This window comes from Mytilus galloprovincialis, chromosome 9 (assembly GCF_965363235.1).
Source record: "Mytilus galloprovincialis chromosome 9, xbMytGall1.hap1.1, whole genome shotgun sequence".
Classification (NCBI taxonomy): domain Eukaryota; kingdom Metazoa; phylum Mollusca; class Bivalvia; order Mytilida; family Mytilidae; genus Mytilus; species Mytilus galloprovincialis.
Window position 1 is genome coordinate 30802346 of NC_134846.1, and position 62404 is coordinate 30864749.

At 33.2% G+C, this 62404-nt stretch overlaps 1 protein-coding gene and 5 long non-coding RNA genes across 6 annotated transcripts; 3 read left to right on the forward strand and 3 right to left on the reverse strand.

Moving 5' to 3' along the window:
• Window positions 1-2172: 2172 nt before the first annotated feature.
• On the forward strand, window positions 2173-9544 carry LOC143046733 (uncharacterized). The gene is made up of 2 exons (XR_012969248.1): window positions 2173-2293; window positions 8915-9544. It is a non-coding gene; the product is annotated as an uncharacterized LOC143046733 (long non-coding RNA).
• A 9444-nt stretch (window positions 9545-18988) lies between these two features.
• On the forward strand, window positions 18989-22735 carry LOC143046734 (uncharacterized). Its single transcript, XR_012969249.1, has 4 exons — window positions 18989-19200; window positions 20655-20788; window positions 21627-21765; window positions 22579-22735. It is a non-coding gene; the product is annotated as an uncharacterized LOC143046734 (long non-coding RNA).
• A 2694-nt stretch (window positions 22736-25429) lies between these two features.
• Window positions 25430-44001, reverse strand: LOC143046735 (uncharacterized). Its single transcript, XR_012969250.1, has 4 exons — window positions 43903-44001; window positions 29113-29345; window positions 27099-27296; window positions 25430-25685 (listed from the first exon to the last, which is right to left on the reverse strand). It is a non-coding gene; the product is annotated as an uncharacterized LOC143046735 (long non-coding RNA).
• LOC143044793 (uncharacterized) lies at window positions 30510-34081 on the forward strand. The gene is made up of 2 exons (XR_012968778.1): window positions 30510-30621; window positions 33201-34081. It is a non-coding gene; the product is annotated as an uncharacterized LOC143044793 (long non-coding RNA).
• Window positions 35783-40915, reverse strand: LOC143044792 (uncharacterized). The gene is made up of 4 exons (XR_012968777.1): window positions 40121-40915; window positions 36934-39264; window positions 36373-36525; window positions 35783-35974 (listed from the first exon to the last, which is right to left on the reverse strand). It is a non-coding gene; the product is annotated as an uncharacterized LOC143044792 (long non-coding RNA).
• An 11140-nt stretch (window positions 44002-55141) lies between the features above and the next one.
• LOC143046736 (vitelline membrane outer layer protein 1-like) lies at window positions 55142-59470 on the reverse strand. The gene is made up of 3 exons (XM_076219833.1): window positions 59144-59470; window positions 56296-56493; window positions 55142-55396 (listed from the first exon to the last, which is right to left on the reverse strand). The coding sequence occupies exons 1-3, from the start codon at window positions 59369-59371 to the stop codon at window positions 55163-55165; spliced, it is 660 nt and encodes a 219-aa protein (XP_076075948.1). The 5' UTR covers window positions 59372-59470; the 3' UTR covers window positions 55142-55162.
• Between the last annotated feature and the right edge of the window lie 2934 nt (window positions 59471-62404).

The following is a 62404-nucleotide window of genomic DNA, read 5'->3' on the forward strand; positions in this document are numbered from 1 at the left end:
GTTCTATTAACTTAAGTGAATTCATATCAATAGTTTCGTAATTTTTACGACGTATCCATACATAATGCGTGTATTCGATCAAGTAATACATATCCCATGAGTTAAGAGTTACAAAGAAATATGCTACTTTAACGATTTCTGACGAATCTACTTCAAGAAAAAAATTTAATGACTACAATTGTACGTTGAATGTGAGTAAACCCATCCCTAAAAGAACGGTAGCAGAAATTTTGTTAACAGATGTATGTTTACGTGTTTATATTAAGAGCATACGATACATTAAAAGAGGGGTGTTGAAGTTGCCAACGTTTTTATAGTTCGTTCTTATGTTGTACTGTTATACCACTGTCCCAGGTTAGGGGGAGGGTTGGGATCCCGCTAACATGTTTAACCCCGCCACATTATTTATGTATGTGCCTGTCCCAAGTCACTGAGGAGCCTGTAATTCAGTGGTTGTTTGTTTATGCGTTACATATTTGTTTTTCGTTCATTTTTTTACATAAATAAGGCCGTTAGTTTTCTCGCTTGAATTGTTTTACATTGTCTTATCGGGGCCTTTTATAGCTGACTATATGCGGTATGGGCTTTGCTCATTGTTGAAGGCCGTACGGTGACCTATAATTGTTAATGTTTGTGTCATTTTGGTCTTTTGTGGATAGTTGTCTCATTGGCAATCATACCACATCTTCTTTTTTTTTTATATTAAATGTAAAGACTTTTATAATTTAACAAAGATCATTTAACAAAATTTAAGCAGATTCTTGATTTTCTTTCTATCTTTAACAGTGACATAATTTAACTACACGGAGAAAATTAAACTTAAGTGGACTGTTGGCAATCATACCACATCTTCTTTTTTTATATTAGATCCAACGCTGCAATTTTCACAAAACATATCAAATTTTCCACCTCGTCGCACATACATATGGACAACATCATTACAGCTTATTTCCTAATGTATTTAGAGCAAAACTTTGGTTAGCTCGCTTGCTTTGTTTGTATTTTGTACAATTATATTAGGATAACAACCAGTTAAATTCAAATATAAAATATACAAGTTAAACTCTGCCTATATATATTGTTTTAATAAAGATGTCAATCTTATTTTCAAAGCTTGTATAAACAACTATACACACAAATCAAGCAAGTCAACCAAAGTTTTACTTTGCAAGCATCAGGAAATCAGCTGTAATGATTTTATTCAGTTTGGTAAATGTCCGATCCCGTAAATAAACGAAAACAAAATAAAACTACAATTTGCTGACTTCACTACCTCCAAAACAAAGGGAACAAAGGGAACAGTTTGGAAGTCTCATATACTGAAATGTGACCAAAAAAATACTTATAGATTTTTGTTTCTTCGCCTTTTTTACGAACACAAAATTCAAGGATCACACATTTGCCTTTAATTATCTATACGGAAATTACTGTACTCGTGAATATTAGCACCTGCTGTTATCGACGGCTTACTTTACACTAGTAAGTTTGTCTCATGGGTAATTGTGTTTTTCGCTGTTGTTTCGTTGCTATATGGTGGACGAATACATGAAATCTCCGTGCCATCATCAAACATATTAATGGCTATATATCGGGTAATTCAAACCCTTTGTCTTTGCACAGAAACAACTCTTCGTTAATCTGAGCATGGAAGGAATACTTTGTATCTCGTACTATAAATAAAAGATCATGGAAAAACTAAGCGAAATTGTGAATCCCGCATTGCCCGAAAAAATGTGTTGTAGTTCAGTAAATAACACGTGTTCTCAGTTGATTGTAAACACGTAGTAGTCCAGCATGCATTGTTACTCATTTAGTGGATTGGTCTAAAACCTAGGTAAAAAAAAATGCGTCACATGTAAATAAACAATTACATGTGCGAGAACATACAACATAAGTATGCTAATTTATGCATTTCCATATACGGTAGTTGTCCCGACCTGTTAAATCTAAAGTATTGTAATATTTATTCGTCATCGTGAATTCCCCTTTCTTATTTTTAGATATTATATATATAACTAGGGGTGTGTTTGGATATACGCCTGAGGTGGCCTATGGTTACCCATAGGTACCTATGGTTTGATATTTTATACACAAAATATCAAACCATAGGCCGCCTCAGGCGTATCCAAACACACCCAATGTTGTCCGTTCACTTTTCGCGGGGATCGTTTTTCTCGTGATTGAGACTCAATGTCCAGACTTGGGTATTTAAACCCCGTCTGGACAGCCAGTCAAGGTCGTTAAAAACTTCCATTTGTTTGCTCTCTTTAGAAAGAGGAAAACGTTCGTAGTGGTAAGTTGTACTTTAAATCTATTTTATTTGTTTTCAATGTTTGACCTAATGGGGGTGTTTGGATATACGCCTGAGGCGGCCTATGGTTAACCATAGGTACCTATGGTTTGATATTTTATACACAAAATACCAAACCATAGGTACCTATGGTTAACCATAGGCCGCCTCAGGCATATATCCAAACACACCCAATTTAATATTAATTTCTTTGCATTGATTTTATTTTCGATTTTAGAGTCAAACTTTTCTGCATTATGATTTACGTTTCTGTATCTGACAAAAAAAAAAAAGAAAATGAAATAGACAGATATACGAAGGAATTTTACAGTAGCTAGATGTTTCATGATTTCGGGTTTGTAAGATATGGCGATATTGAATGGTTAGTCCTAGGGATATTTCAGAGTAACTGTCGTCTATCTTTGGAATTGTTCGTGCCTTACTCTGGAATTGAAATTTTGTATTATTGCATGTTTTTTAAGGTTCCACTAAAGTCAAAATAAAGGACACTTCATAAACATATTAACTTGGCCTGTATTTTTCAATCTATATTGAATAAAGTCCTAAACTTTGGGAACATATATGTTAATTTAAACATATTTAACATATACACACTGTGAAAATTGTAAATAAACTTTGAAGTTTTTATGTTGTGGCTAAACCGGTTTAGGGGGTGAACACTAAATTTTTCAAAAATCTGGAGGCTTGCGAGATTTGACCACAACATAAAAATTTCAAGTTTATTTATAATTTTCACAGTGCGTATATGAAGAGTATGTTTAAGGTTGATGTGGACCCTATGGCTAAAATGGCCGTATTTTTACCTCAAAATTTTCTCTGAGTACAGGCAAACCTGTGCATCTGGAAAAGTTTTAAGGCATAGCATGCCCTAGATAAATAGAATTCAAATGCATTGTATGATTTAGAAAATTCATAACTTGACTGGATTTTGCCGTGCACTTTTTTTCGTCTCTGCAGAAGATGATAAAATTAACAAACAGTTGAGTTTACCTTGATATGGTCCACTCTGGTACACAGTTTAAATAACCAATTATTGTCAGGTATCTATTTCCATCTAATGTCCATGTCAATTAAAAATGCTCACTTTAATTTTTTACCTGTGGGGAAGTTCTCAAACCTGTTTCCCAACTTAGTTTATTTTGGCACCTTCTGGAGGAATGAAAAAAAGTGCACGGCAAAATCCTGGTAAGTTTTTATTTTTCTAAAACATAAAACATACTTAAAATTCATTTATCTAGGGCATGCTATGCCCGATTTTTTTTTACAGATGCGCAGTTTTGTCTGTACTCGGAGTAAATTTTTGAGGTGAAAATACGGCCATTTTAACCATAGGGTCCACATAACCTTAAATGAACATATGTTCTCATAGTTTAGGACTTTATTCATTACAGGTTGAAAAATACATGCAAAGTTTAGATATTTCTGCAGTGTCCTATATTTTGACTTTAGTGGAACCTTAAGGTCTTGAACTGGTCAATGCTATTGGAAAATGTATTAAGACATTGCTCTCGCAAGACCGAAAATTGAACGGGAATAGATATAATGTACTGTACTTCGGTTCCTCGTACATGGAATTACGAGGTTCATGTTCTGGTCTAAAAAAGTCGGTTGAGAACAAGTGGGTATATTTATTTGTTCTCGGAAAGTGGGACGTCACGAACTTGATTGATTTTCCCGGTTGGTTTTCGTTAAGTCCGTGAACTGTTTTTGATCTTTAATTAAACGGACACGTCAGACCATCGTTTCTATAGTTTTTTTTTTTTTTTTTAATTTTACCATTTGACATTTCTTCTTTCTTTATTCTTCTAATTGATCTGTATTACAATTGGAAACTGTCCTTAGCAAGCATGTGATATTTGCCGCACGGTGTTCAATAACAAACAATCCCCTATTTATTTTGTTATTTATATATATTTGTTGTTATTGGGGGTGTTTGGATATACGCCTGAGGCGGCCTATAGTTACCCATAGGTACCTATGGCTTGATATTTTATACACAAAATATCAAACCATAGGTACCTATGGGTAACCATAGGATGCCTCAGGCGTATATCCAAACACACCCATTGGTCCCATTCTCATTTCTTTGAATCCCATCTGAGAAGTATAGTATATATGTTTCGGGCCGCAGACCTCACTCTGACCTCATTCATATCCTCATAATTATACACTTATGTACATGGTTATTCGCCGTTTCAGAAATTATTGGTAATTTTTTAAAAGCGAATGTTCACCAAAACGTTGTTATTGGTCCACTTGTATTTTTGTCCGTCAGATGAGTGTTATCAAGTTGATTAAGGAATAAATAAATTTGATTTAGGGGTGTTTGGATATACGCCTGAGGCGGCCTATAGTTACCCATAGGTACCTATGGTTTGATATTTTATACACAAAATATCAAACCATAGGTACCTATGGGTAACCATAGGATGCCTCAGGCGTATATCCAAACACACCCTTATTATATACTTAGTAGTAAATACAGATAAATTGTATGTGTAATACAGTCATTGGCAAGCGTGCTGTATCAGCCACCGTGATGATATCGATATCAGCACGGTTGCCAAAGATTTATCACACCTTTAATCTGTATGACGTCACGTCATCGATTGCAGTCACTGTTGCAAAGGCTTTATTAAAACCCTAATCTGTATGAAGTCATGGGTGTGTTTGGATATACGCCTTGAGGCATCCTATGGTTACCCATAGGTACCTATGGTTTGATATTTTGTGTATAAAATATCAAACCATAGGTACCTATGGGTAACCATAGGCCGCCTCAGGCGTATATCCAAACACCCCCCATGTCAAACCTATAATTTGTATGACGTCATTTCAAACCTTCTTATCTGTATGACGTCATGTCACATAAAAATATCTACTTGAGGTATATGTATATAATAATTTGTATATGATATGGCTTTTCAATATCACACACCTTCTCAACCAACATAATCCCTCGAGCAGAGCTCTTGGGATTATATTGGTGTCTCGGGTTGATACGGATGCGATATTGAAAAAGCCATATGATATTCTCTATGTATTTAAAGTCTTATGATTGGTTTAAAAAAACAACTTTTTATTAGCTCACATGGTCCGAAGGGCCAAGTGAGCTTATCTCATCACTTGTCGTCCGTCGTCTGTCGTCCGTCGTCGTCGTCCGTCGTCATTAACTTTTACATAAATATTCTCCTCTGAAACTACTGGGCCAAATTTAACCAAACTTGACCACAATCATCATTGGGGTATCTAGTTATAAAAATTGGTCCGGTGACCCAACCAACCAAAATGGCCGCCATGGCTAGAAATAGAACATAAGGGTAAACTGTAGATTTTCGCTTATAACTCTGAAACCAAAGCATTTAGTGCATATCTGACAAGTGGTTAAATTGTTTATCAAGTCAATATCTATCTGCCCTGATATTTTCAGATGAATTGGAAAATTGGTTGTTAGGTTTCTGCCCCCAATTGGTAATTTTTGAAGAAATTTTGCCATTTTTGGTTATTATCTTGAACACTATTATAGATAGAGATAAACAGTTACAAGCAATAATGTTAAGCAGATTAAGATCTACAAATAAGTCAAAATTACTAAAATGGTCAGTCGACCCCTTAAGGAGTTGTCCTTAATACTCAATTGTAAATAATTTTCATTAATTTGGTAAATTTTTGAATTTTTTTTAAAATATTTTCCTCTGTAACGAAAGGGCTAAGTTTATTATAGATAGAGAAAATTGAAAGTAGCACGTAAGATCTACAAACATATCACCATCACCAAAACACAATTTTGTCATGAATCCATCTGTGTAATTTGTTTTATATGCACATATACCATGGTGAGCGACACAGGCTCTTAAGATCCTCTAGTTTTCAATGTTGTCAATTATTATGGCGACAAGCCCAATCTGACGTTGTATAGTCATACCCAATATGTCTGTACGTTGTTAATAATAGTGTAAATATCATAAAAAGTTCTTTGGGCCTTATCTTTTTATAGTATTTATAATGAATGGCAATAATTTGTTTTGAATTTATTGAACCAAAATAAATTTTGACTTTACATTTTACATAATCCGCGAACAAGATGTGGTACGATTGGCAATGAGACAACTCTCCACACGAGAGCAAATGACACAGAAATTTTAAACAACTACAGGTAACCGTACTTCGTGTAAAGCACTGTCTATTCATATTGTAAATTATTTTGTTTTATGTATTTCTTTTTTTAAACAAACTGCATAATTATATGGGATTCATTTATTGAAATCTAATGATCCAATTAGTATGGTTTTTTTTTTTCATTTCTTATAGTTTTTGTCGAGCCTGCAACTTTTGTTGCAGAAAGCTCGACATAGGGATAGTGATCCGGCGGCGGCTACGGCGGCGGCGGCGTTAGCTAACTTCTTAAAAGCTTTATATTTTAGAAGGTAGAAGACCTGGATGCTTCATACTTTGTATATAGATGCCTCATGTTACGAACTTTCCGTCAGTCACATGTCCAATGTCCTTGACCTCATTTTCATGGTTCAGTGACTACTTGAAAAAAAAGTTAAGATTTTTTGTAATGTTAAATTCTCTCTTATTATAAGTAATTGGATAACTATATTTGGTATGTGCGTACCTTGCAAGGTCCTCATGCCCGTCAGACAATTTTCACTTGACCTCGACCTCATTTCATGGATCAGTGAACAATGTTAAGTTTTGGTGGTCAAGTCCATATCTCAGATATTATAAGCAATAGGTCTTGTATATTCGGTGTATGGAAGGACTGTAAGGTGTACATGTCCAACTGGCAGGTGCCATCTGACCTTGACCTCATTTTCATGGTTCAGTGGTTATAGTTCAGTTTTTGTGTTTTGGTCTGTTTTTCACATACTATATGCAATAGGTCTACTACATTTGGTGTATGGAATGATTGTAAGGTGTTCATGTCTAGCTGACAGGTGTCATCTGACCTTGACCTCATTTTCATGGTTTAGTGGTCAAAGTTAAGTTTTTGAGTTTTGGTCTATTTTTCTAATACTTTATGCATTAGGTCAACTACATTTGGTGTATGGAAATATTTAATGATCTATATGTCTGTTACACAGGTTTTATTTGACCGTGACCTCATTTTCACGGTCCATTACTAAGGGTTAAGTGTTTGTGTTTTGGTCTCTTTTTCTTAATTAATAAGCAATAAGTCAACTATATTTGTTGTATTGAAGCATTGTTAGCTGTACATGTCTGCTTGGCATGGTTCAACTGACCTTGACCTCATTTTCATGGTTCATTGATAAATGTTTCGTTTTCTTGGTTAATGTTGAGTTTATGTGACAGTTGTAATAAAGCTTTATATTTAGGTCTATCAACATAATATCAATTATAAGTAAAGAAGGCGAGACATTTCAGTGTGTGCACTCTTGTAATAATCAAACGACATGTTTTCTTCATTTATTAAAGTATTACTTTCCGAATTGACCTTAAACCAAATATGCATCTTTTTAAAATAGCGTATAATGGTCCACTTCATACATGTATACTCTTTACTTAAATCATTTTATTATAACAGAAATATAATTGTTTTTCCCTATTAAAGGCTACTGCTTTGGCATTATTGGTAATGAGGAAACGTATATTATTTATCGAAGATAATCAAATCAAAGTATAATAACTGAACTTGTCTAACATTTTTTATTCAAAATTGTGGCAGTTCTTCCAAAACAGTTGATAGGCAGACATATTGTTCTGGAACGGTTTTATACCGTACAGTTGTTAATTTCTGAGTCATTTGATCTCTCGGAAAGATTTCACCCATTGGCAATTGTACCACATCTTTTCTTTTATATTAAACAGTGCTATGTCAGATCATTTTGACCGATCTGAACAGAGAAAAGAGATTTCAGCTGTATCGTGAGTGCCTACATATACAATTTGACATACATGTATAATCAAACAGCTGTAAATAAACTCATCATAGATATTAGGATTAAAATTTTATATATACCCCAGACGCGCGTTTGTCTACAAAAGACTTATCAGCGACGCTCGAATAAAACAATGTTTAAAAGGCCAATTGTGTACTTGCTTGAGGAACACAACAATTTGGTAGTATTCGGAACATGAAATGTTTACCCTCCCGGTGTATCGGTGTAACTGTTGCTGGTTTTGTGTTTCTCGAGTTTTGTGTTTGTTATTATTGTTTGCCCTTACTGTGATTGGTCTTATGATTTTCAAGTCCCGCTAACATGTTTAACCCCGCCACATTATTTAAGTATGTGCCTGTCCCTAGTCAGGAGCCTGTAATTCGGTGGTTGTCGTTTGTTTATATGTCACATATTTGTTTTTCGTTCATTTTTTTACATAAATTAGGCTGTTAGTTTTCTCGTTTGAATTGTTTTACATTGTCTTATCGGGGCCTTTTATAGCTGACTATGCGGTATGGGCTTTGCTCATTGTTGAAGGCCGTACGGTGAATTATAGTTGTTAATGTTTGTGTCATTTTGGTCTTTTGTGGATAGTTGTCTCATTGGCAATCATACCACATCTTCTTTTTTATAACATCGGTATATCGTCTTGTTTTTGACAAAAAGTCACAAATTTAACGTTTTCTTTTAATTTCAGATTTTCCAGCACTAATAATGGCTAGAAGAATTATTATACTCATTCTCGCAGTTGTGACAGTGTTCGTACAATCAGTAAAATCAGACGAACTTAATTTCCTCGAAGAAGATGTTTGCTCCGCACCCTCTTTTACTTTACGTCCTAATAGATGGCCTCAGTGGTATGTAACTATGGGGTCTGATGCAAACGGTCAACTTCATGGAACTCACGGAATCATATCTCTTGGTGATGGTCGCAAATTTAATTTTGAACGCATCAAGGCAAACGAACCATATTTCTAAATTACATTAAAGAAATGGGATGAATGGTATGTTTACATGACAGATTCATCACAAGCTTTGATTCAGTCGACCAAAACAACGCCAGGTGCGGAAGGCGAGTGGAAAATCGAGAAGATGTCCGGAGGAGAATACGCATTTTTCCCAAGAAAATGGCCTAACTGGCACATGTGTATGAAGAATGACTTTATCGGTACTGTGCACGGTTGTAAAGGTTCTGTCGGCCGAGAGGGACGTTTTAAATTAGACGCAAATTAAAACATGGAACTGAATACACATAAGTTCATCCATTTAAAATTTTGATCTTTTGTTATTCAAAATCTATGAATATAAAATAAAAATGTATTTTTAACTTTTATTCTTTTCAATTGAGAATTGATTTTTTTTTTGTAAATTCATTGGGGTGTAAGGGACGACATCAAAAAATCAATGAAGGATAAAAAAAACTTAATTCAAATAGTTTGGGGGTAGGGGGGTCAAATTGCTGCAAGTTTTGTATAAATTGACATCGATTTTACATATATCCTTATTGGTCCTTATTGGTCAATCAATTTTTCCCAAATTAAGTTAAAAGAGGGGGGTAGGGGATCAGTGAAAAAACTATATGAATAAAGTTTTTTATCCTTCATTGAACATTTGATGTCGCCCCTAAAAGCGTTGACCGAATTACATTTTGTATGAAACGCGGAAGCGCATCATTCTAAATATGTGCGCACGGTCAACGCTTTTACAACCCTATGAAGTTACAAAAAGAAGCATTCAATACTTCTAGGATGATGAAAACACGATTTTTATCAAGGTTTTATTTAATTTTCCTGTGTACATTATTGTGGGACCTCGTGTCATCATGAATGATACATTTTATTGTGTCATGTAATTGCTTAAGAAAAAACACGTGATTGTAATTAGCCAATCAGAATAACGTATAAAATAAGAAACATATATCTGATGTAATTATTTAGATGTGATACTCTAAAAAGCGGTGTTCCTCGTCTAAAAGTAAAAATAGCACAAACACTACCTTCACCTCGCTGCGTTTCCAGTCAACTCCTAGCAGAAGTTTTGGAGAAATTGTTAGGTTGGTGTCAATACACTACATTTGTGGGGTATTTTCACATATTTAAGATTATATCTTGTGAAAAAGTTTCATCAATAGAAAGACAATAACGTACATAATTGGATCAAATATTTCAATTGGACCGAATTCAATTTCAATAGCAAAATAGCACACGTAAGAGTGATCTAATAATATATATGCCTTAACTGTGAAAAAGGCAGACAAATACCAAAGGGACATTCAAACTCATAAGTCACAAATTAACTGAAAACATCGAGGCCAAAAAATACCAACAGACAAACACATAAGTACACACGACACACTGACATAAAAAAAAACGACCCCGACCGTGCAAAGGCTGTACAAACAGTCAAGGTCGTTAAAAATTTCCATTTATATAAACAAAAAAATAATGACTCAGCAACACATAACCCACCAAAACTATCGATGATCTCGTGTTTTGTATATGTAAGCAGATCCTTCCCGACATGTTTAACCCATCGTATTGCTCACGTTCGTACAAACCCAGTTAGTCGCGTTCCGAAAAAGTGGACGGTATTGTAGTTGAGACATAAGGAACACGGGGAACATATCCGCTATTGCTTATGAAATGGATATGCCGTAACGGTAATACAAAACCGTTACATTTAAGGATGATTTCAACTTCAACACTTAGGAATCATGGTGAAATTCTTGTGAGCAGAAACCTATAAAAACATGACCTTGTATTTCTATCAATTAAGAAAATATATACTACGTAATCAGGCACTGTCGAGATCTTGCTACATTAATATTGGAAGTTCACAATGGGGAAGCTTACATAATCTAAAGTTGTTGTCAACCGACTCAGTGTCAAGGTCTAGTTGTAATTCACAATAGAGCTTTCTTACAAATTGACGAAAGGTACGAACGAACGTAAAGGGAGCACGTATTTCATTTCCACAACAACAGTTAAAAGAGTCTTTGTTTTATCCAGTAAAACAGCATTCTTTTCTAAATCAAGTTTATTTTTCAAAAATAATAATATCATAAATAATACACGATTTTAATATAATCAAACAGAGAAAAATAGTGTCAAATACACTTACGCCCGATACGTTACTTACGTAAACCACGAGTACACACATTTCCGCGGGAATTTTTTAAGCACGAGTTTCACGATTAACATTTCAATGGCATTAGTGAAGTACGTTAGTCTAAATTTAACGACAAGATTCACATTTAGTTTTATTTTTTATAGTACACTTTCAGCAAATTGTCAAAGTGGAATATCGAGATTTGCTAAAAAAAAAAATGATGCTACAATGTTTTTAAAAAGGTAATGTTGAATAAATCTAGAAAAACAGATTTTGCATATCAAGAAAATAAATCTATAATTTTGCACTATATATATTGTGGATTTTATAATGACGATTTTAAAACAGTTCACATGTTTGGAAGATAGACGCGAAGTTGTCACTTATCGTCCAGTGGCTAATAGTTCATGAATGTTCAGAACTATAGGCAAAACGTAATTATACGCTTAAACAACCCTTGAAGTTCAATTGCTCCGGTATATCATATATACACATTAAAGGGGGAGAGGGGGGGGGGGGGGCTATCATCGGAATATACCAGGGGAGAGGCGATGATTCAAAATTTATTAAACGAGCACCAGCATATGGCATAGTATGAAGATCATCTCTTTTTCTTCATTTTCATTTTATTATTTTGAGCGTTGTAAATTTTGAATCAAGGAGGTATTTGTGTTTTTATTTTTCTTATTTTTCTGTAAGGGAAGAAGACAATGTATTTGCTTTGACATTTTTTTTTTAGGTTAAACAGTGCAACATTGTAATATTGAAGAGTTGGGGAGGGGCCGGTTTTTAGTCTATTAGGGAAATTTGTTTTCTTCTGACTACTAGATATATTTAGGATATTTCGAAGTGTTATCTCCTCCGATCTGGTGGTATCATATTTTAACCTATCGTACGTCCCGAAATTCTAAATATATCTCAGGAAAAATCCAATTTAGTAAGTGTCGTTGCACTGTTGCATGTATGATGATTATCCGAGATTCCACGACTATTATTTAAATATGTCAAAATAAAGGATCCCTAAAACGAGTCTTACGTATGATTCGTCAAGCATACGTGCCTTTCGTCAATTTGTAAGAAAGCTCTAATATGAGACAGATTTAACTGTATCGGGTGTGTTTGGTGGGATAGATGCGTTCAACATAATCGCCACATTTGGAATTGTTTAATGAGTTAACATCTATGTAGTGGATATAAAACTTAAAGGATTTTCTTTTCTTTTTTCCTAAAACGTTCCTGTATGAAGTCTACCTCGCATGATTTTTTTTTTTATCAAATTTGTCTTTATTTAAATGTTTCGTACGGATTTTTCGGCCCTTTAGCAATGTTTACCACAGAAATTATTTGCCCTCTCGTCGAAGAACTATCCACAGAGTCTTATATTTCCTAGTCATAGGGAACTACCGAGGCAATGGATATGAACAAGTGGGTGACCCCAATACGAAAAGACTTCCGAAAAGACGCAAAAATAAGGTCAATTTCTTTATTTCGGATATAGCAATCTAAATCCGGAACATGATGATTTAATTTGACCTTTAACTTGTTTCAGCCTGTTGATGTCATGGATCAAGGGAATATTTTGCAAAAAAAACGGTTAAGTTATGACTTTTCGTTCAAAAGTATTGTTACTTTTTTAAAAGTCATAATTTATGAAATTTCAGGGATTTTATTCCAAATATGCAAATTTCGAACCAACTTATCTCAAAAAGTAAGTCATGAAGGTACTTTTTTCTTTGCATATTTGAAAAGTACACATTGAAATTGAACTTCTATCAAAATTTTAAGAAAAAATCAACGAGGGATCTCTACTGTATCGTATGCCCTTAAGCATTATTATCCCATAAAGTCTTTACCCTCACGTTGTAGTACTATTTTATAGCAACTCATTAGGTCAGCGTGTATAATCCCTAACTATAAAGACCTACCCAGGCAATGGGATTGAAAGTGGATGACCTAATTTGAAATAAAGGTTGTGTTGTCGGGTATACAATGAAATTATTTTACATCAAAATTTTATATATTTGGTCTTTAATATTAGTCGAAAATCGCAAATGTGTGGTATACATATAGCTGATTATGCAGTATATGATTTGCTCATTTGTGACCTATAGTTATCAAGTTAATTTTTGTGTCATTTGGTCACTCATTAGCAATCATACCACATCTTCTTTTTTTATATGAACTAAATATTTACCACTAAACATACCGTTAAAACTGTCCAAATTAGAAAGACATAATAACTTCAATAAAAAGTCGGGACGAGTGAAAAATAGAATATCGACTCAATACATCAAAAGTATGAGGGTCAGAAGAAAGAAGTCATAGAATATCTAAAAAATGTTAAATGAATTAGCAGCTATCATAATTACTATTATTCACTGACTTTTCAACAGTCACCAATACCAGCTTTATACATGATGAATAAACAACAGCAGACATTTGTGCATTTGAGCTAAGTATCTCAAACCTGCATTCTCTACAAGATGCTCTCAGTCCGATATGTGGTTTACATTAAAACACAAAGGAATTCGACCAGTTGTATCTAGAAGAAAACTAGAGGCTCTAAAGAGCCTGTTTCGCTCACCTTGGTCTATGTGCATATTAAACAAAGGACACAAATGGATTCATGACAAAATTGTATTTTGGTGATGGTGATGTGTTTGAAGTTCTTACTTTACTGAACGATTTTGCTTCTTACAATTATATCTATAATGAACTTTGCCCATTAGTAACAGAGAACTATATTTGGTAAAAATTTACATAAATTTACCAAATTAATGAAAATTGTTAAAAATTGACTATAAAGGGCAATAACTCCTTAAGGGGTCAATTGACCATTTAGGTCATGTTGACTTATTTGTAGATCTTACTTTGCTGAACATTATTGCTGTTTACAGTTTATCGCTATCTATAATAGTATTCAAGATAACCAAAAACGGCAAAATTTCTTTAAAAATTACCAATTGGAGGGCAGCAACCCAACAACCAGTTGTCCAATTCATCTGAAAAATTCAGGGCAGATACATGTAGATATTGACTTGATTAACAATTTAACTTCTTGTCAGATTTGCTCTAAATGCTTTGGTTTCATAGTTATAAGCCAAAAACTGCATTTTACCCCTATGTTCTATTTTTAGCCGTGGTGGCCATCTTGGTTGAATGGCCAGGTCATCGGACACATTTTTCAAACTAGATACCCCAAAGATGATTGTGGCCTAGTAGTTTCAGTGGAGATTTTTGTAAAAGATTACTTAGATTTATGAAAAATGGTTAAAAATTGACTATAAAGGGCAATAACTCCTAAAGGGGTCAACTGACCATTTTGGTCATGTTGACTTATTTGTAAATCTAACTTTGCTGAACATTATTGATGTTTACAGTTTATCTCTATCTATAATAATATTCAAGATAATAACCAAAAACAGCAAATATTCCTCAAAATTATCAATTCAGGGGCAGCAACCCAACAACGGGTTGACCGATTCAACTGAAAATTTCAGGGCAGATAGATCTTGACCTGATAAACATTTTTATCCCTGTCAGATTTCCTCAAAATGCTTTGGTTTTTGAGTTATAAGCCAAAAACTGCATTTTACCCCTATGTTCTATTTTTAGCCGTGGCGGCCATCTTGGTTTGTTGACCAGGTCACGCCACACATTTTTAAAACTAGATACCCCAAAGATGATTGTGGCCAAGTTTGGATTAATTTGGCTCAGTAGTTTCAGAGGAGAAGATTTTTGTAAAAGATTACTTTAATTTACGAAAAATGGTTAAAAATTGACTATAAAGGGCAATAACTCCTAAACGGGTCAACTGACCATTTTGGTCATGTTGACTTATTTGTAGATCTTACTTTGCTGAACACTATTGCAGTTTACAGTTTATCTCTATCTATCATAATATTCAAGATATTAACCAAAAACAGCAAAATTTCCTCAAAATTACCAATTCAGGGGCAGCAACCCAACAACCGATTAACCGATTCATCTGAAAATTTCAGGGCAGATAGATCTTGACCTGATAAACATTTTTACTCCGTCAGATTTGCTCTAAATGCTTTGGTTTTTGAGTTATAAGCCAAAAACTGCATTTTACCCCTATGTTCTATTTTTAGTCGTGGCGGCCAACTTGGTTGGTTGACCGGGTCACGCCACACATTTTTTAAACTAGATACCCCAATGATGATTGTGGTCAAGTTTGGTTCAATTTGGCCCAGTAGTTTCAGAGGAGAAGATTTTTGTAAAAGCTAACGACGACGGACGACGACGGACGCCGGACGCCAAGTGATGAGAAAAGCTCACTTGGCCCTTTGGGCCAGGTGAGCTAAAAAGTGAAACAATCTTTGTTTACGGTTGCCAAGATGTCACAAAAGTTAAATTCCGTCAAAACATTATGAATATTTGCATTTACGACGTTCATTCATCCATTCAATTCATTGTATGTTTGTTATGTTAATAATTGAAATAGATCGACAGAAAGCATGTAGCAAAAAGAAAACCACCACGCAATGGTTGTCATAACTATCTTTGGTGTGATGATGTAGAACCGCTTAAGTGAGCACAATGAATGATGAATGAGGCATAATCATGGCAATGGAAAACTTTGAAAGACTTTGAACATTCAACCAAAATCGCGTAAGCCATGTAATCAGCATTTCCGTTTGTTTCTGTCTATTATACATTATTTACTGAAAACTACTCTTAAAATTATAAGATGTTGCATTTGACTTGCACAGGGCACAGAAATCAGTCAGATTTGGAACAGGTATTTGGAGTTTGTAGATTTTCATCTTTGAAATATTTTGTTTCGAGCACAACTGATAAGTCTTCTGTAGACATAACAAGTTCGTAATTGTTTGGTTAAGTATAAGTTACAGTTTCAAAATAAACTAATTCATATCTACAGTAAATCTGCACACAGTCACTTGCATGTCTAAATTCATGTATCATGCTTGATTGTTGGTTGCTTAAGGAGTTGTTTGACATCATGTATGACAATCTGATTATATATGTTCTATAGATTAATGAGGGCCCTCATGGGGTTTTTGATTATGTGATTACTTGGCCGTTTTTTTATAATGATTATTTGATTATTAAGCCAAATATTTCATGATTATTTGATTACCTAGGACTGTATTTTTAGTTTATGATTATTTGATTACTAAAGATAAGCAAATATTTAATGATTATGTGATTATATTGGCAAAAAAATGGTGATTATGTGATTACTAGGACCCCCCCATGAGGGGCCTCATTAATTCATCTTTAACAATCTGATAAGCTACATACTACCATATGTAATTTGCATTTGTACATTTATGTATGGCAATCTATATTTTTTTTTAAAGATGTGTCATTTGTCGACGAAATAAGATAAAGTAATTTTCAAAATTCACGTTCAAATCAAATATACTTTATTTGTTTCAGATTGTTGTTGGAGATTTATTAATATACATATTTCAAAATTGTCTATATTTGTATTCGTTCCAGGGCAATGTTAATTATCAAAGCAATGGTAACTCACCTAATTCTTATAATGGTGTACGCAGTAACAGATGGAGTTTTCATAGTGGCAAGTACCTTGATTCTCAAATACAGAAAGTGTTTTTCAATGTAGGACCAAGAATGTGCATGTTAAGATGCACTAGGTTCGCTGGATGTACTGCTTTCAACTTCGTCAAAAGCCATTTGTACTGCGAACTGCTTAACAATACTGAACAGGCCACAACAGTAGATAAGGCACATTACATGTACTCAGAAATGTCAATATGGAAGATTATGAGTACTTGTTAAATTTGTGTTTATATTTCATTTTTTCACCAATAATTGAGAGCTATAGTATTTAAAAATTGTTTAATTACAAAAATACTGAACTCCGAAGAAAATCCTAAAAGGGAAGTCCCAAATCAATAGCTCAAACACTTCACACGAATGGATAACAATGTCATAAAAGCCTTGGACATTTACATATAAAATTATACATATTTGCCATATTTTTCTATACATATATACTTTTCGTACTGTTATTATAAGTTATTTGAATTATAACTACATATACACACGATTGTGCTATGTATATATATTCTGACAGATTGTGAAGTCTATCGAAATAGGAGTTTTTTTCTACATATTCTAATATGTTGTGACCACAGTTTTATTTTGTTCTGTTTTGTCTACTTTATTTTGAAAGGTTGTCCTTCATTGGTGTGGTTCATAGGTGATTTTCGTCTATTGTTTTTATATATATTAAATCGTTTGTTTTCTTGTTTGAATTGTTTCACATTAGTAATTTTTGGGCCTTTTATAGATTGTTGTTCTGTGTGAGCCAAGGCTCCATGTTGAAAACCGTACTTTGTTTATTTTTTATACATTGTGAATTGGACGAAAAGTTGTCTCCTTGGCACTCATAACACATTTTCTTATCGTTATGAAGGGGTACAGAACATCTAAAGGAGATAAATTTCTAAAAATCAACTGAACGTTTTAATAGCATATTTCAATGAAGTAAAATCAAGCTTCTCTTTGTTTAATATCAGTGTTGGTCAAAGTGATATATATCCAATGCAATTATTTTGGTTAATTGGGTGAAAATGATTATATTTTTGTCATCAGGTCGGAGAGAAGATTTTGTCAAAATGTTAGGAATAAACTCATCATAGATACCAGGACTAAATTTTGTATATACGCCAGACGCGCGTTTCGTCTACAAAAAACTCATCAGTGACGCTAAATTAGCCACATATATTTTAGTCCAGTGTTTGGTACCCTTTGACATTCAAAGATTTATGTTGTATCAAAGTTTATTCAAGTGATTAGCATTCCAATATATTTTAAGATAAACCCAACAACTTGTTGATTACCTCTCATTGATAATAATACTCTTCTGATTCATGTCTCTATATGGAATGTGTATTTCTTAGTTAGCCTGACATGAAAATCAATTATATGGTCATTTTATAAATTCAATGTTTGCAAAAGTATGAATTATTCGAAATACTAAGGATTTTCTGATTCCAGGCATAGATAACCTTAGCCATATTTGGCACAACTTTTGGGAATAATGGGTCATCAATGCTCTTCAACTTTGTATTTGTTTGGCTTTCTAACTATGTTGATCTGAGCGTCAGTGATGAGTCTTGTGTAGACGAAACGCGCGTCTGGATTTATAAGCCTGGTACCTTAATAACTATTAAGAGTAGTTTAATATCATTTGCTATATTTATTTTGGAATATTTTCCCACCTGATAGAATTTAACGACAAATAGAAAAAAAAATGTACCACTTTGTGAATTTCTTGCGTTCGAAGCGCTTTTCTTGATTTTTCTTTATCTGGAATGCTCATATTCAAATTGAAAAATACCTGTTAATCCTTAATCAAAAATGATAGAAAAAAACAGAAATAAACAGGAGGCTGCAAATAACATCAAGGCAGGATCACAATCAAAATGGTCGAACATCTCGACGAGTTGTTTAAGTCGTTTTCACATTCATTTGTAGAACTTATGCTAGACTTCGTGTATCAAATTTAAATCGAATATATGAGGAATAAACTTCAACTTTCTACACTTTATATCTAACTTGAATAATTGCTGACCGACAATTCAAGAAGTATACGAAAATATGACATTACATTTACCGCCAATAATCAAATACCACATCACAATCACAAGGAAATTATTACTTGTTTCTTGCCATTTCGAAACTTTTTTCACCTATCACTGACATGTAATTTATTAATTCTTTTGTCAGATAGATGTAACCAATTAATAAAGAGTTTTTTTTTACAGGAATCAGACACATGTTGGCCAAATCCTTGTTCATTTGGAGAAACCTGTGTCATCACGAACAAAGACCTTCCAGTTTGTGCTAAATTAGGTGTGTGTTATCGTTTCGTTTTGGAGTAGGATTGGACCTACTAATTGGTCCGTTGTCTTGTTGTTCCGCCTAAGATAAGAATATTGAAGACCTGTTTGTGACCTTCTGCTGTTGTTTTTTCAATGGTCGGGTTGTTTTCTCTTTGACACATTCCCCATTTCCATTCTCAATTTTAATACCTATTTTACTCATCCCAAAATGGTTGTCAAGGAACAGAATCAATCGACAATCCTCGGGTGAATCCGCTACTCTCCTACGGAATTGGCCGAGTTGTGGCGAATGGGAAAATAATTTGTCTATGTATATGCACATCTTCAGTGTTTTCATCGAGGTTATCTGCGATTACTATATAAAACAAACAGGAACAACAAATTTGAGTTTTCAATGTAAAAGTGTTTAAATATATTTTTTATGAATTAACAAATCCAGCAAGTGTTAATATACTGAGCCTTTCAAAGTTAGGTCAAACGTGTTCTGCTCTATGTGTATATAATGTAAGATGGACCCGGAGAGTGCTATCAAATTTGATGGTCTAGAATGACAATCCCCGGCGCAGAGTTCATATCCGTTCCATACATGCTTCGCAATACTGCACTTACTATGAGTGTAGTGTTACGAAGTATTGAACGGAACGGATATGATATCTGTGCCAGAGATTGCTAGAATGACTGAAAGTTTGATTCACTTGCTATGTCTTACTTAAACTATCTATAACATTTGCTCATTGAGAATCTTTTCATTATTATACGAAGTTCATCTTGTGGGTGTTTGTGTTTTTCAAATCATTGAACGGTTGGATAGTAATTTGATTTGAATATAGATTCTGTTTCAATGCTTTCCTAACACGGCTGTTAAATATACGTTCTACCTTAATATGTTATATGATCAAAAAGAGTGTTGTTTGCTGAATGTCCATTTTCAAATATAGTGTTTATTCAAGATTTCGGTTGCAATGAATCTTATATCAACATTATAACTTTTTACAAGAATGTTAAACATTATTACTGACGAAACAAAATAGGGTTCAGTATATTCACACAATAGCTACTAATTTTGATTATCAATGGGAAGTGTGCAAATACAGGATTACGGGAATTCACTGAAAAAAAAAAAATAAGAAATGAAGGCCACATTCAGATATGTCTGGATATAACCGATCTTACTGTATCTTTTTCGATGATACATTTTGTTCGCGTTTAGCTCTTTTTCTATACCACTTCGCATCGATTTAATTTCGCGATTTTCGAAGTAAGGTAAGATCCATTTTTTTCCACATTCGCCATGACTTATATTCGTATGATTTTTCCGACATTTGTTGTCAGTTTATTTTACGACTCATGAGATTAAGTGTCTAAAAAAACTCATTATAGATACCAAGATTGAAATTTTGTATTTGTGCGTTTCGATTTCTCTTTAATCTGTCCATTATCAAATATTACTTATTTCTATTTCAGAGACAGCACCGTACATAAGTTGTTACAGGGATGATAGTAGCAGGCACTTGAAACACAAATTGATAAAGAGCAGAGACTTGTCCCTTGCATTCTGCAAGCAGCATTGCAGTGTATTCCGATTTTGTGGCTTACAAGTTTGTATCTTATACTTCTACGTCGTTCAGGTTAATAAGGGTCAACTGAGCCGTGCAGAATAAATGATATATACCGACTTGCTTGGTCAATAACTATTATAACTTAGATTGTCCGTCAAATTTTCCTCAACCAAACACACATGCCACACAAAACAAGCTTGGTCTTTTGTTATCACTTCAAAACCGTTTTCATGATTTTCAAGACAAAAAACCAACTTTCAATGAATATTGGAACATCATTATTTAGAGTATGACAAATCCAGAATATCATTAGACTGTTAATGGTTCTTGAATATTTAAAATACTAACCACAAATAGGTTGGCATATAAAGGACCAAAGAATGGTTCTTTAACAGATTTCTTTTTAAATTTTTAATTCGTATTCAACTATTACTGGCGATTAAAGACATTTATCAATACTTCATAAATGAAAAGCTTAACCACGTGAACAGCTAGATGAAATTAGAAAGGTATCGAAAACAAATAGAATATTCATGATTGTCATTAATAATTGATTTCAAGAATTACAAAATTATCGAGAATTATGAAATTTGTAGTCTTTGGCAGGAATATTCAATTTATGGTGTCGCCAACGGCGAAACAAATATGCATGCGTTTTAACAATGAACCTAGCATGAATATTTGTTACATCATTTGATTGTATAATTCTATAAGATTTGGAGAATTTGATAATCAAAAGGGCACACACACAATGCATTACCTTTTGTGGATAAAAAACCCATATTTTTTTTTGTCTAGCGAATGTTGCGTCATTTAATCTATTCCATGCACTTTTTTATGTCCAGCAGTATACCAATTACAGTTTACAATTTTATAGAGTGGTACACAATGTTTGTGTGGAGATGTCCAGATTGAAAGTAAGAATCCAAAAATTCCAGAAGCAGAATACAGCTACTACTACAGAGGAGAACCTACACGGAAATGTGGTGGAAAAATGAGGGATTCAATTTATTTTGGTAAAATGTATTGCACTATAAATTATTTAACCGTCATAAGTATTGATTAAATTGTAGCACTTAATGAATGATATGAGACTGACGAGTCGAAAAAAAAAAGAACAGGACTGACTATGGCATGGCGTAAAAAGAAACTAGAGACCCCTGTATCATCTTTTAAATGCAAAGTTTGAGCATAAAGTTTTGTCTCATTTAGCATAATTTTCTCCGTCATATTTCAGATATTCTATGACAGTTGTCAATATTTAATGCAATTATTAGCACTCAAGTTTAAGTTTATTATCAGTTAAGGCTGCATTTCATGAATGACTAAATATTTTGTTTGTCTATGAAATAAAGTATAACAAAACACGGGAAGAGATTTATTTACAAACTGTGTACCTCATTTTTGAGGTTTTTGCGAAAAGACAGAAACAATATTACAGTCATTCCTTATAATTCTAAATTCCACTCTTATGAAGCAAACCATGAAAAAACCCGTTAAAGACACCGGCGCCTCATTATGAATTTGAAAGCAATGAAAAAACGCTGTGACTCTGCTTTTTGGCTGTTTTCTTTGCTGTGCATAAACTGATTTTATTGATGGATAGATACCCCATCTACTTTGTTTTTTTTTAGTAAAATATTGATATTTATTTTTATTTAAATGTGACCCTTTTACAAAATTTGAAAAACCGATGGATTATTCCAATAAGCTTACGCACACATACATGATCATACAGAACAGTGTTAAAATGTCAAAATTAATAAAGATATTCTTCCTTCTGGTATCATTATGATACTATTAATATTTTTGTTCTTCATATTTTACAGTTTGAAGAGCCTCAATCAAGACTTCCATAACATCCTCTGAATTAAAAACACAAATGTGACTATCAAAAGTATTAGTGCACCATACAGTTGGCTTGTTGACTTATTTATACATATATATTGCTAATATATTTATATATATTATGACTGTTCATAGCTGTGTAAGACACATTAGTTATGTTAGATTTTGTAATGCTTCAATTTTATTTCCATTTAATTTTAAATACTTAAGTTTTCTATTTTTATCCGTATTAATGTAACTTACCAGTCGCAAATGGTAACTGTTGGCGTTTGTAATCACTACCATTATTGTCTACAAATATGCTAGACAATTTCCTCATCTCAAACTACTGGGATAATTGAAATAAAACTGGATCATATTTAATGATTGCAATTTCAAAATGGTATCTAATTGACGAGCTTGCTATGAAATCAGAAGTAGGACAAAGACTTTTTTTTACAAAAGTGTAATAATTTCTGTCTTAATCTTTAGTCAATGAGGAATACAAAACAAGTTTTGGGTTGGTCAGCGTTAGAAAGTGTGTGATAAATCATATCCAACCGCACATTTAATATATTATTTCAAATAAAACCTTGTGCTTTTTACAGAATTAATCCCTCCCCATTTTCCTACCGATCACATTAGTATTAAACCAAGTATGAGAAGTGTAATATTACATAGCAATATTCAGCCTAACGATATGCATACAATTAGTGAGATAATATACTAAAAAGCCTAGAGAATATGGTAAATGCCTTTAAACGCCGAGATAATGGAAACAGGGAATCTAGGAGGTAAAAATGGTACACTCTGTGCTCTCCAATATAAAAAATGTCCGTGAAATGTCACAATCTCCCATACAGACAGTCGAGTTGTCGTCCTTTCTGAGGAGGAAAGGACGAAAACTCTGTCTGTATGGGAGATTGGAAATGTCGTATAGTGACAATTCTTTCATACTAAACAGTGGAATAGCTACTTGATTAACACAGTTACATAAAATAATCAATTTTATCTAAAGCCAACTTTTCCTGATGGAGTTAAAACTTAGTTTCTTAATAATTTTTAAATATACAAACGATAACTACAAAGGTTGGTTATACCGATTGCGAATTACTGACTACTGTGATGATGGCACTGATAGTTCATTAGCACTTGCATCAATGAACACAACATTTCATAACAGTCCTAAACGCTTTCCTGAATTAACCTTCACAAGGAACGCACAAAGGTTAATATATGTGAGCTAATGGTGTATAAAACCTGAAACCGTTAAAGAGTTATTTGATCTAAAAGGACCAAGTTATACATATTGCACTTCTAACTAATGATTTGATATAAGGACATCATTCGTAAATATAGCTCAACATGCAGACTTCTTATACGTTCAGGTATTTCCCATCCAATTTTTTATGGAAATATTCTTTATAAAGCACAACAATGTCAGTATTCACCTCAGAAGCTAACAAAACCGTCTTTGCATCGGAACTAAACATTTTTTAAACCAGTTATTTGCATGACACGGGTTATGTTCTTCTCATATATATTATGATGGTATGATACTAAACCCCTAACGGGAAGGATTGTGCCTGATATTCATATGATGAAGACATAATCTTTCAATCAGTTTAATTGAAGTCTGGAGCTGGCATGTCAGTTAACTGCTATCAGTCTATTGTTATTTATGTATTATTGTCATTTTGTTTATTTTCTTTGGTTATATCTTCTGACATCAGACTCGGACTTCTCTTCAACTGAATTTTAATTTGCGTATTGTTATGCGTTTACTTGTCTACATTTGCTAGAGTTATGGGGGAGGGGGAGATCTCATAAACATGTTTAACCCCGCCGCATTTTTGCGCCTGTCCCAAGTCAGGAGCCTCTGGTCTTTGTTAGTCTTGTATGATTTTTAATTTTAGTTTCTTGTGTACAATTTGGAGTTTAGTATGGCGTTCATTATCACTGAACTACTGTGGATTCATTATTATTCGTTTGATACCAATTTTCGTGAATTTCGTGGGAACAGTTGAACCACGAAACTAAATGTTCAACGAATGACAAATTTTCTAATGGCTTGTATGCAGACTTAGGAAAAACCACGAAATCAATTATCCACGAACATGTAAGTTTTCCTCAATCCACGAAAATTGGTACCCACGAAAATAAATGAATCCACAGTAGTATATATATTTGTTTAGGGGCCACCTGAAGGACGTCTCCGGGTGCAGTAGTTTCTCGCTGCATTAAAGACCTGTTGGTGACCTTCTGCTGTTGTTTGTTCTATGGTCGGGTTCTTGTCTCTTTGATACATTCCCCATTTCCATTCTTAATTTTATTCCTTCAGTTAGACTTGTGTAAAAGGCTCCGGCAAGTGTTAGTAAATGGTATGTTTCCACGCACTTTAACAATGAGACAATGTGAGAACGTATATGAACACTTAAGCTGACCATCGTCATGCGTATGAATGGTTTGTTAAGTCATGTACGTGTAGATAGGTTTGCTTACTCCATTTGACAGCACGTTTTGATAAATATCCAAAATTATACCGTTGGAGAATGTAGCTATATATACAGTGTTATCAATAGAAGCACGTTACTCATTAAGACTGCAAAACTATTTGTTACATTGTCAGCATCCAGCAATGCTTATGACGTATATGTAAGGAAAATATAAGATCAATGACGCATACAGATAAATGAATAACCTTACACATGTTATGCTAGTAAACACATAAATACATTTGAGGACTGTTAAAACAACAACACTTCGGGGATTGGTGCTGTAGTTTAGTAAGACGGACATGTTTACGGGATTACTGTTACCAGGATACAAACAATACAGAAAATAAAATGTAACCATGGTGAGGGAAATTATTTATTTATTGTGAACAACAATAAAATTTAGCGTTATTTAGTGCTGTGTCGTCCCCTCTACGCTGGTTGGGTTCAATTTGGACTTCTAGTCCACATATTGCTGATCCAAGAGGACACGTTTGACTCCATGCTCCAAAAGGTCCCCAGAACCCTCTTGTTCCTATAATATGAGTGCCTCCACCATTGAAACTTCTGCACATAAAGCTTACATAGTTTGCTGCTGTATCATCTCCTCTTCCCTGAAACAAATAATTAAACAATGTACATTATAATAAGTATTGAAAATATTTGTTTTTAACTTTGATCATCGTCATACGATACCCACGATATGTTTACCACGATAATGTTATGTATTACCGTGTCTTTGTTAAAAAGTCTTCAAGACGTGATTACGCAAAATTGGTTAAATATCAATTCATTCTTTATAAAATGTGTACGGGAAGAAAGAAATTATTCAACCTTTCAAAAATGCCTTCAGTATATGGTTAAAATTTTTGAATATCTTCAACGTGTCCCAGCGGCATAAATATTCACGGTGTCGAAGAGGCATTAAACTCTGGTTATGAGACGTACGTACGTTTGTAGCAAATTTGTATTTTCAATATCTCCTTAATTTAGGTCTTTTTTTCAAGCCTTTTAGCTCCTTTGTGTTGATTGACCGTTATGGAATTACCGTTTCACAGATAATATCGGATATGTTTCTTACGTCGAAACTACAATCCCCTTCCCTTTTCATGATTGTGACCTACCAAATAAGACTATTTACCGGATTTGTAATGACATGAGCAACACAACGGGTGCCACATGTGGAGCAGGATCTGCTTACCCTTCCAGATCACCTGATATTACCCCAAGTTTTTGGTGGGGCTCGTGTTGCTCAGTCTTAAGTTTTCTATGTTGTTTCTTGTGTAATATTATTTGTCTGTCTTTTCATTTTTAGCCATTGCATTGTCAGTTTTTGTTTCGATTTATGAGGGTGACTGTTCCTCTGGTATCTTTCGCCCCTCTTTTGTGATCATCTAAATGTTTCTACTTCTGATATATTACATTTTATGCATTTTAAATTCACACTGAGGCAGAAACAATCCACACGTATGTGTTTTTAAATATTCGGATTTGAGCATAAGATAAATCCAGAAAAGCACTTTGGGTGAAAGAAATTGTTTCATAAATTTGTTTCTATCTTTAAAAAAAAATACAGTTGTAATTTTGTGTTTCGTCTGTCTTCAGTGTCTAGTTTTGGTTGCCTTCCTTTTGTACTTTCTTCCCTTTCTGTGTGAAAGCGTAGTTTGAAGTGTTAATTAACAAGCATCACTAAACGGCGACTATTAGTCGAATTATTGTACATAACTACTTTTATAAGTATATCTAACAAAGAATGGACAGCAGATTTTAATGAAAATTATAAATTTGAGTCGATTACATGTCTAAGTCATTCAGTAATATTATGAAACGTTTAAACGTTATTAACTCAAGTATAGAATTATGTAAAATATAAGTTGCTTCACGCAACTGTTAACGTTGCTCTTTCATTTGTCAGGACCTCATCTCTGCAAACGTTTTACGACGTTAACGCAAGACTTACATAAAACATTTGAAAAGCATGTGAAGTTATATTTGTCCACAATACATTTAAAGTATACTGATTTTACCTGATTTTCTTCAACCTGCAGACGAAAACTAACAAATTGTTTACCAGAATCACAATCCATTTCTCTCGACCATCGACCCCATATTCCGTCTTGGGCTAAAATAGTTCCACCAGTAATAGGAGAGTTATTTCCTTTTCGACATTTCAAGCGTATAGCATTCAGTGCAGTGTCGTCTCCTTTTCCTTGTTTTTCTTCAATCTAAAGGAGATGTACTAATTAACACCAATTCAACAATGTTGAGGAGAATAGGATACGTACTAATTCTCTGAATAAATGCTTAATTTTTTCAAAATCAACATACTTATGTCGATAAATATTTTGAGCCAAACTTTGTATGTTATGAATTTATTAAGCAAATGAGATTCTAAGTTAATTTTTAACTGAGGTTGAATAAACTCTTTATAATTAAACCACCAATATAATATTCCCTTTAAATTCATAAAAAAAGACACTGTATGTAAAATGGAAAATCAACCATTGTTACTATTCTGTATCCCTCTGCCACCGACACCATTTAATTACAAATTGTGTGTTTCACATACTTGGACCCAAACATCTATACCTTTAAGACGTTTATGTTAAATGATATAAGTAGTAATGCTTGTGTATTAAGGAAGATAACTTGTTAAATCCATAATGCGTCTGTATTACACAATTTCAGGCATTTAAATGGAATAACATGAGAGGTAATCCCAGTTGATTCAGGAGGATAACTCGTTAAATCAATTACGCGACTTAAATAACAAGTTTTATCCAGGCATTTTAGCATTTATGGAAATGAAATGGGAGGTTATCATTGTGGATTAAGGAATACAACCCTCTAAATCAGTAATGCGTCTGTCAAAGGAGGATTACTCGTTCAATCAGTTATTCGTCTGTAATAGTTAGTTTAATCAATGCCTTTAAAGCATTTATTATTATCCCTTTAGATTAAGTTAGATAACTCCTTAAATCAGCGACTTGTCTCTAAAGTGTTGAATTCAATATATTTTAAGCATGTAAAACGTAATCCAAATACCACATTATTCTTTCTAGAATATAACCCTCGAACGCAGTAATACATCTGTAATAGTCAGTTTCATCAACACATATTCACCTCATTGTAAAAGAGACTGCCGGAAATTTTCTGTTTCACCTTTGTTATTTATCAATGTTATTCACCCTAACGTTATGTAGCTGAATTATAAACAGGCAAAATTTAAAATAATTATTTTATTTATAAAATATTTGATAGACTTATATCATTGTACCAAGTTCGTGCGCGAATCGTGCGTTTTAATGATCATGAAGAACCTAAAGAAGGTCAAAATTTGAATTAACATAATGTTACGGTTTTACAATCAAAATGACCGAAAAAACAACCATCATTGTCAAATGTTTCTATGATAATTTTGATATTCTTGTCTTTCATTTTCGCTAATGTGCTTTGTCAGTATGACTTCTTTGATTCATATGACGTGCCTCTGTACATATGCATCCCGTCATTGTGTTATTGTTCAATTGTAAATGTTTGTATTCTTGTCTTTTATTTTTACTAGTATGCTTTGTCTATTTGCCTTTTTGTGCTCTTTTGTAACATATTTGTTTTTGTGTTTTTATAGTGATTGAAATTATAACACAATGTTCACTGCTGCACCCCTATTTTTGACATTTTTACTCATTATGTCTGTTTGTTTTGTTCACACATCGTTTTCAATATAATGAAATTTTATGCGACTGTCATACAAGTGAAAAGGTTTAGCTAGTTATATAGTTATAAAACCATTTTCTACACAAGGACATGCCTGTGCCAAGTCAGGAAATGACAGCTGTTATCGATTCATTTGATGTGTATGAGGTTTTGAATTTGCAATTTGATTATAAACTTTTCGTTCTAAATTTGCTTTTTAGATCAGTTTGGCCTGAGTTAGCTATACCATTAGTTTTAGTACTGATATTATCATACATGCAGTGACACGACCAATTTTAGACTGTATAAAACTGATATGTGGATGTTTCACAGATAACAGATTACCTTCAGAGAGTATCCAGTTGCATAATAACCTCTTGCACAAAATTCAGGACCACTCCAGGGGCCATGTGGTCCTCCATTGGTGACCGACAGCACTTTTGTTACGACTCTTTCAGCAGCCATAGCGCTAGCTGCTACTTGAGATGTTATCTGTGCGTCGACATTCGTTGGGCCGTTTGCTGCGGTAAATAAAACGAAGAAAAAAAGGCATATATCTATGTTGTTTACCATTTCCCCTGAAATATACAATTCAATTTAGATTGAAAAGTGTGGTATACAAGACAACTAACAATTGTGATGACGAATTTCTTAAAAAAGCTATAGAAATCAGATTGAAATATAAGTCTGATTTTAATATGTTAATAACTTCTATGAAGCATAGAACGTTACATAAAGATCTGTATTTGAATCAGATTGGTTCTAGATGTTTCTATCTTCTTTTGAATATATAATTAAAATTGTACCTATCCATAATTCTGTTACTCTCTCTCTCTGTATAAACCAACGTTCGACAAGTGCGTTCACTTTTTGAAATAAATATCTATACTTTTCAAAATGGCCATTATTAATGAAAACAATTATATATTAACTTTTTTCAAAATGGTACTCTACTCAGCCTTGTACACTATTACTTTGTGATTTAAAGATAGTACGTGACTATGTAATCAAGAAGCGATCGCGATAACTTCATGTGAAGAATTTGTATTCTAAATTTTAAATCCATCAAATTCTTAAATAAATCCAGCAGAAAAACACGGTAATATATCCGAATTGATTCGTGCTTTTTAATTTATACATTATGGTATGGTTAACGCCGGCTAAAGTTAATAAGATTTCAATCACGTGCATAATCATTACATAATTTAGTATTGGTCGATAATACGATATCAATGTTGTCTAGCGCTCTGTGCATAGTGTTAGGCGATTTGGTGCCAAGATAGCTCAGTAGCATGATTCCGAATCCCGGTCAGGTAAGATTTGTAATATAGATGTGAAAAAAACACGAATCATATTGAGAATGGAAAAGGGGAATATGTCAAAGAGACAATTGTAACAACCCGACCAAAGAGACGACAACAACCGAAGGCCACCAATGGGTCTTAAACGCAGCGAGAAAATACCGCACCTGGATGCGGTTTGCTGGTCCCTGAATACAATTGTGTTCTAGTTCAGTGAAAACGGACGTCACATTTAACTCCAAAACATATAATTGAACTAATACTTAAATACAATGCTAACAAAGACCAGATGCTCCTGACTTGGGACAGGCGCAAACATGCGGCGGGGTTAAACATATCTTGTGAGATCTCCCCCTATACCTCTAACCAAAGTAGAAATAAAGAAACAGAAATCAATACGAATAGTAAAACTCAGTTTAAAAGAAGTCCGAGTCTCACGGTGTATATTCGGAACGCTTGCTTTCAGATTCAATCGCCGGTAACGCTTGCTTTCAGATTCCGGAAACGCGTACTTTCCGATATTCCAAAAGAAAATTCCAAAGACAGTTGAAAGGTAGGTTGCCTCAATCTTAAAATAAACAATACAATACCGTTTTTCATGAATGAAATTGTGGTTGACGGAACAAAACAGATAACCAGGTATCGATATTCATGATTTCTTATCACATAAACTTGTAGATGAAAGTAATTTCGTTTACAACAAATCTGCGTTCTCTTGTTAGTCAGAGAGCACTGTCAAACTTGTCAAAATAGAAAATATCTTATCAACATTTTCCAAACTTTCTCAACATAGTATTTTAAAAAAAATGTATATATATCATTTTCATACAAAATGTAAGACAACAAATAATTTTATCACGTGTATTCCCCGTTTTTCTGAAAATCAATGTGTAACGCTTACTTTAAGATTTAGGAAACGCTTACTTTGAGATTTAGGAAACGCGTACTTTAAGATTTAAAGGGCACCAGTTCAGAAAAATGTAGTTTTACTCAGCTTTCAATATGAATCTTTCCCTCACATATACATAAAGGTTACAAGGGACACAAGATCATGATCTTTTATTTATAGCGCCATTTAAAATACAAAATATTTTACCAGTTGTTATTTTACACATTATAAGACCGTGGTGGATTCCGTGATGGAATGGTTCCCGGGATCAATGCATAAAAAGAGACATAAGGTGACCCTTTTTTTACAATTTGGGACCCCCCTCCTTTTGTTTAAATCGCTGGGACTGCCTTTGTAATCACCGTGCATCACTTATTTCAAATCACTCTAAAAACAACATTCTCAATTTTTGTTTCACTGATTTTTTTTTATCTCTGATCAAGGCCTAGGGGGTGGGGAAGTGAGAATAGGGGAGCATGCGTTGGGGTAGGGGGTATGGATAGGGCTGGAAACGTAGAAGTTTGGTTAGGCAAGAGAGAGTGTCAGTCGCCCCCGAAAGCACAGAAAAAAAATGCCTTTTATAATTTTGTTGACCGGACTACGGACGACCAATTCGTACTCAATCAATCACTTTGGGAAAAGATCAAGTCCAAAAATAATTATTATGAAGCCTTAAAAGGCAAATTAATTTTTTTTTCCTGCGCATGAAGGTTCCAAAGGAAAAATTCAACTCGTCATTATTATTTGAACTAGCCTAGAAAGTAATTGACTCGTTCAAGTTGGCTCTGAAACTAAATAAACTTGCTTATTATTGACTTAACCATGTGCATGCAATATGCATTAAAACTTTTTTTAATGATGTTTGTTCTTCGCAATCACTGAAAACCTATGTTTGTAATTAAAAAAAAGATAGAGATCCTTTTCTGGGTTCCTTCGAAAACGGGCTTCTTTATCAGCAAATTATTTTATGACTAGGCCCTATATTAACTATCAATATAACATATGATTAACATGACTTACTTGTATTGTCCAATTCAAGGAAATAATATCCATTTATAGCACTTTATTTACATGAAACATAAGAATGGGTGTCATATCCACCTTTTAAATTTTAACATTTCAAAATAAACACGTGGTAACAGTAAACAGGTGCTTCTGACAACGAGGAACTTCTACATCCCCGTAACAAGATTTATCTCTCTTTGTCCTTGAAACAATGATGCATCGTAATCGGTTTTGTTGCAATATTTCTAATTAGTGTCATAATTATATATTTACGGGTTTCAGTCAAATACAGAGGCGGATTTAGGGGGGCAGGGGCCTGGGCCCCCCTTTTTTTGAAAAAAAAATGGTTGCTTATATAGGGAATCACTGAAGCGTGACTGGAGCGGGTCCCCTCTTAGGTCAGTCAGTGGGCCCCCACTTATGAAAATTTCTGGATCCGCCACTGAAATATTCTGAGGATCTGATCCAAAGAGTACGAAATATGGGTTTAGTTGTAGAAAAGGGGGCTTAAGCCCAATTTTTAACGGTTCCAACGAGCTATTTTTTAATATAATAGAAGTAGCAAAGTCAGAAATGAATATAATAAAAAACAAAATACAAAAATAAATACAATGCATTAATTCCAATAACTACCACAGCAAATAAAAAAGTTTCAGGGTTCATTGGTCAAGTTTTGTGGTTAGGTCCTCTTGTAATATACTATTTGAAATACGACAACAAATATTTGGTGTGTAAAATGTACATATACATGTATTAGTCCGTTAGTTATCTCGTTTGTTTTACATTGTCATGTCGGTACCGTTTATAGCTGACTACAAATGGTATTGGTTTTGATCATTGTTGAAGACCGTACGTTGGACTATAGTTGTTAATTTCTGTGGCGGATCCAGAATTTTTATAAGAGGGGCCCACTGACTGACCTAAGAGGGGACCCGCTCCAGTCACGCTTCAGTGATTCCCTATATAAGCAACCAAATTTTTCCCAAAAAAGGGGGGCCCGCCCCCCCTAAATCTGCCTCTGCCGTTTGGTCTCTTTGTCCATTCGTTTTTTATGTGTTTTGTCATTTGATTTTACCATGTGATTAGGGACTTTCCGTTTTAATTTTCCTCGGAGTTCTCAAAAAACTAAATAATTATTACCCCCTCCACCCCCAACCCCTTTTCAAGTTAATTGGTTGTTCCCTAAAAAGGAAATACATATACAATTTAATGATGTATTTCTGTTGTCTGTATTTCAGATGAACTTAAACCATGACAAAACAATGTTGGATTATTTAGGAGTGCAAGTACTTACATCAGATTCGGACATCACAGATCTTATCTCCAGTGCTGACCTGTTAGAGGAACAAGAAGATAATCCAAATAATCCAATTGAACTAAATCCCAAGAAATGTAACGTTTGTTATAAAGAATTCACAGAAAAGTGCAATCTCAGTCGTCATATGAAAAAGCACATGGATACAATGGAAAAATGTCAGCAATGCAACAAGGTGTTTTACACCAAATGTGATTTATGTCGCCACGTTGACTCTTTTCATAAACATATAGTTTTTGAATGTACAACATGTCAAAAGAGTTTTAAATCAAAAACAGGACTCTCGAACCATAACAGAGAACATTCCGGCCAGTTCCGTTACCTTTGCACGTATTGTGGAAAAGGCTTCAACTACAAAAGACAGTTTGAGGGACACAAAGCGGGCCATGAAAATGAGAGAAATTTCAGCTGTTCTAAATGTGCGAAGTCGTTTCAGTATGAAAATAGCAGATATAGTCACACAAAACTGTGTGGAATTAATAAAGAGAAATATGTTAAGTGTGACCAATGTGGAAAAGCCTTTAAATGTATAAAATATTTAAAAGAGCACCAAAAGTGTCACCTGAACCCAGATAGGTACCAGTGTGCAATGTGTGGCAATTACTATCAAAACAGATCTGGTCTACATAAACATGTGAAAAAAACCGGACATAATTAAACTGTTTGTTGTTAGCCGTCGTTTATCTATATTTAAATGTTTTGTTTTTGTTTATGTTTGAAAAAATAATTGCTATAAATCGAATTATTCACTGAAGTTTTGCAGTCTAATTCTAAATTCGAATTAAAGATTAAATTGATACTTCCTGTCAAAATTCTTGTTTTTCCTCCGATCTATCATTTACGTAAAGAAAAGGAAAAAGAAGAAGAAGAAGAAGATGCTTTATTTCCATCAAATGGGCTCACAAGGAGCATAATATAATATCATTATATTATTTTTACAAATATAATAAACAATACAGTATACATAGTTACAAACAGAAATAAGAAACACCAGTTTTCATATATTCGGGAGTATATATAAAGCCTTATAAAAAAGTATATACAATGCTGGGGTATGATTGCAATGAGACACATGCAGAGACCAAATGACATAAAAGTTGGTAACTGATATGATTTTTGCCTTGACGGGAACAAAGTCATTACTAACTGCACTTTAAATAGATCTTTATACACCAGTCATAATCGCTTATCCAATATATCTCATTCCGGGTAATTTCGAAAACTACACAACCTTTTCATCCAGTTGAAGATATCTGGGACCTTGTTTAAACAAAGCACAATGCATGATATTTTAATGAGACCTGATTAAACAACCGTAAAACTTCAAACAAAATATTTTTTGGAATCCAATTTGAATTTCGAAAAAGAGGATCATAATCAATAAACATTTCCTAGTGATAGCTTTCTGATTTTTTCTTCCCCTAGCTCGTTACTGGTGACCTTTGTTCTGCTTAACTAATAACCCAAACAGGAAGTTGTCTATAAATGACACGTTTTTTCTGGAGTTTAGTCTGTAATACTCTAGTTCAGGGAAACAATGCGCATGTGCAAGATCGATCGTGATTTTGCGTTATCGACTTATTAGATACGAGATTTGATAAACTGGGGGCATTATCAGTTTATTGATTTATCAGATCGGCATCGTTATTACTGTAGTCAGATAATGCATACTTTATTTTCACATGCTATGGCAAACGAAAATATATACAACATATGACAAACAAAAGGCAGCAGAAAACAGAAGTTACAGAGTATACAATAATACTATGACAATATATATATGTGATCTAATTTTCCAAGCGGCTGCATTTGAATAAATGCATAGTTTTACTGTCGGAGATTTAGAATAAATTATTTAACTTGTGCCGATTTGGCCAAGAATAGTAGAATAAATATATAATTCTATACGCACAGATCTATACGTTGGACATGATAAAACAAAATGATATTCGTCCTCCAAAACATTCATTATGCAACATATACAAATTCTATTTTCTCTTTGAGTATTCAGATAACGACCAACTTCAACATTTAATCTAAGTGTGCCGCTACGCAATTTTGTTAATATAGATACATTACAATGAAAATCTAAGTAAAAATATCAAGGAATAATCAATCGTCAGTAATAAACAGTGAGATTATTAAATAATGTTAACAGTCCTGGTCCATTGCATGCATGACCAAGCAGGTCTAACAGATTGACAAAGCTCTCATTTACTCTACGCTGAATTAGAATTTACTAAGTGACAACTGGTTCACCTCTGTCCGCCGGTCTCTCAATCCGTCACTACGAGACAATTTGATACGAAATGCATTTAATGGTAGGGCTGACTAGAATCACAACATAAGTCAAATGAATGTAAAAATTAAGAAATGGTACAAAACATTCCAAAACAACACCAAGTAATCAAGGTTAATAAATAATTTTTTTCACAATTATCACAGTTATTTTATAAATAGTTCAATTTAATCATAAATTTGGTTTGGTTTTTGGTGCAGTACTAACTCTCAGCATCTGTAGGCCCAGATAGATTGATTCCTAATCGTGTCGTTGGTAAAATCTTACTCTCGTCGCATTTGTGGTATTGGCGAACGGGTAAGCACCCACGGGTAACTTCATGTAGCTTTGATATATGGGATCTCTTTGATTGTCTCTGTTTCTTTCTTTTACGCAACACGCTGTCAAAGAAATGATCCCTGAAAATAAAGCATAAAACTTTTTGTTTAAGCTGTCCTTAAAATAATGACCATGCAAATAAATGTTCAGTATTGAAAAATGAACCGTGAACAAATAAGAATAAATAATTTTGGTTTGTCTTGTCCATTCGAGATATAAATGACTTGAAATTAACTAACACACTAAGACCAAAGAGTATAAAACAACCGAAAGTCAACTCCAAAATACTAGTATACAAATGAACTAAACTGTCATGACGTGGGGCAGGCAAAAAATGCGACGAGGTTAACATTTTAAATGAGATATCAACCTTCCCCTTAACCTTCAACCAATGAAGAAAAAACAGATACACATCAATACGTACAGCTGGTAAAAACTCAGTTTAAATGAAGTCCGAATAAGTAACAAAAGTTCATACTTTAACTGTATAATTTTAATTTTGCCGGCCTGCTGTTGAATGTCACTCCAAGACGGTTTGATCTCCTCTAATGTGTCGTTGTTCTCAGTAGTGTCGTTTAACAGCGATGGCACTGGATAAACACATTTTCTTGTTGAAGTAATACTAAATGACCTATGTTGATAAAAACAGCAGTATACGTACAGTTATATTTTAAAAAGTTGTCAGAATATCTAAGTTTAATTTTTTTAGTTCATGTTACTCATGTGACACATTTGTTGTGTTTGAGTTAATTGTCGAAAGTATATCATTTGCACTGCATTTATATACGAATCAAAAATAACATTATTTCATAGTTGCGTTAAATGAATTGAAAATTTATTGACTTCCCCCTTATTTTAACAAAGAGTTATATTATATAATAAGATAATTTAAATATGCCAACGAGACAGCAATCCAACGACAATATCAATTGAAAGGAAGTCGATATATTAAATGTCATGTTTCCACCAGCCATAACATTGGAACTGTTTTTGTCACTCTTTGTTAAAATTTCGAAATTTAGAATTAATTTACAATTACCTGTCAGATGGATCGCTGCGATAGTGAAGAATTTCTGTAATGGTTGACATCAAGCGAGGAATACTAATGGCCTTTGGACATCCAAGCCTGGTATCTTCCATCTGACTAAGTTCCCCGAAAAAAGTTTCATTAGCTAGGCTAGATATAGATCGCTGGTTGTAAGTTTTGGTACTGCATAATGCATATAGCTGTATATTTGTGTCAATTTTTTGCAAAAAACCCTCAAAAGATACTCTACTGAACCCATTTATGAACATTCCATATGGTGGATAAGTGCCAAAATCTACTCCGGTTAATACTAATTGCTTCATACGCAATCTTCTGAGAGCTCTCTCAGATGCTGATATTCCGGGACTGTCTTCAGCCTCATACCAATTCCTTACTGTATTACAAAATTCTGCCTCATTATGATATCCCAGCTTCATCATTTCTGTCTCAACTTCGATAGAAAATGTTTTCAGAGCATAGGCATTGTTTTGCTTGTCTATCAGGTCAATAACCAAACTCTTGATATCCCTATTCTCGGCAACTGCATGCCATGCCTCTTTTTTTATCATCCTTAAGCCGTCTTTACAAACTTTAACTCGAAGATTTACTAAAAGATGATGAGCATCAACGCACATCGGCTCCATTTTTTCTCTGTTATCATTATAAGCAGGATATGAAAATATTTCAGTTGAACCTACATTTTCAATGAACAATTCTTTGCTGAACAGTGAATTGCTGCACCAATCTTGGTGTTCACCAGGAAATATAAGGGTTGCATATAAAACATTTAAAAGTTGTTTCGGAACAGCTTTGACATTTACTCGACTAGCAGCTTTAAGTGATCTTGATGCAATTTCTTTAAGTGTCACGATCTTTTTTACTGTTTTTTCAGCTACTATTTGTTGTCCAGTGCCGAGCAAAGTACTGATTGCATTAACCTTTTCCATGATTAACCAAGACTTTTTGATAGACAGGCCCTTTTTCTTCTGTATCAAAACAGTGTTGTCAATTATAACATTCATTTCATCATGAGTAATTTTTTTTAGTCTATTCGTATCGTTCACTGTAATTTGAATATCATCTAAACATTTCCCTTTCCACTTGTTTTGTATAATGGTTTTCTTGTGGTTAATAAAACCTTCGTATATTTTCAAGTAAATATCATTGATAAGTTCAATGTCCTGTTCAAGTTGTACAAGGTTTTGATTCTCACCAGAGGTGTTTGAAGGACAAGAAAGATCTAACACATTGTTAGCCATTGCAGGATTTTTGTCTTGTTTATTGGTTTCAGTCGCCGTCTCCGGTGCTTCTTGTATTTCTGACAATATCGTAGATGCATCATTGTTTTCGATGAACAAATCCAATACTTCTTCCGGGAGACATGCAAGCTTATCTGATTTCTCACTTTGTTCCAATGCTTTTCCGGTATCACACTCTGACTCTTGACTGTTCTTTTCTGACATCACAGTTGTTTTACCATGTCTACGAATAGCTTTCATAATTTTTGTGTGTAATGGACAGGAAACGGTTAAACTTCCCGTAACATTTTGCTTTATAACAAGATCTGTTTCTTCATTATTGACTTTTGATGTGGTCACAAAGGCGTGAACTATGTTTTCCCTGGTAGCTTTCTTTGCTTTCTCCCAAGTGTCTTTCTGTAGTTGCAGTAGAGTTAAGGGCTTGTCTTCACAAGTTCTTGTCGCTAGCTTGATCCACTGTCCATCAAAGCTACTGCAAACAACATCTATTCCATTATCGGCGCACTTGCTTAAAATAGAATCATGCATTACTCGCATAACATTTGTGGACAAACTATAGCCTTTCATAGCATAAGCAATTGGAACAGCATAGGGTATTTCCGGGTGCCAAATTCTGTCAGTGTCACTCAACAGCCATACAAGTAATTCCGTTGCTTTGCGTCTACAAATTTGGTAAGCTTCTTTGATCATAGATACTGTTTCAGTTAAAACCATTTCAACTTTTGATTCTGTTTCTGCATTTTCATTAACAATTGTTAAGGGGAAAACGTATGGCGTCTCGGTGTTTGTTTGTGATATTCCATTCGTTGTACATTTTACCGAAGGAATCTCGCAAAGAAATTCAACATTTGTCTGTTTATATTCAAACATTCTTTCTCGTATTTCTTTTGCGTTGTCTGAAACCCGTGTTGGTCTTTTTGGTGCTTCCTGGCGGTACAAAGAAATTGCTTCAGTTTTCATCATTTCCCAAAGGTCGCTGTCAAATTTGGCACGAAAGACTGTTGTTGAATCATCTGTCCAGCAAATATATAAAAGAGTTTCAGTGTGCGTTGACGCCATTTCAGCAAGTATCTGTGGAATATATCTGAAATGATATCATATTTGAAGTAATTAATTGTTCACAATAAGTTATTACAATTCAAAAGATGTAACTAATGTTATCACCCTGAATAACAAAACTTTGCCAGAAAACACTGTAAAACATCAAAACATATAATCAACACTGATCTGTGTCCACACTTGCATTCTTATAAATATTCAGCAAATTTTGAAACGAAGTGTCACAGAGACCTTGATGTTTTTACCACTGAAAATACACTCATTGTATTGCCTACCCTTTATATGCCCTTAATTTGCAGAATACAATAAGTCATATGATGAAATGATAAAATAGTAGCCACGATATAGATAAAATAACACCTTATATTTTTCATTCGTTTTAGTCTATGCTGATACAAAAATAAGATGTGGTATGATTGCCAATGAGGCAAGTCTTCCCAAGAGACCAAATGACATAGAAATAAACCACTTTAGGTCACTTAAAGGCCTTTAACGGCGAGTCAAGCCGATACTACATAGTCAAATTTGAAAGGCCACGAAATGACAAATATAAAACGTTTCAAACGAAATTAATGTACAAAAATATTAAAGGAAAAGCCAATATGTAACACAACAACCACTGAATTATAGTATCCTGACTTGAAGTAGGCAGAAGCTAACAAAAAGCGGCTGGGGTAGGCAGCGTGAAATCGGCAGTTAACTCATTAACATAAATATTCACGTTTTCTGTAAGAACTACCTTGAAATTTTATTAAACATTGGCCTAATAAAGTTGCCTCATCCTTTATATCAGAACTAAGTGAACTGACGGACATACTAACCGAAGACTAAATGCTCACAAATTATTGTGAATAATAAACTAAGGTAAGTAGCTTAATTACCTTGTAGGAATTGTATAATGCACTGGTATCGTATTCTCGTTCGGGAAAGGGCATTTAAATTCACAACTAAGTACTGGAACAGTTTGCTCATGCGCTGTTCCAACTTCCAATTGGCCAATTGATCCATCAGGTGATACTAATATAAACGGTTTCCCATCATGTTTAATGTGGAAGGTACCTTCTTCAAAATATTTCATATCTGGATAGTACACAGGCAAAACTTTGCTAGTCAAAGTTGCAATTGCATGGATTTCTGATTTAGTACCATGATCCATTCTTTCCTGAACTATTTCTGAAATGTTTTCCTGTACATCTTTCTTTCTTATAACCTTATCGTGATGCTTCTGTAGATTTTTTAAGCTATCAAGTCCTAAACCTTCAAATATTTTGCTCCCTGTCAACCTAAAACCATTTCTGTTTTCGAACCACAAAGGAGAACGTTGTTTTACAAATCTTAAGTCGTCTCCTATGCTACCTGGAAGATCTTCTGGTTCTTTTAAAGAAACCCAATTGTCTTGAGAGTACATGTCAGTGTTTGTACCTCGTAAAAAAGATTTACTACTTTGACAAAGTATCGTTATTTCATTAAATATCATGTTGTTAGTCTCCAGCAGTCTCTTTAGAAGGGACTTGATCTGAAACATAAGTGCTTGGATGCTGATGATGGCGTAAACATAACGTGAAGTACGCCACTCTTCTCCTGCCTCTTTGTAAAACTTTTTCAGGGCGAAATTCTGGTTTTGAAAAAGCTCACGTAAATCTTTGATTCTTAATGAAACAATCCTGACTATTTCAAAAAGTTTTTCTTTCCTGTCATTATTGGTCATTGTAATCCATTCATTTATTAAACTTTCCACCTTTTCGGTGTCCAGACGCTTCTGTAGACTCTGTAATGAATTTCTGTCTTCATGGCCAAATAGATCTTGATCGCCATGCTTGCTGTTTAATCCGGGTGCTAATTTTTTCCCATCAACAGATAACACATAACTTTTCCCACGCGGCAAGAACTTAAATGCTTCAGTAATGATACCGGGGAAGATTTCCTTTGGAATATTTATGTTTACACTTTGAAAATTATTTATCGAGTTAATATTTGGAACAGCAAAGTTTATTTTACTTTTCTGTGGATCATACAGTCCTTTTAATGATGACCCATCTATCACTTGACCAACAGATTTTTCACCAGACAAAAATCGAAGAGCCTTTCCATGAAATAACCGATAAACAACCTTCCAAAACTTCATCGATTCGGAACTATACTGCATCTGTGTAGTATTATCTAGGGAATACCATTTAGCAATGTCAAGCAGCAATCTAAAGGCAATATTGTGAATCGGAAATTTTCCAGAAGCTATCCCTTTCAATAAAAGACAGAAGTCTTCTTTATATCCACCTTTATTTAAGTTGTTCAGAACTGAAGGGAGGATTAATAGAATATCGCTTGACAGTTTTTCTTCAGGTGAATCCGTGAAAAGTCTTCTTCGATTTTTTCCAACGGACCCATTATATGTAGCTTTTTTAGGAGCTTTGGTGAGATGACACTTATTTGTTGTAGTGAAACTTGTTTTTTTTGCGGGCGTTGTTATGTTTTGAATCTCTCGAGGTAACAGGGAAACCTTTGATCTTTTTGGTGGATGAAGCCATAATCCTTTCTTTTTTCTTTTATTGTTTTTTCCTGCAAGTAGAAGTAATTATTAACTAACTGGCCATTGATTTTATTTTGAAAGTCTTTTATAATAATATAAAGGTGTTACTAGTACCTTAAGTATCACATACATTAACATATTTAAAGATTCATTGCAATGGAGTCAATGTCAGATGAAACCTGTGAGACAGACATGTACACTGTACGCCTTACGATAATGCCATGCACCAAATTTTATGGATCTAATGTTTATGGTAATTGAAATATAGACTCACTGAACCATGAAAACATGAAAGACACTGTTTTGTTTTATATTGTATATCCAAAATATATGATGAATCTCATCTTTTTTTTGTTTTAGATACTTTACATGTCTAATCAAAACAGAGATGTAAAACAAGAGATTTTCTATCATGATTGGTTACACACTCCAAATAAACTAAGCTAAAAACCTAAAAAAAAAAAAAAAAAAATTAAATAGATGCACCAATGCTATTTCTCACTGTTCAGTGGAGTGCAACAAAATATTGATTGATCCAACTGAGATATTCGAATTGTTTTAATGTTTTAACCTACCGCAATTGTCTGTTTAAATATTCAATCCCGACGGTTCACGTATTGCTTTTCTTTTTTTTGTAAAGACGACACAAGACTTCAATTGTTTTCGTTTTGACTGGGTCGAATAACAGGTTCATCGCTTGTTCCGTTTAAAAAAGTTTGTTTGTGTTTTAATGCCATGAGTACAAGTTTGATATTTGTTGATGAACTAAATTAAAATACATCTGTTAAATACATAGTGCCGATTTGTGCAATTTAAAATATATAGTATATCTCCTTTTCTCTAAAATAGCGATATGAAACAAAATCAGTCATATAAATTATACCACCGACTTAGTCCCTCATTAACAAATTAACCTATTAATAACTTCTGGCACTGACACGTATTTTGTCCCGAAATAACTTGTAAAGATGAACTTGATACACTGGATGGCAAATGAGCATTTCAACTAATTTGTTGATTTGACCTTTTGCCCTTATTTTCTTTGTTGAATTGACCTTTTGTTTTGTCTGGAATTTATTATTTAACATAAACAAAAACGTATTTAATATCTGCATGGGTTAAATTATAACTATTCAATCTGAAAGAAGTCGTTTCCTGCATAAAAATCGGAAAGCATTCGTTTCCTAATATCGGAAAGCATTCGTTTCCACAAACGACGCTGAAACTGAAGTATCTGAAAGACAGCGTTTCCTAAGATTTTTAAACGGACAATTTGTAGTAAGATAAAATATATTTTTGATATACGGATATGAATAAACTAGTTTATGGTCAATAGACGATTCGATAACTGGCTAAAACTAATATGTTTTAAACAGATTCATGCACATAAAAGGCATTCTTGTGTTCCATGATTTGCAGTGTTGCGATTGTGGGACCGTTTACGACCTGATTTAAAACTTTCAAAATGACATGCGTTACATTTCTATCAAGTAAAATAACTCTATTGTTCCGTGAGATACAACAAAAAACACCACATACCACCAGATTGAAGCATCATCCATATTTAGCACCTGACTTCTGCTTTTCCGTCAACAAACATCTGAAAGCAAGCGTTACACGTATCGGAAAGCAAGCGTTACCGGCGATTGAATCTGAAAGCAAGCGTTCCGAATATACACCGTGAGTCTGATGACAGAATATTACTATGCAATATTGGATATGAAATACCTGCACGTATAACATGTTTGATGTTGATTTATACATGTTGTATTTACGAATGATGTCCTTGTACCGATGATAAAATTTAGTATATATTTTTACTAGTTTTTTATATTGTCAACCAATAGACATATTCACCTTGTTAACTTTAATTTCCGTACGTTATAACTGTTTCGAATTATGTAATATAAATTATAATGAATCTTAATTAATGAGCGTGGGAACAAGTTAGTTAAAATAATGTTTAAAGTGTTATCAATTAACACCAGTTTCACTTGGCGTCTGTTTCGTTATTTGAATTACACGAATAAGCATGAATATGTTTTGTATCTGATTAAGAATTTAATCCAAGTTAGATACATTTTCTTTATATGTATATGTATTTTCAGAGACCAAAAATAAAAATATAGAACTCACTTGTACAATACACACTACCAATAATACAAAATATTAATATCCAAATTGACCAAATAACAATGCTTATGTTAGATAAACCGGAAAACGTCTTATCTTTATAGCTACAATAAAAAAATATAATAATATGTAACTGCGTATCTTAATTAATCATGATTGCGGTTTTCTATTATATAATAAGATCCTGGTTTGATTAGTTCTTGGTTGATTACACAACATATAAAACAAAATGAGGATTAGTCAAATAAAAAATATAACAACTGTATTATTGAGTAGGATTCCCAAATTTTGTAATGAAAACGTAAAGCCACAGAATTAAGGTATTTATTTCTGTAATTTACTTTTATTGCGCTTGTTGATTTTGTATGAACAACATTATTTTTCATAAAACATTGGAATTGTTAGAAATATTCTTCCAGCCTATCTTTTACTGTCGTCATATGTTGTATTCTCGTCTTCAGTTTTGATTTTGTTCTTCGTAAATACCGTATACAATTTTGCTTATGTTTATTGACATATTCATGATATTTGTTTGTTATAATAGTGATATTAATCATAAAACAATGATGACTGCTGTATCCCTATATTGACAATTTTGCCAATTATGGCTCTTTGTTAACACATTGTTGTCAATACAATACAACTGTCATGCATGTACCTCGCCAAAGACACTTTCACAACCTACATAATCCAATACGAATTTACACTAATGTTTTACTTTTTGGCTCCGATAGACTAACAGAAGAACAAAATATACTGATATTCAAAGCTGTGCAAAACAATATTACAAGTAGCAATCAATTTACATCCACAATCAAATAATTCGATTTATTCACTCCTCGCCTATATACAGAAACATTATAACATTCTTTAATAACACTCCCATTTTTCTAAAAACACCTTTCACCTCCTTCCTTTGCCAATTTTTTTTATTTATGAATTTTCTTTATGTTATCGTTATCATTTACGTAATTATTCGTTTCATATTCAGCATGTATTCATAGCCTGTAATTCTATTTTACAATTTAGGAATACGAAATTATAAAACAGCACTGATCTTGTTTCCTAATCCCATTTTTTAAATTATTTTTATGTTTCTTATCTACGTCTTAACCTAGGTAACTATATATATAAATATTTCTTAATATAATGTTCCAAGTCAGGAATATGGCAGTTGTTTTACATTCGTTTAAAGAGTTAGAGATGTGTAATTTTGACATTTCATAAGGGATTTTCCTGTTTGAATTCAGTATCTTTATAATTTTCCCTCAGGAAATAACATACCCTCTGGCCCCGTCGTATCGTGTTTACATATCTAAAATAATACGTTTGAAGCTACTATATGTACATGATTGTTTGGTGATCCACAGTTTTGATTTAGAAGAAAAAACAACATGTTTAGGAACCACAATTACTGCTTGGTTTTGATCGTTATTGCCGTCTTTCCTTACAAACACAATTCCATTCTAAAATAATAAGCATTATCAGAAAATATATGCAATAACACCATTTAAACTCAATCCCTAGTTTTATATTCTTGTTCGTGTCTATAATTAAAACTTGTCTATGTCGTTCTCTAGAAATTTACCTGGGATAATTTATACGTCGCAAAATAAGTAACTTATGTCTTGTCGATCAATTCATGTGACGCAAATTGTACACTGCGTTTGCGGTGTCTTGGGGTATTATTATGTTATTTATTTGTGTATTTTTCTGTCCTTAGTATTCTTACGTTTATTTGTACAGTATTTCTGTCACGTAGTGTTGTCATTTTAGAGATATTTGTAACATTGCCATACAAGCAGGATGTTTAGCTTGCAATAAAACCAATGTCCAAGTTCATCAGGAATATGGCAGTTGTTATCACATAGTCCATTTCTATGAACATGTATGGAGGTGTTGATTGTTTTGTATTTCCGTTTTCTGGTGTTTCATTTTTATCATCTTATATTTGTATGTTTCCTTCGGTTTTAGTTTTAAATCCGAATTGTTTTTCGCTGAATCGATGTATTGCTATTGAACAGCGGTAAACTAGTGTTGCTTTTATTTCAGGCTACAAACATTTCAGTCGAATTTACCATGGTAAAGATACAATGTATTACCAATATATTACAAATACATGCTGAACAAAAAAGTATTTGTAGTATATACTTTTATTGTTTTGTTCAGCATGTATTATGTTGTCAACTTTGTATGTATCATATGTTAATATATCTATATTATCTTAATATGACAGAGAACCGAATTGAAAGTCATTCTTGTTTATGGAATTGACAAAATATAGGCAACAGTAGTACACCACTGTTCAAAAGTCAAAATACATGCTAAACAAAAAATGCAAAATATACAAAATATTTAAACAAATGTTGGCCATTATCTTAAGTGTGAGTTTAAACCTGAAAAGGATTATAAGAGAAACACGTGTCATGCAAATATCATAATATCAAAATCGAGATCAACAGCAAAAACCAAGTATACAAGGGTCAAATTGACAATGTTGACTTAACTTACTTATCAAGTACCCACTATATTACAGTGAGTTCGTTGTTTTAACTGGTCCACAGAGGAGTTATAAGAGATTTTTTGAATAACACCTTTACACATCTGATGCAATAAATTATAGTGATATTTTTAGCACAACAACTTTGCACACACGATACCTAGCGAAAATTATCAAATAATTTAATGGTGATTTATTTGTTTAATACAAGGACTTAGGTTTCATTTGAGAGTGCAGCTTCAAATTGGTAGCTTAAACCATGCAAGTTGAAAGGACGAAATCAAATTAGTTAAATGCGGAAACTATCATAACAATTGCTATTTCAGTGATATATATACCAAACATTACATCTAATAGTTGATGGAACTGCATCTATATCATTACAATTTATGAAAGCTTTATGACGGTACTCTGCGACTAAAAGTTAAAATGAATTACTATCTTTGACTCAAAGAAATTGATTATACAATGACAATACATCTTTTTTAAAAGGATATGAACTCGTATAGTGAGACCAGCATGTACCTCTGAAATTAAACTATCATCCATCTTTGACATAATATTTGTTGATTCTATCGGTTTGACACCTGTTTAAACATCTGGGTTAATCATATCTACATAGGAAAATAACTGTACCAAGTCATTCGTTCGTTTGGCGTGTTTAAGCTTTTTGATTTTGCCGTTTGATAATGGACTTTCGTTTTGAATTTTCCACGGAGTTCGGTATTTTGTGATTTAACTTTAAACAGCTTTCATAATATAACTTATAATAGGTATACTTTAAAAAAAAAATCAAATTTAGAAGTCTTTGTTTATACTGCTCAGATTTGTGGGCTTTGTGTTGTTTGTCTTTTTTTATTCTATTATGAGGTTATTTTTGTGATGTTTTACTGGTTGCTCAAAATCTATTTCTTCCATTTTGGATTAACTTTTAAGATAAGAATTTATTATTTAACGAATTGATGTTATGTGTTTATATAAAACATATGAACTGCTTTAAAATGGATTATAAGAAAAGCTTTACATGATGACACTGTTAATTTTAATACAAAAACTAGACTAAGTCATATGTAAATGTTTTACGGTATTCGTCAATTGGTTCATCGTTGTTAGCCTCCAATATTTTTTAGGCCAAAAAACAAACTGAAAACGTCAAATAAAAGCAGTTAACATGATTTACGTCATATCATATTATTTTCCTGTTCTCCATGTGTATATATGATTTTTTTTTTCGAATGTATAGAATTTTGATGAGGCTGAATAACGAAATTTTACATTATTTGTCAAGTTTTCTATGTTTCTTTTTTAACATTGTTGACAGAAAGAAATTGGTTCTTTCATCTTTTGTGAGAGGGTTTTGGATTTTTTTTATCATGACAATTATTATATTCGACTTTTTTCAATACTGATAACCTACAAAACATGCATTTTAAAGTACATTCATGTATTCATTCTGGCGTCAAGGGACACCAAACTATCTTTGTACATCAATTCTGAAACAAATTATTTTTCTTTAAAGATATTTAGTATCTCACAAAAAAAATCACCCCTTCTCAACTACCATATACACACACATTAAAAATATAGTAATTCATTTGGCCTTTTCAACTGTTCTTTTTAGCGTCTTTTCAATACGAAACACTGGCGTACAAACTGAAAAGCAAGGTACTTTTTATGGTTTTTTTTTCATACACATACACAAAGCCACCCATGAACCCCCCTCCCAAACAAAAAGATTTCAAAATGGATGTGAAAATGAAACTATTAATATCGAGGACAATGATAGTCATATTGTATTTCTTACATCATACATATCATAACGAGAGAGAAAAAGGATAGTCATATTGTATCAATAATAAAGACTAAAAAACTTGATCAGATTTTAACTTGCTAACAGGGGAACGGAGGACTTCTCTCCATCCACAGAAAAATAATTCTCAATTCAAAGGGGATATGTACAATGAAGCTTATCCACGATATTCTATCTTTTTTATTATTAGCTGATTAACTTCCCATCATTAATAATGACATTCAAATTTGATCAGATGCGTAGTTTTAAAGGTATAGGATGCGCCTTGTGGTTAAACGTTACATATAACTATATGTTATATCCGGTCTAACGACAAACATGTAATAAAGGTATGTTCTAGTGCATCATTGAGATGTATTTAAAAATTATAAATATGATACGCAGTGTAAAAGGTATTTGCATACGTCGTGTGGTTAAACATTGCATTTCCAATAAATATATAATTTATTCTGTGAAAAAAGGCTATATCACAAACATGCAGCCTTTTGGCTTTTTTTTTTACCTTTTTTATTAGATTATCACTGATGAGTCCTCTAAATTAGTCCATTTCGAAGGACTCTTTTGTTGCTGTATCTTTCAACTTCCAAAACAAAGAGAAGAAGATGTAAGAGAGGGGTATAAGATTGAAAAAGTTCGCACTCATGCCGTTTAAACGAAATATTACCCAAACCAAAATACTAGCCATCTGCCCATCCTAAGTTAGTATTATCCAACAATGTTTAAAAGCAGTAGCTAAAAAACTGTATGAAAAATAAGCCGGACAAAGCATGCCCTTCATGCATGATTTTACCCCGTATAGTGGGAGATATTATGGACATAATTGTGCAAATCGTGATACAAGCATGAAATTTGGTATAAAGGTTAACTAAATGATACTTATAAAAAATCCGCTGCTGGCCAGAAAAAAAAATCTATTTTTCAAAATGGCCACCACACATTTTGGAAATGGCGTCATTACAAATTGGCAATACTTCGTTACTCCTTTGAAAGGTGTGTTATATGTAAAATTCAATGTTAGATTTGATAAAAAGTAAATGACAGTTTCTTAATTACGACTAGACAATACATTAATGAAACTAAAGGTGACTTCCGGTTTCAAAATGCCGGCAAAAAAGTCAAAAAATTCAATTGTTATACTTTCAAGCAACTTCACATGGGCTATAAATCCTTGAAAAATGTGTTATAGGTATAATCTAATGTAAGTTATGATAAAACGTTACAAACAATTCCTAAGTACGACAAAACAACACATAAATGAAGAAAAATAGTGATTTCCGGTTCCAAAATGGAGGCAGATACGGAGAAAATATTTTTATAATTTCCATCAACTTAACAAGTGATAACACTCTTTGTTAAGTGTAAATGCCTAGTTTGGTTACAAAGACAGGTTGCTCATCTGATAATTATCTGACAGTTGCCTATACAACAACCCGTACAAGGAAGGCCAGAACGGTAGTATTTCAAGTTACCAACACAGCTGGATTTTTGCCTCCGCATTTCAAAAGTTCCTGACACGAGGATGCAACGGCAGTCACAGAAGTCCATTTCGGTGTCCAACTGTCATTGATTCTTTCTTTCATCCAACCCCAGTCTTCATGTCTTGGTACATGTACCTGTCGAATACATGAATCAGGCTGAGCCCAAACAACTCCTCCTTGATTAACTTCTCTTTTGATGTGCTCTTGAAAAGAACCTCTTGTAGGCGGAATTGCACCATAATGCCGCTGCTTCCTGGCAAACAATTCACATCGTGCCTCGCTTCATACTTAAGCCAAAAAAGAACGTCAAGCTGACCTCTTCCCTTTCCCACGACAATTCGACAAAGTGTCACATCCACTGAATGGATAGACGAAAGGAAGAGCAGCTACACAAGGACCAAACGCATTTGATAAGTCACGTACAGGAAGCCATCAAAAGTCTTGATTCGTTCCATAACCTACCCACAATGTGTCCTACCTAGTTTTGCAATTGCTGTAATTCACACTTAAATCTGTGTCAGTACTACATAAAATTACATTTTACAACACTTTTCATAATCATGCGGAACATGGACAATCCTTCGTGTATCTACTTCTTCATCATTACAAGGGGTAGATAGGAAGTATCCTTATTGAAATTGCAAAGAATATTTTCACCATGAGTAACATTCACATTTTTATTAGTCTCTTAAGAAGCAATTTTGTCAGCAAGAAACTTGAACAATTTCATTTCGTTGTCATCTTCACAGAGAAAACTACTCCAAACCCTTGGCGTTCTACCAGAACCAACACCTTTCCATCTGGCACAAAATTTTTGCCTTTGTCTTGTCACAGCCTTTAAATTATTCATTAAGTAAACATCAAATGCAATGTCTACTCTTGAATACTTATCGATGCAAAATTTTATGTAAGGCAGTATGACATCATTTGCATAATCATCAAATATTTTTGCCCAAGTTTGAGACCTGGAATTAACCATTGCTGTCCAACCAACGATAAATGCGTCCGAATTTGGATCAGAAAATCGCAGAATGTTTCAAGTAAACACATTTGCAGCGATTTAATACCACTATTTCAAGAAACATCTTGAGATAAAGACGGACGGGAGAAGTTTGGTTTTGATGGATACAGAAATATTTCAGGTAAAACTGTCTACTGTGACAAGAAATGAAAAGTCTAGAAAAGATATCGCAATCACTTTTAAGGTTTCTAGCTTTGTTTTTGACAAAGAAGTTTCCAGTTTCATTTTACGGCCAAAAAAAGAAGTTGATATTTTTATTTGGTTATAAAAAGCAGGCTCTCCTTCGTTTTGCATTTGCTTCAAAAGATCTTCGTATTGTTTGGACCAATATCTTGGAATTTATTTACATATTTTACTTGTTCAACAATTTCCTAAATGGAGTATTTTTTTTACAAATCTGACGACTCTTCTAGAATTGAATTTCCAAACTCGTTCATCACTTTACAAAGTCTTAAAAGCTGTTTAAAGACATCTATTGTGTTTTCGTAGAGTCTTCATTAGGTCGTTCATCTGTTATAGAATGACCCAAACCACAAGATCTTTCAAATTCATCTTCTGGTATACTGACTCCTGGTCCAGCTTTGTCTAAATTGGATCTTCGGTTAATCCTATGGCACCAACATCGTCCTTTACAATTGCATTATTCTGTTTTTGTGCATGATCAATTGTGTTATAAGAAAGAAATTTGCTGGTCCTACGTACAGTGAAATTATCATTTTCAAATTCCATTGCCACCTGTGGGTGATGTTCGGGAAGGGAATTCATATCTTGAAGATTGGTCGGTAACGCTCGAGCATAATTTACACGATCAAGACCTAAAACAATACGCTATCATGCTTTATATGGACTGTTGTAAAGTACAAAATCTCACTCATGAAATTAGCATAATACCAAAATCAGAAGAAGTTCTTAATTTATAATTGAACGCCAGGAATGAAACTGTGGTTGAGATGACTCTATACACCAGTCTTTTAAATCATTGAACGTCACATGACATAATTATACATTCTGAGTTTAGCTTTCATAATCCGAAATTAACAGTTCAAGCAAAATACATGAAGTTGTCTGATGCGCCTGTCTAGTCCTAGGTACATTTCAACATACATAAAAATAATCTGCCGTTCTTTGTGTTGCAATATTGGCTTCAGTAAGACAACACGTCCATCCCCTATCACGCAATTTATCACAAAGAGTTTTATAACAAGTCATTTCAATGTGCAATCCACCAAACATGACGATAAACTTCTCTTTTCCGTAAAAATCAGGCAATTCCCAGTGAACTTGCTCACTAGGCATTATCAAAAGTGGCTGATCTACAGTTACAATTGATGTTTCTACGGGATTCAGCACATTTTCGCCTTATCCATCGAATACTTGAGAATTGCCTGGTAGTGCATACAAATCGCTCTTGATGTCTATAAATAGTTAGCACATGCGCAAAAGTGTTAAACACATGTGTATCATAACCTTGAAAAATGTTATTAAACCAATTCATAATATCATTAGCAATCCAAAAACACTAAATATATAGTAAATAGTTCAAATGTTTTTGAAAGAATTTTGTAACATTTTCGCGCATGCGCAGATAATGGATATGTCAAATACTCATTTTTTTATAAATATGTGATGTAAGGAAGGTATCCGCCAAACCTGATAATTGGTTTTTACTAAAAGAAGTTCAAAGAAAAGTTTTCCAGAAAAATCAGTATATTCAAACTGAAGAAAACAGCCATTTTAGAAAATGGCCGTGGCCATCTTGAAAAAAAAATTTTTTTTAATGGCCAGCAGTTATTTCTTTAAAAGTATATAATAGTGATGCTTTGTGGTAACTTTCATGCTTGTATCATCATTTGCACAATTCCCTCGATTTTGCTTGCTAATATCTTCCAAATTTAAAATAAGATTCTACCGTTTGAAATCAATTGGAAAATCCTGATATATAGCACACTATTATATTATTACATTGTGCAACGTATACATTTATAGCCTAAAAAAGAAGGCGAAAGTAGTAACAAACCATGCGTTCATTAAATTCAAAAAAAAAATATCCGCAGGGAAAGGGGGTCTTCAGAAATACTGTGAAAGTGTTTACTTGCGTAATGGTTTTAATCATATGTGGATTCTAAAGAACTCTAAAGAACTTCTGGATAATTTTAAATTTCGATCTTTTTCTGAAATTAGTTCTTTTGAAACTATAGATTTTTCAACCCTGTATACAACCATTCCCCATGAGAAATTGAAAAAATCGTCTAAAAGAAATAATACACAATGTTTTTCAACATAAAATACGCTTTGAATTTATTACTTTGGGATACCATACGGCATATTTTGTTAATAGTGAACTAAAAGGTAAAACATGCTACACAGAGAAACAAGTGATCAGTGTGCTAGAGTTTCTTATTGACAACATAATTGTAAAAATTGGAGGTAATTGAAGGCAACTGTATACCGATGTTCAAAAGTCATGAATCGATTGAGAGAAAAACAACAAATCCGGGTTACAAACTCAAACTGAGGGAAACACATCAATTATAAGAGGAAAACAACGAAACAACAGAAACACTGAATGAAGTGCAAAAAAAAAAAAAACCCAACCACAATGCAACTTGCATAGAAACGAACTCTTAGATAAAAGCTGCCATAATCAGGATATTCCTGACTTGGTACATGATATCTAAAGAAAAAATGGTGGGTTGAACCTGTTTATGTGACTAGTCAAACCAAGCGGTTTATGGCAATGCTAATTATACGCTAAAATGACAAAATTACAGGAATACAGAACAAATAAATGCATGAACAACTTTTTTTCAAAATTGTCGGCATTCCTATGAGAACGAACTGTGCTCTTCATATGAGTCGGAGTTCCTTCAGACACTTGTCAAAAACAAGAAGATCAAAGAAGCCAGGTCATTTAATTTCACAATCAGTTATATTGATGATGTTGTGTTCATTAAAAATCAAAAATTGTCTGAATTGGTTCCATTAATATATCATACAGAACATGAAGTTATAGAAAAACAGAGACGACTTCCTCCGCCTCATTTTAGACCTATGCCTTGAATTTGTTATATACGGTCATCTCAGTACCAGAATCTATGACAAAAGAGACCATTTTAATTTTGAAATTATCAATTTCCCCACCTTAGTACATGTAGCAATATAAAAACTTCACCTGCATATGGGATATTCATTTCCAAGCTTATTTGGTATACAAGAGCCTGCAGCTGCTACTCAGACTTTGTAAAACGGTACCAGTGTCTTTGCAGAAAGTTGGTTAACCATTCATAAGATCAGTTAGATGATCACTGAAAGTCAACGCGAAAAAATTGCAAAAAGAAAGTCATTAGTTATGTATGTTTAAGGTTGTTTCGTATTCCAAAAAAATATGTCTAAAGAGCAAATCATACGGACGCAAAACAATCAAATTATTAAGTTTACTTGTCATACATATAAATAGAAATTAATGGAAATGAAAGGAAAGGGTTATACATGTACGCATGGAAGACGACATTCTTTCGACATAGTTTATTTATTTCAAGCTCAGCCCGAGCAACAAAGTTCTCAAAAAAGTTGTAGAGACAAACAAAGATCTGTCATTTTTTTTTAATAATTAGTTAGCCCTCAATTTTTATTTATCGTTATTAATGGAGATGGGAGTATATATAAGACAGAAATCAAACGACTAGATCTATGATAAAAGACGTCTAGGAGTCAGCACCGGTTTTACCTTATTAACTAATAAGTGACCCCCTCTAAAAATAAGAATTCCAGGATTCATTTATGCAAGCAAAGTTAGTATTAACTATACACTGTATTTATCTGCACTATCGGTTCGGTTAATTCTTTAAATACATCTGTTTTGTTAATTCTGAAAATACATCGGTTGGATCCCTACAACAAATCAGATTTGAGATCACTCTCAGTTGCTGACAGTTAGGTTAGTTCAAAGCTTAGAACTTTAAAAATCATGCATCTTGTACTTTTAAAAATACCAATCAGTGCACATACTAGAATGGGTTTAGTGTAGAGACGCAATTTATAGTCAGAAAAAAAACATGACAATGTGCTACAAATTGTATATTCATATATGAATGTGGGCATATGTAGATAAAACAATACTTTTTAGTTTGATTTGAATCTACTGATAACTAAATAAACATTCTACCAATAAAAACAATATTCAAAGACCTTATAACACTGTTGAATTGGAAAACTTTTATGATTAGTTTATCTAAAGGATCGATGCATCTACACAGGTTGAATCTCAAGTTCCAGGCTCAATGAATAAACAACATCTTCATAAGAATAAAGATGTGCTATTGCGTTTGCAATAAGTTTTCAAAACAATACAGAAAACCCGTTATAAAGTCCAAAATCGGAAAATGATAAATAATATTTGAATGGTATCATGATGAGAATTAACAGAAAGTGAATGTAGATACTTCAAATATTTATTAATGTGTACAACAATAAAACTTTACGTTGTTCAGTGCTGTGTCGTCCCCTTTACCTTGGGGTTTTTCAATTTTGACTTTAAGTCCACATATTGCAGACCCATGAGGACAGTTGTTACTCCATGCTCCAAATGTTCCCCACATTCCTTTAGTTCCTATTCTACGTGTTGCTCCACCATTGACCCTTCTGCACCTAAATCTTACATAGTTTGCAGCTGTATCATCTCCTTTCCCCTGAAACAAATATTTTTTCATAATCGTTAGTTTTTTAAATAATATTTTAACTTGAAAAATCGTTTAATGATACCAATGAATGTTTACCATTATAATTTTATATTTCATGTAAATTAAAATTACTTTAAGACTTGACGTCGCAAAATATTTTAACTTTCAATTAATTCTGTGGTAAATGCAGGGAGCAATACAAAACTCAAACAATCGTTAAAAGGCTTTTAGTATATGTATTGAGCTTTAAGGCGACGTCAATCTTCCCAGTATTTGAGCAATAGAAATAAGTTACATTTTATACAATATACATTTACATTGTGGAAAAAACATGTAGGATTAAGAAACAAGCAAACAAGCAAGTGCTTTTAATAATATGTCAATTTTGCCTTTAAATATTACATCCAGAGCGTTCCTGGTGAAGATATACATATGGAATTGAAAATACGCTGTTTTCATTTGTGAAAGCTTGTTTCAATCTTTAAAAAACCAGCAGTACAGGTTTTTTTTTTGTCGTTTCTATTGGCTATTCGGTTAATGACGTCGTTTGATACAAAATTTAAATGCCAACGAAACATGGCAAATCATCTTAAACTGTTATGAATATCACTGCCTTTACAAATATGTATAAAATATCCACTAAGAAAGCACAATTTTATGAAAATTATAAATTTGTGTTAATCTCATGTTAAAATCACACAGTAACATGAGTACTATTATAAGGCATTAACGCTAGTATGAATTATGCAAAATATAAGTTTCCTGGCGCAACAAGATATTTTTCAGAAGTTCTCCACATCTACAAATGTAACACGACGTAAAAAATATGTATGTTTCCAAAAAAGCAAATGAAGTTAGATCTGTCATTATACATTTGAAAATACAGATTTGACATTATTTTCATTTACCTGTCTGTCTTCAACCTGCAAACGAAATCCAACAAATCGTTTACCAGAGGGACAGTTTATTGTACTCGACCATTGACCCCATCGTCCTTCATGCGCCCAAATAGTTCCACCAGTATTAGGAGAGTTATGTCCCTTCCGACACTTTAGACGTATAGCATTCAGTGCAGTGTCATCTCCTTTTCCTTGTCTTCCTTCAATCTTATACAAGATATATAAAGAAAATAAAAATTGAACAATGTTGAGGAAAATAGGACACCTAACTTTTCTTCGAAAGAGTAGTAAAAGGATTGAAAAAAAATTAACATGTTTAAATATGGTAGATTTATTGAGTAAAATACATATCTGACATGGCTCTGTACTTATACATCCCGTCAATGTGTTATTGTACTATGGTAACTGTGGCATTCTTGTCTTTAAATTTTGCTAATATGCCTGGTCTATATGCAATTTTGTGCTTCTTTGTTACATATTTGTTTGTTTTTAAAGTGATTAAGATTATAACACAGTGTTGATGACATAGGACTCGGACTTCTCTTAAAGTGAGTTTTACTATGCGTTTTGTTTTGCGTTTGTTTTTCTACATTGGCTAGAGGTAAAGGTGGAACATGTTTAACCCTGCCGCATTTTTGCGCCTGTCCCAAGTCAGGAGCTGCCTTTGTTAGTCATGTAAAAATACTAATATATACATGATATATAACTATCTTGTGTATAATTCGGAGTTAAGTATGACGTCCATAATCACTGAACTCGATATATATTTGTTTAGGGGCCAGCTGAAAGACTCCTTCGATGGGTGCGGGAGTTTCTAACTGCATTGAAGACCCATTGGTGGCATTCGTCTGTTGTCTGCTCTACGGTTGGGTTGTTGTCTCTTGACACATTCCCCATTTCCATTCTCAATTTTATTGACTGCTGTATCCCTATTTTGACATTTTTACCTATTATGTCTGTTTGTATTGTTCACGCAACGTTGTCAATATAAGGGAATTTGATGCAATTGTCACACAAGTGAGAGGTTTAGCTAACTATAAAGCCAGGTTCCATCCACCATTTTCTACATTATAAAATGCCTGTACCAAGTAAGGGATCTGAAAGTTGTTATCCATTTGTTTGATGTGTTTGCGCTTTTGATTTTGCCATTTTTGATTAGGAACTTTCCGTTTTTCAGTATTTTCGTGGGTCTTTTTTTTTTCTCACTTTTTAACGTTGTTGAAGCAAATGACATATTAGATTAGTTTGTATGACTGTGGTCGAATACACTATATAAACTATGATTTCACCGAACAAGGTCAAACTCTTAAAATTAATATTAGTTTTACATATCCGTTTACCCAATTAAATTAAAGGGTTATCATATATTCCATAATCTGAAAACAATATCTCCTATAACCAATACACATAACGATTTTGTTAGAAAATAACATTTCTAATCCATTGAAAATGTCAAGGAATGTGATCATTCCATGTCAGGAAATATTACTATTGAAATTAGTAATACGTTTGTAATCCATGTCAGGAAATATTACTATTGAAATTAGTAATACGTTTGTAATCCATGTCAGAGATGGATTGATTAAAGTTTTTTCCAAACTTGTTTCTTGATTCCAAGATTTGACTGTTATGTAAAATTGTACTATTATGTGGTTAATATTATATTCGACTAACTCCACGCTTACTAAATGTTAATGAAATTGGCATAAACATACAAAACATTGCTTTTTATATCCCTGAACCTGAACTCAAGCCTCCTAGTAACAGGCCAATTTGAAAATTTTCCTCTACCAGCTTTGTAACATTTTAATGTAATTTACGTTAACATAATTTCATAAATATATCGTTATCAAAGGTACCAGGTTTATAATTAAGTACGCCAGACGCGCGTTTCGTCTAAATAAGACTCAACAGTGACGCTTATATCAATATATTTATAAATCCAAAGTACAAAGTTGAAGAGCATTGAGGATCCAAAATTCCAAAACGTTGTGCCAAATACGGTTAAGGTAATCTTTACCTGGGATAAGAAAATCCTTAGTGTTTCGAAAAATTCAAAGTTTGGTAAACAGAATATTTGTAATAATGACCACATTATTGATATTCATGTCAACACAGAAGTGTTGACTACTGGGCTGGTGATACCGTCGGGGACGAAACGTCCACCAGCAGTGGCATCGACCAAGTGGTGTAAATAGTTATCAAAGGTACCAGGATTATAATTTGGTACGCCAGACGCGCGTTTCGTCTACATAAGACTCATCAGTGACGATTATATCAAAATATTTATAAATCCAAACAAGTACAAAGTTGAAGATAATTGAGGATCCAAAATGCCAAAAAGTTGTGCCAAATACGGTCAAGGTAATCTATGACTGGGATAAGAAAATCCTCAGTTTTTCGAAAGATTCAAAGTTTTGAAAGAACCAATATTTTAGGTGAAAATTGGTGTTTTATTTAAAAGCTATATTTGTTAAGCGTAGCACTAAACCAGGTTGCAATATTACATCTTTATGATACCCCTCAAGAGGACCACTGGGGTCATAGAGCTTCAAACAGAAAAGACTTAATGTTAAGGAGTATCAAAATCAAAATGGCCGAAAAAAAGAACAGCAAATATTGTCTACGATCAACTTTGCCTGAGTGAGATTCAACCTTGGTTATAGACTGACATATATGTCACGTTATAGTGATTAGACCAACTTAAGACCTAAACATAATGTTGTAACTGTAATAAAGTGTAAAACACTTTTGGAGGAACTGCATATTTCGATTAACCAAGTTGTAAAAGAGGTGTTTAACAGAACAATGTAAATACGTGATATAAAAGAGCATATGGCCATGTTTAACAACTTACCTTTAAAGAGAATCCACTTGCAAAATATCCTTTTGCACAAAATTCAGGACGACTCCATGTTCCCCATGGCCCTCCATTATGAACCCACAAAACTTTTGTTACAGTTCGTTGGGCAGCCGAGGCGTGTGTTCTGTCTAAAGACGTGATTCGTGCTTCGGGATCCATAGCTCCGTTAACAACGGTTAATAAAACAGAGACAGAAAAGCATATAGTCATGTAAGATAACATCTTTCTGAAATATACATTACATTAAGAAATGTTTGGTTAATGACACATAATGCTCTCAAAATAATGTAGTTTAATGTGTTTAGCTAATCTATATTAGGAAATGGCTGTACCAAGTAGTGAATATGACAGTCGTTTTCCATTTGCTTGATGTGTTTTAACTTTTGATTCTGCCGTTTGATAATGTACTTTCCGTTTTGAATTTTTCTTGGAGTTCTGTATTTTTGCTATATAACTTTTTTATTTATTCTCATAAAATTAGATACGTATACAGTTTAAATTCGCATTTTGGAAAGTTAGAATCTGAATTATGCAAAATTGTATTTTTTGTTATTTCAATTTTGCCGAATGATATAAAATTTACTTTTAAAAAAGAAAAGGATTTCCTACACAAAAAGGATTTTTTTTAAATGAAATAAAATTCTACTGTTTGTCAAAGCATTAATTCTTTGGACAAACGATAGTCAGGTATTCGATTAGTTGTGATTTTATAGTATAAAATCTAATCTCCATCATCATCATCCTAGAATAATAATAATAATAATAATAATAATAATAATAATAATAATAATAATAATAATAATAATAATAATAATAATAATAATACAATAATGATAAAAAAAAAGTCTTTCAATTCTTAAGCTTGTACGTACCGATAAGTCGTTGCTTTACACTACTTACTTAAATTATGTTTGACGCCCTTTTATATCATCGAAACTAATGGAATGATTGATATTAAATCTAAATATGGTACCCACATATGCAAATCTTATTTCCCGAAGGTTGATGGATATTTTAAACCGTTTTATAATTAATTTATTTCGTACCAATAATGGTACATTAGAAATGTCTACAAGCAATACAAAACAAGCAAGTCATGGTAATTTTATAGATCAATTTATCATTTATGTTAACAATCCAAAACAGGAGCATGGTTTCTGTATCATTATTTAAATAACACAGAGCTAAAAGTGTGATAGAGCAGATTGTTACCCCTAAAACATTCTCAACCGAGTCGAAACCAAGGTTGAAAATGCATTATCGAGAGTTACTTTCTCAGCTATGTGTTATTTAACTAATTGTAATGAATGTTCTATCATTATTGATTATGGATCATTAAAAAATAATTGAAATTGAAATAGATTAACTATGACCCTAAGTAACACAGGTGAAGAAAGATGTATTTTGTTAATGTTTAGAGTCTACGAAAAAAAATCTGAGGCCGAAACATTATTTTTAAGATATTGATGCTGATAAATAAATTTAACTTCAGTTAAATTTGCATATTGATCAACATTTGAAAATAAGGTTCAATTAACCCTTATTTAAATCGAAAAAAAACCAACTATTTACAATAACAAATAAAACATAAGCATGCAACATGCAAAGCAGTCAAAATGTAAATTTAAATTGTTGTCTCGCAGACTGCAGGCAAACGGTCATCCTATTTTAGCAAAGGTTGCACTACCAGGGAAAGGAATAGTTCATATTTCTGTACACCAAACAAATCTTTCGATCAGCAACTACAAAGAGAAATATTACTAGTTTGATACGAGAAGCACACTGTCTTTGGTTGTCCTTAGACATTTTCATGTACATACATGCAACATATCATATAAGTTTTATAAATTAAATTGTAAATACTCAAAATTCAAAAAAAAAACAAACTAACAGGAGACTAGCAGATAGCATAGTATTTCAAATTGTTAAAATGGCTACACGGAAATTGATCAAAAGATGTTAAAGTGCAGCTATTGTATATCATAATGCATACTATCGAGGACAATGATGATATGTTTTGAATTTGATGCGACTGTAGTACAAATGAGACGTTTAAGCTAGCCATTAAACTAGGTTTAATTCACCATTTTCTATATAAGGAAATGCATGTACTAAGTCAGGAATATGATAGTTTTATCCATTCGTTTGATGTGTTTGATCTATTGATTTTGTTATTTAATTAGGAACTTTCCTTTTTGAATTTTTCTCAGAGTTCAGCATTTTTGTGATTTAGTTTTTACGGATAAGTACCTTGATTTATGAGAGACTTAACAACTCAGTCATATTTTAACGCGCTAGTTACTAGGAACAGAACGCAAGAGGTTATCTCTCTTTACTGAGAAACTACGCGAAGAAGTGTAAAATCAAAATATCTATTTGGATAATTAGATGATCAACTAATCACCATATGCATTGTCATTCAAACTGAGATCAGATGCGAAACACCAAAGGTATTTGCATACATCTTGAGGTTAAACGTCAAATAAAATGTTTGTTATATTCGATGAAAAATGATACACCAGTAACTTGTCAGAAGACATTTTTTATTTTTCCATGAATATGTATTTTTCGAAGCTTGTAGCACAATATGATTAATTGGTTCATGCAATTTATTGTTCGCAGCTTGCAGTCAAATGCTAATTTGCAATTTTGATTTTTAATACAATTTAAAAGTAAACACCAATATCATGTTCATACATACGACATCTATAATGTATGTGTTTGAGTATGTGTATCTTTGCAGATAAGAATACCACATTAATAAACATTCCGTTTTAACTTATGATATACACGATGGTCTTGAAGTATATATTCCAAGAACTGACGTTCTTTAAAATCTTAATACTGTGTTAGAGTATTCTTGTGTTTGTCTTTGAAAATTACTACTTTTATTGTTTATACTATTTTTGGGAGTATCCATTTGACGTAGCTCGGAACTTGTACATGACATAGTCAATGTGTGTTTGTGCTATGGTAAATTTTAGTTTTCTTGTCTTTCGTTTTTGGTAATGTGCTTTGTCTATATGCCCTTTTGTTTATTTTGGTTGACATATTTGCTTGTTGTTGTAGTAATTAAGATTCTAACTCAATGTTGACTGCTGTACCATATTTTGACATTTTGATTAATATGTCGTTTTGTTTTTTTCAAACATTGTTGTCAATATAATGGTATTTAATGCGACTGTAATTCAATTGAGACGTTAAGCTAGCTATATAATCAGGTTTAATATTAGTTGTCTTGTTGTAATCAGGGGT

Excerpts from the sequence above, each read along its gene's own strand:
- LOC143046736 (XM_076219833.1), bottom strand. The coding sequence starts at position 59,371 with ATGTTATCTTACATGACTATATGCTTTTCTGTCTCTGTTTTATTAACC. Across the intron at positions 56,494-59,143 it reads CAAGTGGATTCTCTTTAAAG|ATTGAAGGAAGACAAGGAAA; the intron begins GTAAGTTGTTAA and ends ATCTTGTATAAG. Across the intron at positions 55,397-56,295 it reads TGCAGGTTGAAGACAGACAG|GGGAAAGGAGATGATACAGC; the intron begins GTAAATGAAAAT and ends TATTTGTTTCAG.